Source organism: Trifolium pratense, linkage group LG2 (genome assembly GCF_020283565.1).
Source record: "Trifolium pratense cultivar HEN17-A07 linkage group LG2, ARS_RC_1.1, whole genome shotgun sequence".
Taxonomy (NCBI): Eukaryota; Viridiplantae; Streptophyta; class Magnoliopsida; order Fabales; family Fabaceae; genus Trifolium; species Trifolium pratense.
Window position 1 is genome coordinate 66,175,557 of NC_060060.1, and position 71,780 is coordinate 66,247,336.

General features: G+C 31.3%; 5 protein-coding genes, 1 long non-coding RNA gene and 2 pseudogenes across 14 annotated transcripts; 5 read left to right on the forward strand and 3 right to left on the reverse strand.

Annotated features, from left to right (window-relative positions):
* Positions 1-799: 799 nt before the first annotated feature.
* On the forward strand, positions 800-7,139 carry LOC123906345 (ribonuclease III domain-containing protein RNC1, chloroplastic). Of its 2 annotated transcripts, XM_045956254.1 has the most exons (5): positions 800-1,803; positions 2,931-3,132; positions 3,366-3,566; positions 5,142-5,228; positions 6,479-7,139. In XM_045956254.1, exons 1-5 carry the CDS (start codon positions 989-991, stop codon positions 6,794-6,796), a joined length of 1,623 nt encoding a protein of 540 aa, XP_045812210.1. In that variant the 5' UTR covers positions 800-988; the 3' UTR covers positions 6,797-7,139. The 2 variants fall into 2 exon arrangements, with proteins under 2 accessions (XP_045812210.1, XP_045812211.1); XM_045956255.1 differs by lacking the exon at positions 800-1,803 and having other exon boundaries at positions 3,001-3,132; positions 3,376-3,566.
* A 1,562-nt stretch (positions 7,140-8,701) lies between these two features.
* On the forward strand, positions 8,702-17,227 carry LOC123906347. Its single transcript, XR_006808827.1, has 5 exons — positions 8,702-9,418; positions 10,029-10,076; positions 11,172-15,167; positions 15,778-15,825; positions 16,921-17,227. It is a non-coding gene; the product is annotated as an uncharacterized LOC123906347 (long non-coding RNA).
* Positions 17,228-17,852: 625 nt separating this feature from the next.
* Positions 17,853-24,438, forward strand: LOC123906348 (molybdate-anion transporter). Of its 3 annotated transcripts, none has more exons than XM_045956257.1 (10): positions 17,896-18,354; positions 19,468-19,612; positions 20,165-20,214; positions 20,523-20,641; positions 20,767-21,022; positions 21,932-22,020; positions 22,327-22,509; positions 22,608-22,693; positions 22,770-22,854; positions 23,618-24,438. In XM_045956257.1, the coding sequence occupies exons 1-10, from the start codon at positions 18,153-18,155 to the stop codon at positions 23,750-23,752; spliced, it is 1,350 nt and encodes a 449-aa protein (XP_045812213.1). In that variant the 5' UTR covers positions 17,896-18,152; the 3' UTR covers positions 23,753-24,438. The 3 variants fall into 3 exon arrangements, 2 of the variants coding, with proteins under 2 accessions (XP_045812212.1, XP_045812213.1); XR_006808828.1 differs by lacking the exon at positions 20,165-20,214 and having other exon boundaries at positions 17,897-18,354; positions 20,473-20,641; positions 23,618-23,937; positions 24,088-24,438; XM_045956256.1 differs by lacking the exon at positions 20,165-20,214 and having other exon boundaries at positions 17,853-18,354; positions 20,473-20,641.
* A 794-nt stretch (positions 24,439-25,232) lies between these two features.
* Positions 25,233-30,607, reverse strand: LOC123906349 (probable prolyl 4-hydroxylase 9). 3 transcript variants are annotated; one of them, XM_045956259.1, is made up of 9 exons: positions 30,351-30,584; positions 30,217-30,229; positions 30,110-30,186; positions 29,424-29,581; positions 28,533-28,635; positions 27,759-27,854; positions 27,576-27,641; positions 27,363-27,482; positions 25,233-25,521 (listed from the first exon to the last, which is right to left on the reverse strand). In XM_045956259.1, exons 1-9 carry the CDS (start codon positions 30,480-30,482, stop codon positions 25,411-25,413), a joined length of 876 nt encoding a protein of 291 aa, XP_045812215.1. In that variant the 5' UTR covers positions 30,483-30,584; the 3' UTR covers positions 25,233-25,410. The 3 variants fall into 3 exon arrangements, 2 of the variants coding, with proteins under 2 accessions (XP_045812215.1, XP_045812214.1); XR_006808830.1 differs by having other exon boundaries at positions 27,576-27,613; positions 30,110-30,229; XM_045956258.1 differs by having other exon boundaries at positions 30,110-30,229; positions 30,351-30,607.
* Positions 30,608-32,666: 2,059 nt separating this feature from the next.
* Positions 32,667-34,274, reverse strand: LOC123906350 (annotated as a pseudogene).
* Positions 34,275-36,460: 2,186 nt separating this feature from the next.
* On the forward strand, positions 36,461-39,165 carry LOC123906353 (protein CONSERVED IN THE GREEN LINEAGE AND DIATOMS 27, chloroplastic). Of its 2 annotated transcripts, none has more exons than XM_045956263.1 (7): positions 36,461-36,691; positions 37,122-37,274; positions 37,451-37,528; positions 37,866-37,961; positions 38,515-38,550; positions 38,678-38,859; positions 38,941-39,165. In XM_045956263.1, the coding sequence occupies exons 1-7, from the start codon at positions 36,461-36,463 to the stop codon at positions 39,101-39,103; spliced, it is 939 nt and encodes a 312-aa protein (XP_045812219.1). In that variant the 3' UTR covers positions 39,104-39,165. The 2 variants fall into 2 exon arrangements, with proteins under 2 accessions (XP_045812219.1, XP_045812221.1); XM_045956265.1 differs by having other exon boundaries at positions 38,708-38,859.
* On the reverse strand, positions 36,536-44,560 carry LOC123906352. 3 transcript variants are annotated; one of them, XM_045956261.1, is made up of 6 exons: positions 44,008-44,560; positions 41,861-42,760; positions 41,597-41,682; positions 40,678-40,818; positions 40,044-40,191; positions 36,536-39,934 (listed from the first exon to the last, which is right to left on the reverse strand). In XM_045956261.1, the coding sequence occupies exons 1-5, from the start codon at positions 44,338-44,340 to the stop codon at positions 40,044-40,046; spliced, it is 1,608 nt and encodes a 535-aa protein (XP_045812217.1). In that variant the 5' UTR covers positions 44,341-44,560; the 3' UTR covers positions 36,536-39,934. The 3 variants fall into 3 exon arrangements, with proteins under 3 accessions (XP_045812217.1, XP_045812216.1, XP_045812218.1); XM_045956260.1 differs by having other exon boundaries at positions 39,770-39,903; positions 44,008-44,460; XM_045956262.1 differs by lacking the exon at positions 36,536-39,934 and adding an exon at positions 40,290-40,352 and having other exon boundaries at positions 40,071-40,191; positions 44,008-44,461.
* An 11,103-nt stretch (positions 44,561-55,663) lies between these two features.
* On the forward strand, positions 55,664-59,675 carry LOC123906354 (annotated as a pseudogene).
* The last annotated feature ends 12,105 nt before the right edge of the window (positions 59,676-71,780 follow it).

Below are 71,780 nucleotides of genomic sequence, written 5' to 3' on the forward strand. Positions count from 1 at the left end.
AAAATACATATAAAACTTTTGGCCAATATAGCGTTAACAAACTAAGAAAAATAAGTTGGTTTGTATCGTGCCACCACATATTTGTTATAATACTAAAGAGCAAAGGTCAGTACGACTGATTAGTTGCGTAGGTATTCAATCAAGATTATAGGTTTTCCACTGTGATAAATCAAGACCAAGTTTTTTGCTCTAATTATCATACTTCACATCACAATCTTTCAAAACATGCATAATAGTTTTAGGAACTTGTTGGCCAGCAGACAAGTAGAATTAGTTATACCACAATGCTTCCTCTCAACATTAATAAGAAGTTTACTATATAGAACAACATCTAAAGGAAAGTTTGGATTTTAAATGGGTTTCTTCTTCCAAAGAAGCTTGAAATTGGTAGATGGATTTAAGGTAGGGTTATCTCATAAAAAATTCGGATAAGCCGATTTAAAGTAAAAATATCCATCATTTGAAATCTTCTAAATAGGAAAGTCCTTATATAATTCAGTGACTTGGTATCTTTTCTAATTTAATCAATGTTTTAGGTTCAATTAGGAGAGTTTGCCGCTTGACGTCCACTTGAATCACACAAGACTCGAAAGACTCGAAAAATTAGTTTCTGCCGTTACGCGCAGAGAATACCTAATCTAATTTAGGAAAGAAATGAAAAAGTCAATCTTGTGTAAAAAAAAAGGAAAAAGTCAAACTTATGTAAAAAAAGTCAAACTGAAAATTTGTCAAAAATATAAATAAAAATCAATATGTCAAATTTGTTTAAAAAAAAAAAAATTAAAACAAATATCCAATTGTTCATCCCAACAAAGGGGCACATTTCGCCTCACCTTATCCAACCATGCGAGTGTCCAAAACCCTGCAAAACAACACCCAAACCCCTTCATCTATGGTGTCAAAACCAATACAAAAATCCACAAATCAATCACATTAATCTTCATACACCATTTCCCAACACAATTCAGTTACTACTTCCAATTTAACAATGGAACTTTCTTCCTCATTTTCACTCTCCTCAAAACCCTGTTCATCACCACACACTAACTTCTCTTTCTCATCTTCCCTTTCTCCTTTCCCTATCCAAATTCTTATCAAAAACTCCAAATCTCGAAACCCTTCACAAACCCTTCGCGTTCTCGCAGTTACAATAGATTCAAATTCAAATTCAACTAAAGATTTCCCTCAAAACAATCCTCAACAACTTCTAAAAGAACTTGCAGAACGCAAAAAATTCACTAATCCAAAATCAAATTCTCCTCCAAGAAGATACATCTTAAAACCACCATTAGATGACAAAAAATTAGCACAAAGGTTTCTTAATAGTCCACAATTATCTCTTAAATCGTTTCCTTTGTTGAGTTCTTGTTTACCTTCGTCGCGTCTTAGTAATGCCGATAAATTATGGATTGATGAGTATTTACTCGAAGCGAAACAAGCGCTTGGATACTCACTTGAACCATCAGAGATGTTAGAGGATGATAATCCGGCGAAACAGTTTGATACTTTGTTGTATTTGGCTTTTCAGCATCCTTCGTGTGATAGAACGAAAACGAAGCATGTTAGGAATGGTCATTCTAGGTTGTTTTTTTTAGGGCATTTTGTGCTTGAATTGGCATTGGCTGAATTCTTTTTGCAGAGGTACCCGAGGGAATCGCCCGGTCCAATGAGGGAGAGGGTTTTTGGATTGATAGGGAAGGAGAATTTGCCTAAGTGGATTAAAGCTGCTAGTTTGCAGAATTTGGTATTTCCTTATGATAATATGGATAAGATTATGAGGAGGGATAGAGAAGGACCAGTCAAGTAAGTTCAAATTTATCTTCCAAGTTAATACTTCATAATTTTTATGTTATGCTGCTAGTGCAACATGTTATCATAGGTAGAATTCAATGCACTTACAACTTAAAATAGAGTTTAATTATTATGCAGTTTGAAATAAAATTTTACACAGTCATCCAACGATATTTTACTATGCAAGTAATTGTTCAGATATTTAACATGCTTTTAAACCATTTGCGTTTGATACTTTTGGCTTCCTAGTACCAGAGGCTGTGAGTCTTCTGCAAAGAGTTTAAAAGGTCATGCATGACAATGTTGTGACTCCTAGGTTATGAACGTGTTTTTAAGAGGATTGGTTTTGCCATTCAAAAAGGGGTAGCGGTGTAGCTTGTTACCCGTTTTCCTTTCATTAATGTGTAATTATCCTATATTTATTAATGATATTAATGAAAGACATAAAGGATAATATCACATCATAGTTAAATGTGATCGGATAACTGTCAGTCAGATATCATATGAATGTGTCTATGGACATTTGATGGTTAGCATATTAGAATTATTCTCATGAATTAAGCTTGCACTGTTATTCGCCATTCATTTGCATTATATGGTTTTCTCTTTGTCTCTTGTTTTCTGGAATGATAGTAAGAATACAATGCATAGGATGTTAATATTGTATTGGCTTCACATAATGACTGATATTTAGACATAAATCCTTGTGCTCTTGGGTTAACTCTGATTTAAAATTTATGTTTCTTATTATGTTTGGTCGCCATCCATAACATAAACCATGACTTAGTGATATAAACTATAGGTTTAAATAAACATACTTATGAGATCAATGACCTTTTTATCTGTTTTTATCTCTTTTTCAAGCTGAAGTTGTTTGATGATTAATGGATTCAAAATAAGATGCTTGGCTAGCTAACTGTCTAAACAGGACATAGGAAAGAAAGATAAAAATGTTGAATTCTTAACTGTCCATATAATGTTTTTTAAGGTAATCAATTTTGAGTAGATCCATCTTATAGGACCGAGTTGGTCTTTGCTCGTAAGTAGATCCATCTTATAGGATCGAGTTGGTCTTTGCTCGTAATCTATTTCTGAAATTAATTGTATGCTGCATTTTCACCTTTGTTATTCTGTGGTAGGTCGGTATTTTGGGCTTTGTTTGGGGCAATCTATCTTTGTTTTGGCCTTCCAGAAGTCTACCGTGTTCTTTTTGAAGTCTTTGGAATGGATCCAGATGATGAGGATTGCCAGCCCAAGTTGCGCAGACAACTTGAAGATGTGGATTATGTATCTGCCGAGTTTGAAAACAAGCTAAACTGGCAAGATATTGTTGCTTATAAGGCAAGTTACACATATCTTCTGTTAAGAGTGTTATTTATTTTTTAGAAAATTAGCACATCAAGATCCACTTATTATGCACAATTGCACATAGCTCCGACTTGTTTAATCTGATTCTGTAGCTAATACAACTGTATTTTTTGCACCATTTCCAAATTTTGATGCACTATTCCTTTCTTACACAATAGAATATTATTAAATTGAGGCAGAAATGATGTTCACTGTTCTTCATTCAGCCTCCTGCAGATGCTCTCTTTACTCATCCAAGGCTGTTTAGAGCTTGTGTTCCCCCTGGCATGCATCGGTTCAGAGGAAATATATGGGATTATGATAGCCGACCTCAAGTTATGAGAACACTTGGATATCCATTAGAAATGACAGACAGAATTCCAGAAATTACCGAAGCCAGGAACGTAGAGCTTGGACTTGGATTGCAGGTAGCTATACTATTGCCTCTCATTCTACCTTTCCCTTTTTTCTTTCTGGATAATTAAAGCACAAATCTGGCTTCACTTGCTAGAGTAGGCCTGCTATATCTTTCACATATTTCTAAACAAGGGAACAAACAAATTTCAACATTTCTACGTATAATCCTTTCCCAGGCTTCGTGTAAAATGGCATCAAAGATGTTGAGTGATAGTATGGGTTAAGCCTTAAAATTTTGTTGTCAAAATTGCAGACTTATTACACCTGCAGACTGCAGTGATACTTTCAAGTTTCAAGTTTTTGTGTGGAATTCTGGAAAGCTAGTTGTTACTGCTTTTGACCATTATGTTTTTACCTGGTTTAGCTGTTTAGTAATTGGTTTATGTAATTTTCTGATTTCCGCGTAGTTCACTGCATGACAACATAGTCCCGCTCCGCTTTAGACCCTCTCAACTCAAACTCTAAGGGCCCGTTTGGTGCGCTGGATAGGATAGAGATAGGATATGATAAGAAGTTGGATAGTGATAGGATAGGATAATGACAGGATTACATTTATCATATCAAGTGTTTGGTACACATATGATAAAAAATAGGATAACATTATTTTATACTGTCATGTGTTTGGTTCACAATTTTGTTTATAGACAATTGGTACACGATTTCTGACATATATATAATTTTTTAAGCAACACATATTATATTTAAATAACAAACTTTTTTTTTAATCATTTCCCATTAAAAAAACACAAATTGAGAAAATATTTGGGAACAAAATGGAGATAAAAAACGCAAATTGCAGACAAGCAAAGAGATGGCTCTGTTAACATTAGAAAACAAATGCAACTACTCAAATTAGAGTTGGTAGAGAGAATAACTAAATCAAAAGAATGAATTGAAAATGAAAAATAGGAATAGAGAATTCATATCTATACATGAAAAACTGATAAAAAAAATGGGGAATTAAACAAACAAACTAATTTGAGTAGGGAATTAACAATCAAACAAAAAAAAGGGGGGAATTGAGAACACAAGAGAACAGATCGATACATGAAATTGGGAACAAATCAAGGGATTATATCAATACAAGAAAGCAAATAACTGATTTGTGGGAGAAAGGTCGTAAGAAAGAAAGGGGTAGGGATGGGAGAGAGAGGTTTGTCGGAGCAGGAGGCACGTAGTCGGAGAATAGGAGTTGATCGCGTGAATAAAAGAATACAACACGTAAAAGGTTTCCCAAATCCTATCAGGTTGCTAACCCAGCCTAAATTAAGGATAAAAATATCAAAGGGTCAACATGATAGGATTACAAATAGGTTAAAGTTATCCTTTCTTATTAGTGCACCAAACGGTGGATTTAAATAGGATAGGATAATGTTATCATATCCTCTCTCACTATCCTGCGCACCAAACGGGCCCTAAGTGTATTAATAGTTTAATTAGCAAACAGTCAACTGTCAATACATTTGATTCAGAAGTCGACTTGGTTCTTTTGAGACTCTTCTATGGAAGATGTAATGTGAGTAGTTACTAGTTAGAACTTATAAGTTTGAAAGTTTGCTGATGTTGAATGTCTTGTCCGATTGCAGCTTTGTTTCCTGCATCCATCGAAGTATAAATTTGAGCATCCTCGATTTTGCTTTGAGAGATTAGAATACGTTGGTCAAAAGATACAGGTATTATTCTTTCTGCTGTTTATAGGACAATTTGACATCATTTGTGGAAAGTCTTTCAGGAAGACTCTACTTTCATAAATCTAATATATCATATATTTGTATAAAAATCTTCTATTCCCTTTCCCTATCTCCCCAATTAAATTCTGCCTTTTCAATACGACATTGTGGTTGCTACATGGCCAGCCATACAACAAAAAACAGTTGACTCACAAGTCGAAGCCTCTCGAAATTTAGAGTTTACTTTTGTTATTTCCAATGCACTCTTTTTTGCCGCAATACCAGTGTACAAATTACTCTATAGTCTATATCATTTCTCAACAGTTTTTCCATCTCCTGCTAGCATCAAGATTTATTTATTTTAGTTCTCTTGTTCTGGGATCAGTAATGTGATAATTAGCTCTACTAAAATTTACACAAATGTTGAGAGGAAAAAGGGGAGGTGAGGATATGGCCTGGGGACTGGATATGCTTTGATTATTCTGAAATTTAGCTTGCTTGCACAACAATAGATTGCAACGGGTATTACTTGTAACATAAAAACCACCATGTCATAGTTAAGTAAGTTTTCTTTATTTCCGGACCATAATCTTAGCTGTGAAAAGTTTCCATGAAAACGCTAAGAGAAAGAGGGGCAGCGGATTATGTAGAATTTCCACTCAGTTCTGGGCATGAAAAAACCAAAAGATGTTTTTAGCTCAGAAGAATAGCTCCAGTGCAAATACTGGAAAGTATACTTGTTCCTGAATTACAATTCAATAAAAATTGTTTGGAAGTTGCTGAAGATGAGGCTTAAGGAATTGGTTTGATGCTTTGAGCAGTGTCACTGACTCACTGGTGTGTTTACTTTAGAGTGGCAGATTATGAGATTCTGAAATAGAAATGAGAGAGGTGGGCAACCATTTTTTAGGCTTGATGTAGAGTGAGAGACAGGAGCCTAGTGGGAGCGTGTGATTTTGAAATACAAATGAGAAAGACGATGTCAACAAGGCAGTGAGGCAGATGCTGAAGGGGAGAGAATTTGAAACAGAAATACAGAGCTGAGTGTCTGCCGAGCTTGTGGGAGGATAAACCTTATGTTAACTTAGTGGAAGCACAGGCAGATATGTAATATTTAATTGACGTCTCACATTTTTACTGAGACAGGGAAATGGGACAGGCATCTTGTTCATATTTACTATTGAATTTCTATTTAGTATGCATACATTTCTTCTTCATTGAATACTTTATGAATCATGATGTTTTTCATTAAGGATTTGGTGATGGCTGAAAGATTGTTGATGAAGCATTTGGATGCTCCTGGGTTGTGGCTACAAGAGAAACATCGTCGCATTCTTATGAACAAAAATTGTGGCAGATATTTGAGGGCCAAACAACTGCACCGCTTTATTATATACAATGATAAGGTTCAAGATGCCTATGAGCGCAACCGAAGACGGAGAAACCCAGCCACAACAGCTGTTAATCAAGCTATTCATGGGCTCTCATATCTTGTTTATGGGAAACGTGATGTGAGACGTCTGATGTTTGAATTTTTTGACTTTGAGCTGATCCAGCCTAAAGAGGTCTAAATATGAGACAAGAATGAGATGGCAATAGAAGTACTCGGTTTGCTTTTTCACTTTTTTCCCCATCCACTTAGTCTGCTTTTCCATATCATGATTTGATACGCCTAGTTTTAGGTTATTTACAAATTCTTCTTTGTAAGTCGCTCTTGTATATATTGAATTATTGATTGTATTTTATTTTCTGGTACTGGGCGCCTTAGACAGTCTGCACAGAGATGTGGATACATAAGTGACTGCTTGTTCAACTCTCCATGGCTCAGATAACGGAGTAAAAGCATGATAACAAAGATGTAATGTTGGTACTTGGTATAATTATTCGAGATATTTTACGACATAATGGAGAAAACTAAGAGTAAGCTTAACTTATCATTTTGAAGTAGTATTTTAGAAACAGAAATTGTTTTTGGCTGACAAGCAATTCTCCATGTTTTGGTTGAAAAAGTTGTGTTTATTGCGATGAACCCAGCTATGTTTAGATGCTTGAGGACCATTGGCAAAAGCGGTGTTTGTTGAATCAGATAGCTCAAATTGATGTGATGATTTAGAGTTCCCTTGTTATGCAACCTAACATTCTTAAAAAATGTGATATCACTCAGGGAACTGTAGCTTTTGATTATGCTTATGGAGACATGTGAGATCATGCATAATTCCCAGCAATCACTCAGGGAACTGTAAAAGGATCTGTACTCCCCACCCCAAACAAATTGAATAGGTTTAGTCTGCAAAAGTAGTATTATTTGCTGTGGAGTTTAAGAAGTTTTTGAAATATCAGCAAACACAGCTACAGTGAATATTTCTTAATTAAGGGCTCTCAACATAAGTTTTTAGCCGTTATTAACAGATTATAATTTTTAGAGTGATTTCGAACTTGTAAGTCATTGTCTGCTTAAATTGTCTTCAAGTAGCTCATGTGATTAAGAAATTTATATTTAAAGATTAATTTGAAATTTCATTAATTTTGAGAACCAAAGCAACAAATTCAAGAATTAAGAATGTTTGGTTTAATTTGCTAAAAAAAAAAAAAAAGAAGGTTTGGTTTAAATCTGGAAGATAATTATTTTTTTTTTCTCTAAAGAGACTAGTAAAACTCACATGCCCATTAATTTCTTGAATAAAATTACTTTTACCTTTATAATTGATATTTTCATTTTTCTTTTTTGTGAATATCTGAGTATGGTTAGGTATATATGTAGTCATTGTCTAATTTTATCCAAAATGTCATTTTTTATATTAGTTTCTTTTAAAAAAGACTGATTTTGAATTGGGGAGGTCCTAAGTTTGAGAGTTGAGAGTTGCTCTTGAAAATTGGAATAAAATAAATAAGATAAATGTAAATATCGTAAGTGTTCTAAGAGCCTTAAGACTTGTCTTAAATCGAGACATTATCTTGCTATTCTATAAGTTTTTGTCATAAAACAAAGTTTAAATAAATTTTGTAGGCTTAATTAGTCTTTTGGTCCCTTAAAGATATTTTAGGTTTCACAATGGTCTCTTAAAGAAAAAAAAAGGTCAGGATTGGTCCCTTAAAGACACATCCGTTTCTCAATTGGTCATTTCCGTCAATTTTTTACAAAAAATGTTAGTTTTAGTAGACTGAATTGTGGATGTCATTAAGTGTAAGTGGTCCACCAAAAACCTTATTAATTTTTAAAATTTTAACCATTGAAATTTTTTATTATATTTGGAGTTAAAATTTAACGAAAATGACCAATATGACAAAAATATATGTCTTTAAGGGACCAATCTGAGTCTTTTTTTTCTTTAAGGGACCAATCCTGTAACACCCCAAATTTTATAAACTAGTATTTTCCTTATATTATTAATTTTAGTATTTTTTTAAATTAATTTGATCATTTAGTTATATTTTAATAATAATTTGTGAAAATAATATATTCAATGAGTATACAATATCATGTTAGTTTCTCTAAAGTGTGAGAATGTTTAAGTAATTATTTTCTTAGAAATGAACTTTAGATAAAGGAAACCTATAAATCTAATATATTAATTTAGTGTAAGCTATGGTTGAAATTTTAGAACTGGCAGTGTAAAAGTATACACTGTTAAAAATAAATAGTTTATAAAAATATGTCATTGTGATATCCTAATATTTCAGAATTATTTTATGTGTGCTTTGATAGTATTTTACTTTATGTAGATTGATAATTTATCGATATAATCTCTAGACTGTGAATTTAAGGAAAGTAACTTAGATATCAATTATAAAATATTTTAGTAAGCTATGATAAAAGTTTGGGCTTAAAATTCTACCGAATTTCGGACAGTAATTTACTCAATAGTATAAATTTATATCTCAGAAAAATAAAAGAAAAATATTTTTGAGATCACAAAAATATCTAGGTAAAAATGTTATTAAAATTAAATGAAAAATTTAAATAAAAATTAAGAGATAGGGATGAACTCTTAAGAGATAGGAGTTACACCTCATGTATTAACGTGGCTTAATCTTTCTTCACAAGTGGAAATGAAAACGTGGGCTTAAGTAGAAGAGAAAACGTGGTCTCCTAATTGTCCATAATCATCATTGAAACTCCCCTATAAATAGAACCTTAATCTTTATCAATCCCACACAAACCATCACTGTCACACGAAGCTAGGAATTTCAAGGTTTGAATATTTTCTTTCTTTTCATTCTCCAATGTTTTCTTGTTCTGTTTGTTTATGTCTTTTTAAAACTTGTCTCTTTCATTCATTCTAAAAACCTTTAGACACTTGTATTTTCAATAACTTCCAAGATCTTTAATGTAGCTATAGTCCTATTACTTATGAAGGAAACATAGTGCTTATGCAATTCTTCTAAATTCTAGCTTAACCAACTCTATGAAACTAAGAGTCTTTCTCCAATATTTCTAAAAACAGAGCACTTACTCAAATGTTTTAGTTAACAGGTTGTCTATTTTCACTTGATTTTATATTAGCAATGAACTCATGTTTAGTACCCTTATTGATTCTTTAAGTGATCACAAGTAAAGTGTAATTATGTAACAAGTTGGTAACACGATACTTCTAAACTTGGATTCATATGATGAGTTGAAAGTCTTTGTTTCATTTACTATGAAACCATATATACGTATGAGAATAAGAAGTAGATGTCATGCAATTTTCTTAATTATGTTAGGTTCCTGTTCTTGCATAATTTCTTTTAATACATTAGTATTGTTAGAATTTAATTATAATTCTAGTTAGTTAAGAAATAGTTGTTTTGATGAGTTAATAGGTGTCCTAGATGAAGGTGATTGCTCGAGTTATTTTGGAAAGCTTCGAGGTAAGGGGAATCGCTAATAATAAGTTTCGATGAGCACAAGAAATGTGTTACTTGTATATATATTATTAGTTATAATTAGGGGTGTTGTGTACTTTATAGTAATTTAAATTCATTAAGGTATATGCAAAATGCAAAATGATGAGTGATTGATTTGGTTTGAGTTTATGTGAATAAATCTTCTGCAATGATATGATTTGAAAATGTTTTGTGAAGAATAATAAATAAATTATCTATGTCTTTGGTTTGTTTATTTATAATAATATCTATGTGTTTGAGTATTTATGGTGAAAGTTTGAGGTGATCTCATAAGTTTTATTAGAAGTGTTGAGGATTAATATGTCAAGTTAGATATTGACAAAGAAAACTTAAGTTGAAAAGTTGAACGGTTAATCACCTTTGATAGGTGAAGAGCAAAACAGGGTGTTTCTTACAATACGATAATGTATGTAAGACTGAGGATAGGTTCGGCTAGGTCGCCTCAAGACCTACTGGGGATCACCGGCGTTTTGAACTCCTACCAATAGTCAGAGATAGCCACTCTGACTGGAGGAAATCATACAACCCGACGTGGTGAAACCTGACTGTGCAGGACTATCTATAATAAGGTGTAGCGCTCGGGCCAGAATGGTTGAGACATATTTGATATATGTTGATTTGCAAACGACCATGTTATGGCAGTTGAAACGGCCTTACGCTCATAATAGAGGTCTCCATGGAGTAGGTTGAATAAAGATAATACTAACCAAGTTAGAAGACTAACTTTGAGTGAAGAATTATGATTAGATTTTATATACATTTTAAATGATAAAATTTCGATGTTTGATATAATTGATGATTGATATATTTGATTTTCCTTGTCTGACTAATTGTTGATTAGTGATGATGATATAATGTTTGTTTAATTCACTTTGTGACTATTTGACTATATGTGACTATTTGACTACTTGATTCTAATTGATGTAAATACATGATTAGATACTCAGGTATGTATATATAATAGTTAAATAAATGTATATACTTGTATAATATTATGTGTAGCCTTGTGACATCATCACGATGGTAACTTGTGTACGAGTGATTCACCCCTTACAACAGTTAGTGCAGGATACTAAGACCTCCAGTTGAAGTTCATTGAGGAAAGGAAAATGGCATTGTGAGAGACATTAAAATAAAGAACGTTAGTGCTGATTGGTGGTCTAGTTTTATTTTTGGAGTCCGAAGAGAAGATCTCTTTGATATGTATTGATGATGTCATTGGACTGAATGACAGGCATCTGTGGTGTTTGACCAGCTCGTGATTATTTGTGGGTTAGAGTCTTTTGTAGGAATTTATCTTTTTATCATTTTAAATTGAAAAATTGTACGATACTTATGTGAATTGGAAATGTTTTATATTTGAAAATCCTTTGAGCAAAATTACTAGATGATTGTTTAATATAAGTGATGCATATTATTTATGGGCTTACTTTAAATTTATATAAAGAGAATTTTGAAAACTTTCTTAAATAAAAATAATAGTGCTTATATTAGAGTACATTTCTCACTTATTACTTTCCTTTACCAAAAATAAATCAGCATGATTTTATTTGCTTGTATTTAAACATTTAAATCTGGGTAGAGAACTGTGACGCTCTTCTTTTTAGTCTCTGAAAAAGGGGTGTTACAATTAGTGGTATCAGAGCTGGTCGAGTCTTTCGGGAGTCTTTGGGGAATAGGTTCATGATGCTTTTGTTGTGTCATCTATGTTTGCTTTTGTTATGTGATCTTTGTTTGCTTTTGTGGTGTGATCTTTGTTCGAACTTGTTGGATTAATTGTAGTTAAGATAAAAGTGTTTTCATTCTAAGTTTGTATATGGGGTATAAGGATGGTCTAATCGTAATGGAAATTTTGTGAGTCATTTTAGTGCAGATGATGACAACATGGATGTATGTCGGAATGATTAGAACTCCTGATGGTTAGTCAATTTTCTTTTTCTAAGTAGATTAAGGAACTACATTGAAAGATTTTGATACTTTAAATTATTGAGAATATAGTTGGTTGACTAGTATGGATAAATAGATAATAATGGGATCTAATGATTTTTCTATATGCATAATTAGTTCATAGAGAATGAGTAATAATAGAAAATCATAGAAATATCTTAGAATGTTTAGGGAAACATTAATTTTATATGACTAATAATTATGATAATGTTATGATAGACTTAGAGTATAGTAAGGTCTTGCTTGTTTGAGAGTCTTATGGATTAAAGTTTTACTTCACTAAGAGAATCAATGGTCATATATGTAGGTGATTATGTAGTTCAGGAATATGTAACATTGTGTTAGCTTATGACTAGTTGAATAATATGTGAGCATGAAATTTAGTAGACTTTAGCGCGGATGCCAATTTTTAGAAATGGTATTACGATAAGAAAAAAAAAATCATAGTAAATCCTAAATAAATTTAAGTAATAGTTTGTTAAGGTAAAATTTTAGGGACATGAGATTTTGCTTTGCTAGTCTTTATTTTTGATGGTATAGGATTCCTTATGTTTTTTTTTAGTTATTAGGCTAACTTTCGCGTTGCTGCATTTTTGTGGTTAGGGAAGACAAATTGATTGTTTTGGTTTCTAGTATGGTGTATTGGTTTTGCTATGTTTTGTTTGGCATGCTATACTTGCACAATTTTTGTTCTTGTTGTGTTTCCCTATTATAGGCATTTATTGTAGTTATGTAGGAATTATTATAAATAAAATTGTGTTGTTTCAAAGATTTAAGAAAATAAATAAATTAAGACATCAAATTGAAGGTATTTGATTGTGGTTTATTTTAGAAAGTTTAATTTTAGTTATTAAGAATATGATTGAATACTTTTAGTTGGAAAATATAGCACACACTTGCTGCAAATATAGATAGATTATCTTTCAAAAGAAAAAGTATGAGTAGATTTTATTTTTTTTAGAAAAGAAAACGTGAGTAGATTTAGAGTTAGTTGTAAGAACTATAGTTGACAAAAGAATTTCTATTGGATAGTATGGTTAAGGGAAGATATCTAAGTAAGTATGAAGACTTGAGCTTCAAATTAATAATGATATAGTAAATAATAGATTTTGAGGAGAGTAAAACAATACAAGTGGAGGTTTTAATATTGAAATGGTGTTGTGGTTTAAGTTGAGTGGTTCACTTTGGAATAGTGGAGAATATATAGTAGGTATATATTAATCCTATGAACTTCTTAGAAGAAGAATCTTTATTTTAGTTTTGGATGAAACTTTAGTTTCTACCAAGATAGAATTATAGTATAAGCATGACTAATCTTTTGATATAATTTTAATGGTATAGAAAGAGTTTGTGTGGTATATAGAAAAAAAAAAAAACATATCAGCCTATACATAAATTGTCCCACCTTGAGTTGGATTTGGATTTTTATTAGTGGAAGGCAGATTGGTTTTTTTTTTGGATTTATCGATTCTTAGATTATATACCGAGTTTAGGAAGAAAAAGAAAAAAAAAAAAAAAAGAGAAGAAGTTGGAGAATGAAAAATATTGATTGGATTATGAATTTTGATTTAGATATTAGAAATTTTCAATACATAGAATTGTGATTAATTTTGCAAGTGTAGAATGAACTTGTGTGACATCTAAGTTTGAAAATTTAGCTTTATATAACAAAGATAATAAAGTTGAAAGTATAGTGATTGGACTAGGAACTTTATTTGTAGATTAGAAAATTGCTAAGATTTAGAAATGTAGTTAAGATATAAATACATATATTTTTGAAGATAAATGTGAATTCAAAAATTAGTTATCGAAGTTGAACTTATAGGAATGAATTTTATAAGTAGTATAGAGACATATGATAGTTAAGTTTTGATTACACTATATGATGTTTGAAAGACTTATATCTAATGCTAAGAATAATAAATATATAGTACTATAGTTGCTAATTTTTGATGTCAAGAAAGGTAATGACAATATGATTTTAGTGTTTAGATGAATGAATCACTATTATTATTATTTTTGGTAAGGAGATTATGTACATATGCATTTAATTATACATACGATAGGCGAAGGAAAGACCCCCATTTCATAGCGCCTGGGGAACGCTAGTTTGATCGAGGATTGGAGAGGAGAGGTGGAAGAAAAGGCTCGGGATGGATTTATTTGAAGTAACTAAATTTCTCTAACTATAAGATAGTTGTCATAAATTTCTTTCATTACAAATTTCGAGGACGAAATTTTTTTTAAGAGGGGTAGTAATGTAACACCCCAAATTTTATAAACTAGTATTTTCCTTATATTATTAATTTTAGTATTTTTTTAAATTAATTTGATCATTTAGTTATATTTTAATAATAATTTGTGAAAATAATATATTCAATGAGTATACAATATCATGTTAGTTTCTCTAAAGTGTGAGAATGTTTAAGTAATTATTTTCTTAGAAATGAACTTTAGATAAAGGAAACCTATAAATCTAATATATTAATTTAGTGTAAGCTATGGTTGAAATTTTAGAACTGGCAGTGTAAAAGTATACACTGTTAAAAATAAATAGTTTATAAAAATATGTCATTGTGATATCCTAATATTTCAGAATTATTTTATGTGTGCTTTGATAGTATTTTACTTTATGTAGATTGATAATTTATCGATATAATCTCTAGACTGTGAATTTAAGGAAAGTAACTTAGATATCAATTATAAAATATTTTAGTAAGCTATGATAAAAGTTTGGGCTTAAAATTCTACCGAATTTCGGACAGTAATTTACTCAATAGTATAAATTTATATCTCAGAAAAATAAAAGAAAAATATTTTTGAGATCACAAAAATATCTAGGTAAAAATGTTATTAAAATTAAATGAAAAATTTAAATAAAAATTAAGAGATAGGGATGAACTCTTAAGAGATAGGAGTTACACCTCATGTATTAACGTGGCTTAATCTTTCTTCACAAGTGGAAATGAAAACGTGGGCTTAAGTAGAAGAGAAAACGTGGTCTCCTAATTGTCCATAATCATCATTGAAACTCCCCTATAAATAGAACCTTAATCTTTATCAATCCCACACAAACCATCACTGTCACACGAAGCTAGGAATTTCAAGGTTTGAATATTTTCTTTCTTTTCATTCTCCAATGTTTTCTTGTTCTGTTTGTTTATGTCTTTTTAAAACTTGTCTCTTTCATTCATTCTAAAAACCTTTAGACACTTGTATTTTCAATAACTTCCAAGATCTTTAATGTAGCTATAGTCCTATTACTTATGAAGGAAACATAGTGCTTATGCAATTCTTCTAAATTCTAGCTTAACCAACTCTATGAAACTAAGAGTCTTTCTCCAATATTTCTAAAAACAGAGCACTTACTCAAATGTTTTAGTTAACAGGTTGTCTATTTTCACTTGATTTTATATTAGCAATGAACTCATGTTTAGTACCCTTATTGATTCTTTAAGTGATCACAAGTAAAGTGTAATTATGTAACAAGTTGGTAACACGATACTTCTAAACTTGGATTCATATGATGAGTTGAAAGTCTTTGTTTCATTTACTATGAAACCATATATACGTATGAGAATAAGAAGTAGATGTCATGCAATTTTCTTAATTATGTTAGGTTCCTGTTCTTGCATAATTTCTTTTAATACATTAGTATTGTTAGAATTTAATTATAATTCTAGTTAGTTAAGAAATAGTTGTTTTGATGAGTTAATAGGTGTCCTAGATGAAGGTGATTGCTCGAGTTATTTTGGAAAGCTTCGAGGTAAGGGGAATCGCTAATAATAAGTTTCGATGAGCACAAGAAATGTGTTACTTGTATATATATTATTAGTTATAATTAGGGGTGTTGTGTACTTTATAGTAATTTAAATTCATTAAGGTATATGCAAAATGCAAAATGATGAGTGATTGATTTGGTTTGAGTTTATGTGAATAAATCTTCTGCAATGATATGATTTGAAAATGTTTTGTGAAGAATAATAAATAAATTATCTATGTCTTTGGTTTGTTTATTTATAATAATATCTATGTGTTTGAGTATTTATGGTGAAAGTTTGAGGTGATCTCATAAGTTTTATTAGAAGTGTTGAGGATTAATATGTCAAGTTAGATATTGACAAAGAAAACTTAAGTTGAAAAGTTGAACGGTTAATCACCTTTGATAGGTGAAGAGCAAAACAGGGTGTTTCTTACAATACGATAATGTATGTAAGACTGAGGATAGGTTCGGCTAGGTCGCCTCAAGACCTACTGGGGATCACCGGCGTTTTGAACTCCTACCAATAGTCAGAGATAGCCACTCTGACTGGAGGAAATCATACAACCCGACGTGGTGAAACCTGACTGTGCAGGACTATCTATAATAAGGTGTAGCGCTCGGGCCAGAATGGTTGAGACATATTTGATATATGTTGATTTGCAAACGACCATGTTATGGCAGTTGAAACGGCCTTACGCTCATAATAGAGGTCTCCATGGAGTAGGTTGAATAAAGATAATACTAACCAAGTTAGAAGACTAACTTTGAGTGAAGAATTATGATTAGATTTTATATACATTTTAAATGATAAAATTTCGATGTTTGATATAATTGATGATTGATATATTTGATTTTCCTTGTCTGACTAATTGTTGATTAGTGATGATGATATAATGTTTGTTTAATTCACTTTGTGACTATTTGACTATATGTGACTATTTGACTACTTGATTCTAATTGATGTAAATACATGATTAGATACTCAGGTATGTATATATAATAGTTAAATAAATGTATATACTTGTATAATATTATGTGTAGCCTTGTGACATCATCACGATGGTAACTTGTGTACGAGTGATTCACCCCTTACAACAGTTAGTGCAGGATACTAAGACCTCCAGTTGAAGTTCATTGAGGAAAGGAAAATGGCATTGTGAGAGACATTAAAATAAAGAACGTTAGTGCTGATTGGTGGTCTAGTTTTATTTTTGGAGTCCGAAGAGAAGATCTCTTTGATATGTATTGATGATGTCATTGGACTGAATGACAGGCATCTGTGGTGTTTGACCAGCTCGTGATTATTTGTGGGTTAGAGTCTTTTGTAGGAATTTATCTTTTTATCATTTTAAATTGAAAAATTGTACGATACTTATGTGAATTGGAAATGTTTTATATTTGAAAATCCTTTGAGCAAAATTACTAGATGATTGTTTAATATAAGTGATGCATATTATTTATGGGCTTACTTTAAATTTATATAAAGAGAATTTTGAAAACTTTCTTAAATAAAAATAATAGTGCTTATATTAGAGTACATTTCTCACTTATTACTTTCCTTTACCAAAAATAAATCAGCATGATTTTATTTGCTTGTATTTAAACATTTAAATCTGGGTAGAGAACTGTGACGCTCTTCTTTTTAGTCTCTGAAAAAGGGGTGTTACAAATCCGAACCTTTTTTTCTTTAAGCAACCATTGTAAAACCTAAAATGTCTTTAAGGGACCAATAGACTAATTAAGTCAATTTTGTGAGATAATCAACTAAACTTTAGAGTATTGAGTTTTTTTTTTTTTTTTTATTTTTAAAATACAAACCTTAAAGTTGAGATGAGATTTTAAATTAATCATTGACTTTTTTATTACTTTAAATATTTTTTTTTTTTTTTTACAAATATTATTTGGTACAGATCAGTGAGATTCACTTTTAAACTGGTTTATCGTGTAAACTTGAGTTTAACAATAAATTTTCACCGTAGAGAACCAGAGAGATTTGAGCTAAAGAAAAAAAAAAATAAAGAATTGGTTACGGAGGCTGAATAAAAACAAAAAGATTTGAGCTAAAGAACGACGTCGTTATATTCCTCGTTTCCATTGCAATGAGAAGCTATACTCCACGTCCATAAACCATAATCAATATAACTGAACCTAATCAAATCCATCTTAATTCCTAACCACCCTCACTTTCAGACTCACTCTCATTATCTTCGTGTGCTCTCATATTACAACGAATCACGATCTAGGGTTTACTTTGGATCCAAACGGAATGTAAACACATACATTGCATTCTCTCTTCGCGCGTTTTTAAAAACTAACAATATATAAAGCCAATGGGAGTGGTTATTGACAATTCCGTTTGGGAACTGAATCCATCGATATTCATTTTCATCTTCGTTTGTTGCTTCTTCTCGATCTTTCTTTATCCTCATGCCTCTAACCTCAACAGAACCTCCACAATCTTCGATCATGGACTCTTTTCATCGTTTCTTCGTTTCCAACGGAACTTCCTCTTCGTTTATTCTCTCGCTTCAGGTTCATTTTCTTCTTCAATTTAACACTGTTAGGTTTAGTAGAAAATGTGATAGATCGGATTTCGTAATTTTGAATTTCTTTTGCTTACGGAAGTTGAATCTCTGCATAACGTAGCGGAATATTCTTTGATTTTGTAGGTTTTGCCGTGGAATTTGATTTGTATATTATTATTTCTAAATACGTTGTGTATTGGAAACGGAATGTTGAATTTGATTTTGCTTGTAATGATTAGTTAGTTACTCAATTAAGCTTTAGATCAGAGGTGTGAAATTATGAATGATGAATGTTCATTGTTTGCTTGAAGAATGTATGCGTAATATAGCAGATTTTCAGTGTTTTCTTAATTTTTATTATGAAATTTGATTTGTATATTGTTATTTCTAAATCTGTTAGGAAACTGAATGTTTAATTCGATATAGCTTATAATCATTAGGTACTCAATTAAGCTTTAGATCGGAGGTGTGAAATTATGAATGATGGCTATGTTTATCTGTTAAATCTCTGTCTAACTTAGCTGATTATTCATCATTTTCTTAATTTTTGTGATGAAATTTTATTTGAATATTGTTATTTCTAAATCTGTTATGTTTTGGAAACTGAATTATGAATTCGCTTTTGTTTGCAATGATTAGTTAGTTACTCAGTTAAGCTTTTTAGATCGGAGGTGTGAGATTAAGAATGATGGTTTGCTTGTAGAATCTTATGCGTAATTTAGCAGAATATTCAGTGTTTTCTTAATTTTTGTTATGAAATTTTATTTGTATATTGTTATTTATATATATGTTATGTTTTGGAAACTGAATGTTGAATTCAATCTTGTTTGTAATGATTAGTTAATTACTCACTTAAGCTTTATGTCAGAGGTGTGAAATACGAATGATGAATATTCATTGTTTGCTTGTAGAATCTCTGCGTAATTTAGCTGACTATTCATTGCTTTCTTAATTTTTGTTAGGAAATTGTATTGTTTTTTCTAAATCTGTTATATTTTGGAAACTGGATGTTGAATTTGATTTTGTTTGTAATGATTAGTTAGTTACTCAATTAAGCCTTAGATTGGCAGTGTGAAATTACGTATGATGATTTCATTTGTCGTATTTTTCGTCTTCTCAGTTGTGGAAGGTTTATGGTCAGTGCTCGGGGAGTTTGAGTTAGCTTCGTATGGATTTGGCAGGGAGAAGATGATCATGTCTCTCTGTTACGGTTATACAACTGCTCTCTTTGCTGCTCCTTTCCTCGGCATGCTTTCAGATTTGATGTGAGCCTCTAATTTTACTCACTGTCATTACTAGATCACTTGCAAAGCCTAATTATGTTCTTGTATTTCAACATTTATAAATATATGCATATTTTGTTACAGTAAATAAGATTTGTTTAATTATTTATGTTGTAGTGATGTTTATCAGCCAAATTATAGTATGAAATTCCTTCCATGTGGAAGAATTACTAACACTGTGAATGTTGATGTTTCTCAATTCACTGAAGTATTTTATGTTGGTTTTGGTGGATATTTAAGATGATTATTAGGAGTATGTTTTATTTTGAAAATCCAACCTTCCAAGAACCATCATTTCCAAAATCTTGTAACCTATATATTTTGCGATGTTAGTCTCATTTTCCAATGTATTACTTTTCAATGTTTCTATCGAATAGGTCGTAGCATCCTTCTGCATGTGATTTTAACTTTGAGCTGGGTTTGCTATTATTATTATTATGGATATGAAGCATCTTGGTTATTCCAGAAGTACCACCTAAAAGAAGTTTTCAATGTTTTGCTGTTAAACTAACTTGCTACTTGCAATTTGTATAGAGGTCACAAGAAAGTTTGTTTGATCTTTTGCATCCTACACTTCTTTGTTGGTGTATGGAAGACTCTACAATAAATCTTGTAACCTATATATTTTGCGATGTCAGTCTCATTTTCCAATGTATTACTTTTCAATGTTTCTATCAAATAGGTCATAGCATCCTTCTGCATGTGATTTTAACTTTGAGCTGGGTTTGCTATTATTATTATTATTATGGATATGAAGCATCTTGGTTATTCCAGAAGTACCACCTAAAAGAAGTTTTCAATGTTTTGCTGTTAAACTAACTTGCTACTTGCGATTTGTATAGAGGTCACAAGAAAGTTTGTTTGATCTTTTGCATCCTACACTTCTTTGTTGGTGTATGGAAGAAGATTACACAGCAACCAAGCATTTTCATGACTAGCATATGTCTCTCTATGGCCAATACAATATTCTCATTCAGTTTTGAGGCTTGGATGGTCACACAACATGAGAAGGTAATCAGTAATTTTCTTTTGTTATCTTTCTTCAGTAGGAGCGTAGTTCTTCTGTATTGAATGACTTGATCCAGATTTTTTTCTTTTCACCTAATGTCAATCTTGTTCTGTGTATTTGTCTGCAGCAAGGACACAGACTTGATTCACTTAATGACACATATTGGTTAATGACTTTCTTTGAGTCTGCATGTTTTATTGCCAGCCAAATGTTTGCAAATTGGCTGGTTGGTAATAATATGGAGAAAAATTTTGCTCCTTCCTCTGCAGTCATGTTCTTAGCAATCATATGCTTCATTTTTCTCACCAGAGGATGGACAGAAGCTCCAACAACAACATCTTTTAAGGAGTATAGTCTATCCTTCTATGCATGTATTTTTGGTGGTAAGCTCACATGCTTTTGTCAGGCTTCTTTACTCTTTATTCTCTTATAATAAACAGTTCGCTATTTATTTATTATTTTTTAAAAAGATACACGGTTTCAGTACCCAATGTTTTTTTGGAAATCAGATAACTTGTTAATAACCGTGAACATTCTGGAATTACAAAGAAGCTAGTCTGTTTGATTTTTTATGCTATTAGATGAAATTTGCTGCCTTGTCTTCAGTACATTTGTGGTCTTATACCATGAGTTATCGGAGTACTTATAAGAGTCTCTTTCTTTCCTTTATTATTTTCTAATTATTTACTTTAGCTTTCCTTTTTATAGTTGTCCTCTTTCCTTGTTATGCCTGTTATAAGGTTCTAAATTAATTTTCTGTGACAGTTTTTGCTTTGCATCATCTTATTCTTTATGCTGTTGCATAAATAAACCGTTCACCATTAATTCCTTTCTTGTTGCAAGAAACCTGCAATAAGAATCTACTGGAAAATGGAAATACCATAGGAGAGGAAATATACATGTAGTAGTTTAACTGTATTAAATTTGTATCTCATGGTTGAGATTTGACTTCTTTGACAGAATGAAGATGTATCTTGGAATTTATTTTCTCTTTTGCAATCGTTAAGTTTCTGATGATCAACCATTTGCTTTCCTTGTGATCATTTTATATGCAATTTTCCATGTCAACTGTTTGATCTTGTTTTTTATTTTTGTTTCATTTTCAAGCTGTATTAGGCCTGAGCTGTGCATGATAAGTCCGTCTCTATGTTCAAACTGGCGTGGTATAATAGATAATAATTTATTAGGTTAGATGTGGAAAAGAATTGACACTGGAGAAACACATGATTCAATTTTCCATCAATGAAATGAAAAGTTTAAGTGACATACTGATTATAATTTATAATCCACAGATAAAAGGATATGGCTGTTGACATGGGCACAAACTTGCCTTCACTTCTCCATTGGGATTTTTTGGATACTTTGGGCACCTACGGTGGTGGTATGATATCAAAATTTTAGAGCACAGCTTATGATATATGGTAGCATCAATTTATACGGGGAATATTTAAAACAATATGTACATATTGCTTTAAATGAGTGTTTTACTGGCTTACTTTTGTCTAGGCTTTTTGTATTGGTGAAGCTATAAATGGACTTAATTTCAGTATTTCACAAATTTATAAATGGACTTAATTTCAGTATTTCCATGATTGAATGTTTTTGAATAAGAGGCTCCGTGTTATTGAACCTGTTACATTTTCAGTCTCAGTATATATCTATTTATTCTTAATGCATGTGATTTTAGGCTGACGGCCGAGAAGTGCAATTAGGATTGATATTTACATGCTTTTTGGGCTCGCGGATGCTAGGAAGCACTGTGTTTCCTTGTCTTACTAGTGGACCATCATCGCTTAGAATTGAGGATTGCCTAGTATTTGCATACATCATACTGGCTCTTCTCTTGTCTATTGTAGCCTATGACTATCAGGTGCAGCTATTGTTGTCTTTAAAAAAGTATCGAATATACTTTTGGTCGATTTTTCAATCTTGAAGTCTACATTTGGCTCATAAATTTTTCATGTGCAGGAAATTGGAGTTCTGGTGACACTTTTTAGCTTGTTTCATGCTTGTGTTGGCTTCATTTTACCATCACTTGCTAGATTGAGGACCATGTAATCTCATTACCAAGAGTTGTATTTCTTCATTTTCTCAATAATGGATTTGATATTTTTATTTCTTTGTTTGCAGGTATGTACCTAATGAATTGCGTGGAGGGATGATGGGGCTCTCTCTTGCCCCTGCAAATGCTGCGATCCTGCTATCTGTGGTGCAAGTGTGTATTTATATGCATTAATTTCTTCTGAAATTGTAGGAAACATATAATTATCCATTTTGGTATAATCAACATGAGTTAACATGAGCCATATCACATGTGGAAAGATAAATTTTTGAGGTTTTGAGTTTAGAATGCCATAATTGTGTAGGGTGGGTGGGTGGCATAAGAATTTACTATTCAAGAGTGGCCCTGTTTAAATTCTTCTGTTGTTAGTAAAAGTAGCAGATAATCCTCGTTTGAATTCTTATTGTGCCAACGTGGCTAGTCTATGAAATGATTAACCAAGCTGGCTGCCACTGCTTGAAAACAGCCATAACATTTTGAGTCTGGATTGCTCAAATTTGTTCCTGAATTTCGTTAGCTTTATAAGAGGATATTGCATGCTTCTTAGGTTCACAAAGAAGGGTTAAATCCACAGAATGATATTGTAGGTGTAATATACTTTAAGGGAGTTGCTCTGGTACCCCACAGGATTCTGTTCCTAAGTTATTTAGTATTTATTACTTATTGGTAGTTTTATTATAAATGTTCAGAAATTTTCATTAAATATATTCAACAAAAGCAATAAATTTATTACAATTCACTTTTGCTACCCTTGGAAGCAAAGGGCATCAGAGTAGTCCATCTCTTTTGAATGTTTGTAATATTTCCTATCCCACTAACTTCTGTCGGAAAATGATTTTATGAAAAAAAATGCATGTCTCATCTATCTTGTGTGTATTCTTTCATGTACATATTAACTTCCTTGCTACTGTTGCAGGGTGGCTATTATCAAACTGTCGGAAATGCAGCTTTAATGGCGTTTGGCGCATTTGGTTTGTTGTTAGCAGCTGGATGCATGCATGCCCTGAAGCAATGTGGGAAGCAACCGTATAACAACTGGCATAAGCAGTGAATGTATATATATACCCCTTTTACAGGATTTGGTAGTGGCAGATGTCAGTCTCTCTCGTTGTACGCTCTGGGGAGTAAGAAGATTAATAACTTAGATGATAAAATGCTGGCAATAGGAAAAAGAAGTCAGAGAAACACATCAACTACTATTGAATGCTGAAATGGACTGAGATGGGGGTACCTTCTGTAAGGAGACTGAACATCGAAACATCACAGTTTAATTAATTCTTTCAATTCCAGTCTATGATACCGAGTTCTCTTCTAATCCTAGTATGTCTGTCTGCCTTTTCAAGTTATGGGGGACTAATGAGCTTATAATTCTGCCTATATTTGTAGCTTGCATGCTTTGCTGCTTGTGTTTCTTATGGAGGATATAATTAACTGAGCAAGCATCTGAAGCTTCCATTACAATCTGTATACGGAGGTACATACCAGTTTCTCTGGAAATGCACATGAAGATCACAAGGTGAAATTTGAATCTTATCGTTTAGGCTTTGTTAGCGTCAGTAATGTGTTATGGGCTGGGATTGTTAATTATATACAGAACTTAGTGTAATAGTATAACCCACAACACCTAACTAATCCTAACATGCTAACAAGTTGTGAGCAAAAAAAGGTTTTTTTATGAATCCATGATGATTAGTACTTGCAACCATGGTAACTGGTAGTGTGATTTTTCCATGTTGATTAATATTTGCAACCATGGTAACTGGTAGTGTGATTTTCATTAATGCCCGGGTTCACAAATCTAGCAAGTAAGGCAAGAATGCAAGATTATATATTCTTCTGTTTACGACCTATTTGTTGGTGCTTGTATTATACCAAAACCTGTTAGGAAGAGTAGTTATTTCTACACATCATAGAAGTATTTTTTTGAAGTTAATCCAAACTCATCACAACAGTCATAATTTAATGCCTGAAGAAATTGTTTCACATGTAATATATCGATGTTTGATTTGAAAAATTATTTTATCTTTTTATTTTTTGTTTTGATCCGCAAATATAAAAAGTAAAAAGTAAAGACCTACTGTATACTAAGCACAAGGTTGTAAGTAAACTTCTTCGAAACACTTAAATTACCCTCTGGATAGCAATTGTGTTGGCCAAATCTGTTGGAATTCACCCAAAGTTAATGAAAAGTGCTGGGGTATGTGGAAGAAATCAGTTGGCATTCTAAATGGGAAACTGTATGTAAACAGTGACAAATATTTATTAATTTGTTTATTAACCCTACTTGTTATACATATTACAAGTGATTTTAACGAAAATATCTAAATCAGTGATTAGTAAGTATTACATCCAAAAAGAAAAAGCTGAGATCGGTAAAGACAAGTTCTATTTCAAAATGTTATGGTTAAAATGACTTTCATACCAAAAAAATGAAAAATAGATATGGCATTTTGGGATTTCAAATTTAGTAGGGGTTTTCTTTTATCATATTTCGCTGTGTCTGATTGATCAAACTCTAGAATCTAGATTAATTGTATAACCAAAAAAGAGAAGGCTATGTAACTCCAAAAAAGCTTTAGATTTACATCACATTAGTAACTAATATGCACGGTGCATGTATCATATTAATGTACAGCGTCTAATCAGATTTTAGACCTGATTATTCATCTGGCTATCGATAATCAACCGTGATAGAAATAATAAATGCCACTATCTCTGTAAGACTTTGGATCTCAATTGCAGCAGGTTCTCTGTATGTATCCACTTTGTAGCTACCCATTTCTCCCCTTTAATTACGGGGCAGCTCCCGTGGAGTGATGTCTGCCAAAGATTATAGAGAAAGATTGTTAAACAAAGTTGCATATTATCAAGTTCAATATTATTAAACTTAGCATAGATAATCATAATAAGTATCAATATTGTTTGATTCAGCTTAACTTTACACTCAACAGTTACTAACGTGTGCAAATACTGAGATTCAGAACTAGTGTAAGTTCGTTTTTAATTTTTGTACAAACATGGAAGTGAATGATGCTTCCTCCTACCGATCCATTAACAAATTGGTGAACAAAAGTATTTCATTGAAGGCTATAAATTTCAATTTAAAGTACAAAGGTTGAAACATCTTTTTTAATTTCTCAAGTAAAACATAAAATAAAAATTGAAGCCTGCAAAATTGAGATTATACAGAAATTAGAAACACAATGAACCAAATCAAAAATTTGTCAGATACGCAAACTGCCATAAATCTCAACCAAATTCAAATGTTCATATTGTTTAGCCTTAGATCCAATCATTTCGACATTTCCACACCCCAAAAGAAAGAAAAAATGATTAGAAAGAAGTGGGGGGAAAATGATAGTTCGGAAACTAACTTTGATAGACTAGAAATAGTTCAAAGACAAAATAAGAAAAATGTGATAGTTTAAGAACAAAATTAAAGATTTATTATAGGCAGAAATTGAAATAAACATGAGTAAAACACAACAATAGAACAAGAACAAAAACATAACTGTCTATTTCATAGTTGTATTGTATAGCATAGCTCATTTCTATGCATTTCGATTTATTTATGTTTCAAGATATTGCTTCTAAATCAGTTTATTCTCCACTTTGAGCATGAAAAATTATTTTTTAATGATAATCCTCCATTTCTCCGTGAAAATGTTGCTTGATTTTAAGCAATTAGAGTTCTACAGTCCAACTCCAATGGCGGCGGCAACAACAAAAAAGTAGCAAAAGTTGCTTATGATAAGCAATCACATAAGAAACTTTTGATGGAGATACCAACGTTAGAGATAAAATAATCCTTCGTCCCAAAATAAATGACACAGTTGATCATTTTACGTTTATCAATATACAAAATTGATTATTAATATATTTAATTGTCAGTAAAAATTCTAAAAATTTGATATTTTGAAAATACTCTTTGAAACAAATCTAACATCTTATATGTTAATATTTTATTTTATTTGTTGAAAAATACAATCAAAATGAGATATGTGAATAGTATATCTGGTCAAACTAGGTCATTTAAAATCGGTTAAAATGGAACGGAAGGAGTATTTACCATTGGCAAATGCTAACTAGTGCACCAGGTGCACAAGTTAAGAGTATAAATTTTTTTAAAAAAAAACTTGAAAATTATATAGTCAATCATCTTAAAAGTCTAAATTTTGTTTTGCTCAATGCATATCTTTTATTTAATTTCCTTAACTAGTGCACCGAATGCACGCATCGAATGCACTAGTTAGCAAGACCTTGCGCCATTAAGTTATCTTTGGTTGATTTGCTATCAAGTATGACTAACAAAGGACTCAAATTACATTGATCTTTTAAAGGTTTAAGTCTATAATTTGAAAAATAAGTCATCTCATTCCTTTTTTTCTAAAACTTGACTCGCAAACAAAAACAAAAGTAATTATTAAAAAATGTTTACATGTACCGCAACATATTTTGGTGGAGTTTATTAATATTACCTATCGCCATCTCTAAAGCACAAAGTTTAGACTTTAGAGCATATATATGTGCATCAGGGGTGAGATCCCAATCGTCACTTTGTGAATTGTAAAACAGTCTTCATTACTCATTAGTCATTAGTGTTGTCCCAGAAGATCGGTAAAAAATAATTATAACGAACATGACGAGAATAAAATACTAACCGGATCAATTGTACCATTAGGGAACAACGAATAAAATAGAAGTCCGTCTCCCTTCCGTGGCTTTATTTTTAAACCAATACAATCCTCGAAATCATAGCTACTGTTCATGTTCGATCCATTCTACACAATAACAATGCACGAATTACAAAAGTGTGCGGCTAGAAAATGGAAAATATTATGTGAATCAAGATGTAGTGACCAAATAAGTTTTACCTCATATGGAAACATGGTCTCCCCACCTTCTTGAACATCTGTTAAATACAGCAAAAATGAAGCCATCTGCATGGTAACCAGAACTCATAGTCTAAAAAACATCTAGTTGGATACACAACCAGTATGATAGGGAACCAATCAGTGCAATGCAAATGAAAAAGTATGAGTTTTGTTCTGAAATACCCTTTGGGTCTCTTGGGGGCCATATTCAGCAGGATTGAATGCGTCATAGTGAGAATCATATTTTTGCCTGACCTCATAGCGGAGGATATTGAATGCCTGAAACACGGTGATTCCTCAGATAGTTTAGAAATCATCCTGAAAAGAAGAGGTTTACAATTTCAACAAAATCAAAAAGCACCTGATTGAATATGAAAGGAACCTAATACTTATATTTTAGGATTTAATTAATAATAGTATACATTGACGGTGTGATATCCAATGATGATATCTTGTCATATTATGATTGTGCAGAAATTTTATTCTTCCTCCAACCACGAGGAACAAAATTACGGTCTGAAATGGTAAAAGTTTATAAATTGATTCACTGAATTCCCCTTATCCAGTCTCACTATAATGTTTTAATTTTAATGCACCATTTTCATCTACATGTGGGTTTGTCATGTAATGGAAACCTATGTTTGTTGCAAAAATGACCTCTTGGAAAGAAATGCTATTGTTATGTTGAACATTAAGTTCACTGTTAATATATTTGTTCTACGTCAAGCAAAAGCATTAACAGGATTACTGCAATATTGCCGGCCTTTGTCATTTTCCAACATCCCCCCACCAGTACCTTTGCCCTAGACGACTACACAAAAGTAATGTTCACAATGCTAGTTTTACTGAAAGGAAAAAACTGTAAACTAACAGCTTTTTATGCAGATACAAATTCAAAAAAAAAAAAAAAGAACCGAGTGAAGTTTAAAAGCATGTGAGAATAATAGGAAATGTTACCTCTCCATGAGTCCTGGGAATTTTTGTTGCTTTGGCAATTTTGTTTTCAATGACTTCTAAAACTCCTGTTTTGTCCTTAGAAGCGCTAATAAACATACCAGAGCTGTTTGGAAAAGATGAATACATAAGTTCCTGATATGATTTAACGGAACTATCACTATGAGATAATGTGCATATTGGATTTTAAGAGAAGGCCCTCAAAACTCATAATAGTCAATTCAAAATGAACCATGGGTTGTATAAGACCCTAAAAAAGCAAATAAAAGGATTATTTGAGGACATTATTGTTAACGAAATTCAGTTTAAAACCCACTTGGGTTGGTGCATTGGTATTGGCTTGGGACCTGAGAGTGTGCTCCTCTTGAGGTCTGAGGTTCGATTCTCTCTGGCGCCAATTTGGGTGGGCTAATTTAGCTTCTTCAAAAAAAAACGAAATTCAGTTTAAAACTTAGTAAGTTCACAAAGCCTGTAATCCAAGACCTGTGTGAAGTCTTCCACTCTGTGTCTGCATCTAAAGAGAGGTCAACGCTAGTAGAGAAGAAGTCATGTCCGTCCGGACTGGTAAGTCAATCAAAATAAGATGCGCTCATATCCTCTCCTCAAAAAGTTCATTGCTCAAGTTAGACGCAAGAAAGAGAAGGGAAAATATAAAGGAATCAAATAGATAGCACCTTATGTCAGACTCGCCATAATCTAATCCAAAACCTACATTACATTTATGAGTTGATTATCTTAGTCATTCCAAAATATAGCTTATTTCTTGTGTGTTTTTATTCCTGCGAGTCTTATTGACAATTTCTCCAAGTTCGTGATCAAATCACGCAGTTAACCATTACTCTTTGTTACTAAACCATGTAGTTAATTATTCTACAGACAAAGAACATACACTACCTTGTTCTGACTCCCTTTGTACCCTCCTCCGTTTCTCCCTCACGTAACCTCAATTCTGATGGTGTAAGCTCTGCCCTTGCCATCTCAATTATGCTTTCACATTGTTCTGCACTTGCAAAATTAGGAAAGTATAAAGCACGAGGGTTCCAGCTCAAAACCTGAGAAACAGAAATCAAAGTTACATTTTAGTATCAAAGCACAAAACAATCCTAAAGTAGAATCGTGTGCTCAATACCAATCTTATCCAAATACCAATGAAAATAATAAATTTGAAATTTATGAACCTTAGCATAAAACGTCTACAGAATCAAAATCAGTGATGTCAATTGCAGATCGTAAAAATAAATAGAGGTTCGACCAAATTCCGCTACTACGCAATAGTTCTATAGCACCATTATAGGTACTGTCTGACAACATTTTACACTAAATAAATAGCGTATAGCAAAACAATAAAGATTTATTCAAATTTTGCTCCGTTATACCAATCCTGATCAAAATATAATAGAAAATTCACCAAAATCAATGATTCAACCAACTAATTGAACTAACATTGCACTACTTAAAACACAAAAGGAACAGTAAAATACTGCCGTCATTTCAACCGGTAAAACGCTGATTTCAATTAACCTAACAAAACAACATGTCATCGAACAAATTATGAACGCTCGAAGAAAGAATTGACGAACCTGAAAAGGAATTGAAGTAACGAAATCATCACCGGACTCTCCAGCATGCAACAATCGATGTTCAGTCTCCTCCGCCGTCGATTTTTCAAGCAATTTCGCTCTCATGCCATATTCATCTTCCTGAAAAACTCAACGATCCGTTACTTCGAACAATTTCCAGCGAAACAAAACAAAATCAAAAGAAAAATAAAATCAAGCTTAAAATCTGAAAGAACATGATTAAAATTGAGAGAGAAAATACCTGAGAATGATGGAAGAAACTTGAACCAAATAATCCAGCAAGAAAGAAGAAGATGCATAAGAGGAAAACCGAAGGTAATGCGAACTTCTTCGTTCTCAAGCTCCAATTTGCTCTAACCGTTTTCCCTTTCATTTGGATTTTGCAGGGAGAGATATTAGGTTTCTCTTTCTTCAACCGCTTCTTCTTTTTTTTTCGTTACACGCTAGCTTATTTGAACTTGCGCATACAACGTTTTCTCTTACTCGGCTATTAATTTCACTATTCCAGTCAACAGCAAAAAAAAAATAAGTTAAAAGACGCGGCTATTAATTAATTTAGTAAATGTTTTGACTAAAATTAATTTAAAAAGACAAAAAAAAAATTTACTAAAAATTAATTAAAAAAGACAAAAAAATTAATTAAGTAAAAAAATTAATTAAGTATTTAAATCATATAAAAAAAGACAAAAAAGGTACTCTAAAAATAAGTTTATAAAAAAGCAAAATAATAAAGTTTTTAAAAAAAAACAATAAATCCTTGTCAAAAAAAAAAAAAAAAAACAATAAATCGGTCAAAATGATAAGAGTTTTAGGCTCCTTAAACAGGTAATCATAGGTTCAATTCCGGTAGTCATTAATAACGATGAAAACTTCGCACTTGTATTATAATAACCCAAAAAGAAATAGTAGTTTTTAAATTTAAAATACAGCTTTTTCATTTTTTTTCCTTACATTTTAGTTATGTCCACGTGTCATTGTCATGTTAAATTAGCATCACAGCCATGTCATTTCCACCTCATATGCCACTTAAGCCTTCGTAGTGCCCAATTAGACTCAAATGGAAAACATTTGCATATTTTGTTAGCATATATGGATGAAACTCAAGTAGACGACTTAATTGTAACAAAGACAAATTGAGACATGATAATTTATTTGAACAGTTGAAAATGACCCAAATGACACAATTGACTATTTTCTTGGTCTTTAAATCAATGTTTTAAAAACCGGACCGGAGATCGAACCGTTGAGATCATCGGTTCATGGTTCAATCGGTTCAACCGGTTGAACCGTTATTAAATCGGTTGAACCGTATAATAAATAAATAAATAAATAAATATATACTTTTTTTTTTACTAAAAATAAATATATAGTTATTAAGAATATATATGAGTAAAAAAAATTACATTACATCTCAATATATTATTTTTAAAGGCCCAATACTTATTTTTTAGCAAAACTTTAGAAGTCCAATACTCTAGCCCAATATACTTAATATATATATATATCACTCATAAGTTGAGTAACCCTAATTCTTAATCTCTCTAATCTCACATCAGAAAAGCAGCAGCCGCACAATATTATTATTTTCATTCTTTACCTTCTTTAACTTCAATTTCTCTAAATTAAGCAAACCAAGGTTCCTTTTCAAATGCACAGATCTATTTTCATTCTTCTCAAACTCATCTCTACCTCTCCTTCTTTCTTCTTAAATACCAACCTCTTTTTCTACTTTTTCAAATACACAGATATGTTGTTGTTCTTAAGTTGATAATAGTGTATTAAGGGAAAGAGGATTTAGATATTGTTACAATTGCAAGTTTTGCAAAAATAGAGAATAAAAATAAACTTGTATTTAACTGAGAAAAAAGAAAAGAAGTAAAAGATCTGTGTTTTTTCAAATCAAAATCACAATTATTGCAATTGTAATTGATATGGATACTTCCAACTAAAAATCAACAACACAACCATTTGAAATAATTGCTTTTAAATACTGAAAAGAAAAAAAAAAATCAGTTTTTTTAATAAAAAATCTGGACCGGCCGGTTTTGTAAAACCGGGACCGGTTCTTCCGGTTTTCACCGGTTCAGACCTGTTCGTACCGGTTTTTTAACGGTTTTACGGACTAGCGGTTCTGTGATGTTGACCGGACCGGTACTAGGCCCAGTTCCCGGGCGAACCGGTCGAACCGGCCGGTCCGGTCCGGTCCGGTTTTTAAAACATTGCTTTAAATTGTTTTATTAGTCCTTACTCCTTTTTTTGAACAATAGTCCTTACTCCTTAATATATATTAATTATGTCATGATAAAAGGTTATGGCTCTATTTAGACAACACCATATTTTGATCAAATCTTATAAGTTAATCCATTATAAGCTAATTTATCAATTACTAGAACATCGACCCGTGCGGTGCACGGGTCTAATTAGCTGTAAGATATGTAATTATAAATTACGATATGATAATTGCAATAATATAATATGAAATTTTTTGAGTAACATTAAACGAAAGTTCAACAATAATTTTGGATAAATATTCATACAAAGAAAATTATGTTATATTACGGAAGACTTCCTTGTAGACCACATTCGAAGTCTTAGTTGTATCTTCTCCGTCGTCATCGATGATCAATATTTTTAATCCTTTTCTAGAAGTAACTCTTGAAATTGCAACATACAACTGACCATGTGAAAACACTGGCGACGAAAGATATATCCCAACATGCTTTAAAAATTGTCCCTGACTCTTATTAATAGTCATCTTAAAAGAAATCATTATAGGAAATTGTCTCCGTTAAAATTTAAAAGAAATTCTCACGTCAGATGTGTCAGAGAAAATCTAGGTATGAAAACCTGATCACCAATATTACTTCCTGAAATAATTTTTCCTTCAAGAGCACGTTTTCCCAATCTCGTAATAGTCAGTCTTGTTCCATTGCATAATCCTAATTTTTTATTCAAATTTCTTAATAGCATAACTCGAACTCCAACTTTAAGTCTTAACCTGTGATTTGGAAGTCCCGACGTAGAAATCGTGTTCAAAAATTCGGGAGTATGAACATCATCCACTGTTTGACCGTCTACATTTTGTGTGAGTGGAGTATCATAACTCAAATATGTTTTTTCTTCACCAGGAATTAAATCCAACATATAATCATTTATTGTGTCGACTATTGAATTTTTAGGAGCTAGTATAGCTCTATTTTGGAAATACGTTATATCGTTCATGTTTTGTAAAATTTGGGGATAAGTGCTTTCAACGATAGAGGCAAGAGGATCATCTGAATTTGGAATCAATAAATCTGATGGAATGTCAAGTTCCAAATCATCGTCGTTGTCATCTTCAATTTCTCCATCGCCAACACCCAAAACTCATTCATAAAACAATCTTCTTTGTTCAACGTCTACACTCGAAGCACCACCGAGAATCCTCATGTTTTTACTCAATGTTAAAACTTCACAAAAATTCCAAAGAACCGAAAAATTAATAGTAGCATGAACAACTTCTGGCCTTGTACCTTTGGGTATTACTGGTAGAATTTGTCTAAAATCTCTGCAAAAAATAACAACTTTTCCACCGAAGGGAATGTGTTTATTTTTTTCATCAATAGACTTGAGAATATCTTTTAAAGTTCGATCAACAGCTTCGAAACATTGTTTGTGCATCATTGGTGCTTCATATAATGAGCTTTGTTTTTTGTATTAATAGCACCAAAGGGGTTTTAGGAACTATGGTACATGTTGAAAACTCGTCAACATATAGATGAATAGAAAACCTTGAATATGTTGTTCTACCGTCAGGTAAAAGCAATGCAGCGTTCCCACTTGAGGCAACTGTTAAAACTATCTCACCTTTTGAGCGTAATGCGGCTGACATGGCCCTCAAGATAAATGTCTTCCTTGTACCGCCATAACCCTAAAGAAAAAACACACCAGGTTTGTTTTCGTTAACTCTTGTCATGATTGTGTCATATACTTTACGTTGCTCCGAAGTCATAGTTGACATCAATCTAACATGTTCCTCAGCTAATGATTGTCTGTTATAATTCAATTTGTCGTGTATTAAACTATTTTGTATATCATGAACTAATGATGTGGCTGCTCTAGGCATTGGAGGATAATCTTTTAAACTATTCCCACAACTATGTAACATCATCTCAATATCTGCTAGTGCATATTGTATCAATTGATCACCTCAGTTAATATTAAATCTGCAATGTTAAAATCAAAACAATGAATGTGATTAGTGACATGACTAAGGTTGTGTTTGGTTGTATTGCAAAAAAAAAAATTGATTTAACATAATTGAGTTTGATAATAACTTTCCAAATCACACGTTATAATAACTTTCCAAATCTCACATGATAATTATTCTCTAAATTTATGATCCGGTAGAAAAAAAATCTTTGATCAGGAAAGACATAAAAATATTTCGTGATGAATAATATAGTCAACAATAATTTTGATATGATATACTTTTAAAACTGATGGTGCTTATCAATTATTGCACATAATTTTAATTATAATTGATATACTTGCCATAGTGGTTGGAAATATTGCCTTGTACTGAAGGGTTATAGGTTCGAATCCTTGTCAAGACAAAATTGTATTATTTTTTAATAAAAATTGCAAGATAAAATGGAGGGAAAACATGGAAAACAAATTATGATTTAGAGTTTGCTTGTGTATACAAACTTATAATATAAAAGAAATACTATATGCTATTTTTTACCAAACATAGTTTATGTGCGCAAATTGTGTTACATCAAAGCTAGAGCTATGTTTTGAAAATCTAGGACTGTTGTTCTTTGTTTGGTATATGTTTTTATTTTCTTTAAAGCCAGCTTTACCTTAAAAAGAAAAGAAAATCAAAAGAATATGAGTAACCGTCATATATATATATATATATATATATATATATATATATATATATATATATATATGGAGAGATCAAATTACACCAGTGTAACATTTGAGTAATGTTACACCGCTCAATAACGCTTTGACGAATACAAATTTTATAAAATCCACCGTTGGATTGAAAGCTTATATTGTATAGATCATCCATGTTGAATTTTACAAAAATCTAAAATCGTTTGATATATTATTGAGACCGATGAAGATTAATGGTTTATGCGTTTTTATTGAATACCGTTAATCTTGATCTATCTCAAAAACATATCAAACGATTTTATAGGGAAACAAAAGAAAAAGAAAATCAAGCTTAAAATCTGAAAGAACATGATTAAGATTGAGAGAGAGAAAACGTGAGATTGATGGAAGAGACTTGAACCAAATAATCCAACAAGAAAGAAGAAGATGCATAAGAGGAAATTCAAAGGTAACGCGAACTTCTTCTAGAGAACTTCACCAAATTATTAACCAAATCACTATGCTTAACCGGTTAATAAACTTCACCAAAAATTGAATCGTTCGAGAGAACTTTGGTTCGACTTTTAGGTGAAATAATTTTTTAACCAAACTTTACTTACCTTGCAGCCTAACTCTAAATTACTAGGGGCCTTTCCTAGAAACCGAGTTAACAAAAAAATAAATTTACTAATTAAATTTGAATGCGCAACAGGTAAATACTAATACTACGTTACTTTTGGAAAAGTAACACAATGGAAAAATTTGAAAGTGGAGATTTGTGTTGCTGTTCCTTAGCAAATTACTCATGCTCGTTCCTACTGCGTGTAGGCAACAAGAACATATTAAAATTTGCGTGCAAAGGAACAATATCCACGTTACTCAAGCAACAGCTCCACTCGTTTGTCTCAGACCACAAAAATATAAAGCTCACAAAATATATTAGGTTCGGATAATCTTAAGTCCTCATAAGGACCCTAACCGAATCAGATAAACGGTGAATAAGAAGCACACGTGGACTAGAAGCTTTGTCCACATAAAGAAGAGGCAAGGCTCTCTCAACTCCTCTATAAAACAACAGATTTCATGCAGTGCAAGTAATTGTTGCCGATCGTCCGATCAAAAAAGAACGGCTAAGATTGAAACGGTGTGAAATTAGTCAAACTGTACTGAATGAATCAGAATCATCAGATCATTTTTCTACGGCCAAGATTGTATACTGCGCAAAGTAGTTACAGTAGCTAATCCCAGTCCCAAAAAATCTAGAAAATGCACAAACATTATTTACTTGTCCTCCTCCACGTAAATAATATATGTGGTTCTTGTAGGAAGCCAGACATAATTACAAACAATTGGTTTTAGTCAGTGTGCATAGTATCAATTCTTTCTTCCTTTTCTTCCTCTTTTTTCCTTCTCTAAGTGAAGAATTGAACACAATCTTGCTCTGCTGATTTAGTTATATGCTTACTATTAAAATTCAGCAAGCAAATGATTAGATTAAATTTCCACTGTTCTCTAATTCCAAATGGAAGACAAACCAGACCAAGCAGTAACCATGGTTCATTCATCATCCAAAACACCAGAGCTTCAAAATTCTCTCAACAGGTTTCCATCAAAGTTAAGGCCATAAAAGGTGAGATGAATGGAGAAACAAATGGATCTTCAGGAAGTAGCTGGGACCCTGGATTGGAAATTGAAGTCCCTTTTGAACAAAGACCGGTATGTGTATAGTATAGACAACTACTGAATAGTGGCAATAATTAGTTTTATTTTGAATCTTTGATGATCCTCCAAATAAACATGATATTGCAGGGTGTAATAGGATATTCTCTTTGGACTGAGAGGTAAAAAAGAACACAGAAAGGTAATAGAGAGATAGAGTGGGAGATATAGTATGATAAAAATGAGGAGTGTAAAAGAAAATATAGAAAAAGGAATGAGAAAAAATAAACATTGAATTGAGTGTACCATGATATTAGTGTATGAATTTCATGGCTGAACAGTTAGTGAGATATCCCTGCACATACATGCATACTGAAACGGTTCATGCAAAGCAATAAGAATATATTATTAGTTATAGTGATTGTTCCACTAAAAAATGTTTCTATCAACATTTCATGCTAACTTGGAATATGTCATGGTCTAATAGGTAAATGAGTACTCATCTCTGAAGGATGGCATGCTGTATTCATGGGGCGAACTGGGTCCAGGATCGTTCTTTCTTCGCCTTGGAGGTCTCTGGTTGGCAGTATTCACAGTCCTTGGAGCGCCAATTGCAGCTGCAAGCTTTAATCCTTCAAGAGTAAGTGTGAAGTTAAAAGTATATGTGCATAATAGTAGGATATTTAATCTAGTAAGATACAAGAAAAGTTTATGCATACACACAAGAGTACATGTGAGCTGCACACAACAACACAAATATAACATTTATAATGTTGCTCATAAATTTTTCTTCTGTCTGTTGATGTTACCCTGCAGGAGCCTCTGAGATTTATACTAGCTGCTGGAACAGGAACACTCTTCATTGTGTCTTTAATTATCTTGAGGATTTATCTGGTGCGTTCTGATCATCTTTTACCTGTTCACATCATAATCATTTCATTACTCGGGACTGGGGAGGGTGAGCAAGGCAGAGAGAGAGTTCAAAACAAATTTGTCCTGGTGTAGTACACCATTATTTCAAAAGCCTTTAACTCAGTGGGAACTCCCTTCTGTAATCACACATACTTTATATGTTGTTGCCAGATTGTGGTATCTAATGTGTTTGTAACTGAATATAACCTATTCGTCATTCACACCAACTATATCCGATAAAATTTAAGTGTTGAGCTATGATTACAACTTCACGCTTAAAGAACTATGTGGTTAAGATAATAAGTAAATTACAATGCAGGGGTGGAGTTATGTTGGTGATAGACTTCTGTCTGCAGTCATTCCTTATGAAGAAAGTGGATGGTATGACGGGCAGATGTGGGTCAAGCCGCCTGAGGTTAGTCTTAACTCTCTTTTACACATTCCTCTTTTACCTAAAAAAGTGAACAGAACAAAAGTCCCTCTGAAGACTTCACCTGCGTAAAACCATATTCGAGGTGTAGGTTTAGTGGGCCATAAGATACATATATTGTAATCTGACAAACTTTTAACAGCAGGATATTTGACAATAAAAGATGGAAAATAAATAAATAAATTGCCTGTTTTACATGTCACTAGCATGTTGGAACTAAGTACTTAAATAAAATCAATTACTGGTCTTTTTAGCAAAAGACAAAGTCATTGGTAAAGTTTAATTTGAGACAGATCAAATGAAAAATTCCAAAGGAGAATAAACAATAGGTTAGCAACTTTTTCCTTTCAAATTGTAAGAAATGTTTCTTCACTAAGCAACAAGCAGTCTATTCAAAATTATTGAATATGAAGGATACATGGAATAAAGTGTAGTTGAAAATTGAAATGAAACAAAATAAAACTACTAAAAGAACCAGCGACATGCATCATTTCTTTAATTTTGGGTACTGTAACTGACATCCTAGTTTTCTTTGCAGATCCTAGCTCGTGATAGATTATTGGGCTCTTACAAGGTATTGGACATCTCAAAGTGCAGCATTGCATAAACTCATTAAACTGAAAAATTAGGATGCAGGGTAGAAGAGCAATATGCTAAACTTATTACTTGCTGCATGATTCACATATATTCCATGTCTCCAGGTTAAACCAGTTGTTAAACTGCTGAAACAGACTCTAGTTGGGACTGGAGCGTTACTTGTTACCGGAGTTATGCTATTTATCTTTGCTACACCAGTGGAGAATTTTTTTCGTTCCACCTTTACCACAGAAGAAAATAAATCAACTGCCCAAGTTTCCAAAGTCAATACAAAGTTCAGCCTAAGGTAAGGAAAGACAAGATCCTGCAAATTTTTTAATCAAGAGTACTTCCTCCATGTCATTGAAACTTTTAATGTGTATTGTAGAAAAGAGGAGTTGCTTAAATTGCCTGCCGATGTGAAAGCCGACGACAATCTTGCAGCTGCTGCTGCTGAGGCTGCTGATGGAAGACCAGTATACTGTAGAGATAGGTTTTATCGAGCATTAGCAGGAGGCCAGTACTGCAAATGGGAGGATCTGCTCAAGTAAAAGACAAAAAGGATGCACACATATAATTTCATATAGTAAAAGCAGTTTATCATTTGTTACAACTTGCCACTCTATGGCCAAAGCTTTATTTTGTTAGTTAAAAAAAATCATCCAACGCAGTCAAAGTAAAAGCTAACAAAGCCTGAAATAGATAGTGAAGAAACATAACTAAAGAACACATGGAGCAATAACAAAATCATATGATGAAAAAAGCACCAGTATATCGACAGATACACAAGTAGACATGCAATGCAAGTTCCATATGCGTGTTAGGATGCAAGTCTATACAAGCACAACAAGATTATATTCAATATACCATGAGTTATAGTAACCAAGAAAACTACATGAAATTTGTCAGCTGAGACTTTCTGGTAAAGGGATGAAATTATTTGTGCAGTAAAAAACTAGCTTTCATAATACTTGCCGAAATAAATTATTTTATTTTGGGAACATTTAGGCTTCTGCAAAGGTATGGTACACACATAGAACTAATAGATGTATATCCATAAAGATTCAGTCTTGCATAACAACTATAGGGCAAGTAGCTTCAGAGAGCATTTTTGACAAAACCAGTGTCGTGCAATTAAGCTCAGGCATGACATATTGGCATTGGTTCTTTGAATATTATAGCAGCCCCAGCAGCTAGTCCTTGACCGATTGAGTTCAGTATTTGGCCAACAGATCACAGCACCAGGAAGATCAAAAGATACATTTTCTCCAACCAAGTAGTAGATAAGACTAAGTGAGGCCCCTAATGAGCTTTCCTTTTGGTACTTACAGAGTATCTCTCCCAAGAGTCGCTGTGTAGTTGTAAATGAACAGGGAACCCTTCTACAATCACAAAATAGGCATTGGTAAAAAGTTTGTTGATCTGTACAAATTGGACTAGCATTGACTTAATAAATTTATTGACAGTGCATAAAGCTAATAGATATACTACCTATTTAGCAAGTTTCTTGCACCAGTGAAGAATTTGAAACATATGTGCTCCAACGGCATCCGTAAATGTTTTCTTGCTTGTTTTGGTATATTCAAGATCAAGTGTTCGATATGCAAGAGCAAACAGATACATTGCTGGATGAAGTCTTCTGCGGATTGTAAAACTGAGACTGTCAGTAAACTCCACAGACAAGTACATTGGTCGGGTCGTTGCGACATAATTTCAAAAATATTGATTAGCTACTACCACTTGTAAATGTCTACGATGAACAAATGGTAGTTAGAAGATGAGAAATTTGGTTCCCATGGCCTGAGCACAAATTAGTCAAATAAGCTTCAGAATTCAGTAAACAAATCAAACGATCGATCAAATAATTGTATTAAGAAATATTGAAATGCGGCTATGGGTAGTTTCACCAAGCCAAATGCATTTAAAAAAACTTCAATATTTTCAAGAAAATCAAATAAAATACGACTAAATGAAAATTTCCATTTCTTAGAAAGTTACAGAACCCACAGTTCAAAGTATTATTTATACATCGTTCTATATTAATCATTCGATGACATACATTTTAAAAAGAAAAACGTGTGTTGGTTATATTAAGTAGTTCTTAATGAAGCTCTTAAGTACTTACATTTCGGTTTGCTGGCTATAATCCAAGCCATCCCAGAACCTTTGTGATGGCATAGTACGACCCTTCTTATCTTTGCCATATGTTTCCACATACCAACCCCCTATGTCGTGGAAGCCACAGCGAGGCTCAAATAGCCAAAATCTGTATAATTAAGGGGTTAATATTATTAAAAAAGATTACAAACATTACAGTAATATTAGAACAACATTGATCTGCATAAATAACAACAAGTAGCAATATCATATAAAATACACAAATTTAAGAAAACGGCAATGTTTATTTTTGCAGATATTAATACTAGAGTATAGAGAAAAGGAATTCAGAGCAATAAATCTACAAATATTATTCTATCATTTCACGGTTCTTTTACTCGAAAAGCTATAGTAACACCATTTCTTCATAATTAAAAGTTGAACATGATATAAATAAATTAATCTAATGACCAAATCACGTCAAGCTTTAACAGAACTTTATTACCCAATAAAATCTACACTTAAAAAACAAATCAAAGAACATTGGAAGAGAGGATTGGTATGCATATAAGACCATAGTCCATAGCATGTTCTAACAAAGAAAGTGATAAATACAAGATATGTTCACTTATTTTATTTACTTTTGGTTAGGCAAAAGAAAAGCAAGTAGTGTCAGAAAGGTCAATCATCCCAACTAGGTTGGCACCACTACTGACTCCAATTCACAAACCACAAGGAAATATTATTAATTAAAAAGCGGGGAAATAAACAAAAAACTTCGGGGGAGCATAACCTGGACCCAGAAAAGAAAAGTAAAAAATAAAAAAGCATTAAAACAAACATTATTTTCTTGGAGCAGAAAGTGAGAGGGCATATGCACTAATGAACACCAAAGAGATTGTTGTGCTAATTCAAACATCAGTAATAGAGAGATGCAAGAGCTTTACTTGCTTGGTGGTAAACGTGCTCTGGTGCATCTACACTCACAAACTGAAACTTTCTCACCCACATGATACCAGTGCATATGCTTCACCTGAAAATCATATCATAAATAACATTATATTTACAAGCATCTAGCTTTACTAAATTATCCATAATACTGAATTTCAAGCTAGATCCTGAAACCCATACCAAGCTTCTTTAATATTTAAAATACAAAAAAAGAAAAGACTTGATTCTGCGCAGGACTGTGGGATAGCAACTATGCATACCAACAACGTTCTGTGTTTCATAATCACATGGGTTTTTTCACAGCTGCTGTTGTAGACATAACAACATCCTTCGTCTGGACTGCTCCCAAGTCCAGATATGGTTCCCAAATGCATTTTTCTTCCAACAGTATTATTTGCATATAAATTTCTTGAAAAATCGCTGCTGATATGTCTGGGATCTTCATCTGAATTAAGGAACACATGAATGTGATCTTCAGCACCTTCCTTTTGCATCGCATCAGAACGACATCTAGGTAGGACCCTAGATGCTGTAGCAACTAATTTTCCAGAGACATGCAATTCTAGATCTCTATACGCATCTGAAACATTATTTGAAATTTTAGAGCTGCGGCTTTGTTGTGTTACAAAATTATCTGGACTTTCTACATTCCTGCAGGTATCCACGTCCGTTATAGATTGACAAAGGCCTGAATGGAAGGGTATATAAGAAGTTAACTTTTCATTTTCAGTAGATGATATCTCTGGAATCTTGTTGACTAGGCAAACCATCCCAAAAAGATCACGGCCAGAAACCAAATGCAAAACCTCAGGAGTTTCACAAGAGGACCTCTCCTCAGCCTCAAAGCATTCGGGAAGAAACTCCATGGGGATAGAATCAATTTCGGGTCCATAGTATGCTGCATGAATAGCAGAATAAAAATCTCTTTCGAGTACATCAAAATATCCTGTTCCAACCACCACTTTCTTCTCTGACAAAATATCATTTATAGCTAATCTGTACCACTTTAACCATTCAACAACTTCCATCTCATTGAATGTCGTAGTTTGTGATTCATAAATGCGCAATTTTGAACCCTGTTCAGAATGCTTCTGCATAAGCTTTTTCTGATATAACAAGTACATGTCATAATGGGCTCTCTTCCGAGAATCTGAAAGAATCTGCAACATATCATGAATTATTCCATTAATTCAATATTCCCTGAAAAGCAAAAATAAATGTCATTCTAGTTACCAACAAAGACTCCATATCAGGACCTGGAAGATTTCCAGCAGTTAAAATCATGAAGTATGTGGTTATGTTGCTAATAGGATGAATATAGCCAATTAATCATCACAAAACACCATGCCCAACAAATATGTACAAGACCATGCAATATTGTCAGATGCGGCTACAACAGTTTGCAGAATTTGAAGAAATCGTTATTGTTTTGCAATACACTATTTAGTATAAAGTGTTGACAACTAGTAGCTATCCACTACTGTAGCATAGCGAAATTTGAACAGGCTGCTATTTTCCACAATCCACGATTGACAACACTGACACCGTGTATACAACATAAGAAACAATTCGAGTCCTACATTGAAAAGATATAAAGTCTGGAAAGAGTTTATAAAGAACAGACACACCTCACTTACTTACAAGTCGATTTTGTAAGGATGGGTTAGACTCAATTCAAAACTATAGATGGCATCTCACAGACTCATATTACACACGCACCAAGTCCTATATTATTAGGATTTGTGGATGAGTTAGGCTCAACTCAAAACCTAAAATACAACATCCGAAATGAAAAGACTTCCACACATAAAGTCAAGATGACTTTCGATACAAGGATCCATTACACATGTATCCCCACTCTCACTCTGCCATCAAGCCGAACCAAGCTCTGATACCACTTGTTGGAATTATCCACTACTAGTTAGTTTTTAATGTAACAATCTTCTCTTTGTCCAACTACTAACTAAATAGACATATGTTCCTATCCAACCATCAATCCAAGCAGTATGATTATCAAAACGGCATATGCAAATTCACGAAACAGACAGCAATTGAGCAATCTCCTACCATTTTTTTCATATGATCAAACTATTAGACATGGAATTTCCTTCCACGCCAATAAACTTCTTTTCACATAGTAATTGATATTAATATCCAAAGGAACTTCTTCGAAATTATAACTCATTGTTTCAATTTCACAATATTTCTATGGTTAAGAACTAACTAACCACATTTATCCACAATAATAAACTTAAATCTAAATTAACTTCTATACACAATTTTAGAGGCATTATTAATTCTTCTATGAGAAAAACTTCGTATAAAATTTTGCTAGTGAATGAAATTGCTCTTACAATTCCAACTCTGAGGCTATAACCGTAAAAAACAGAAAACGATTTGCACGAACCTCATATGCGGCAAGGATTTGAACAAATCGTCGTGAAGCAGTGGAATCGTTCCTTGACTCAGCGAGGTCAGGGTGAGTTTCTTTCGCCAATTTACGAAACGACGCTTTGATCTCATCGAATGAGCTTGTTTCCGATACTTCTAGAAGCTCGTACGCGTTCTCTATAGGATAATCTGTCCAAACTGATTCAGAAGAGGTGCTGAAGCTATGTTTTTGGGAACTTCGAAACGTGAAAACGACGACGTAGCGCGACGGAACGGTGGTGTTTGGCATAATTGATATCAGAGAAATTGGTCTCTGATTAGTGGTGCTGTAACCCGCGAGATTAATCATGCTTTTTCCTCTATTTTCCTTTAGTTTTAATGATGTGTTTAGAAAAAGAAAAAAAAAATGAGTGTGTAATTGAGACCATATTACTCATTCCAATTGTTGAACTTACACGCACGCCCACTAGAGCTAAAGGAGACCGGGAGGTAAAGGTCGGAATAACTTCAATTCAAATTTATTCATTGGAATCCCTAATTTTTATTTTTTTTCTTTTTTCTTTTCACTCAACTCAATCAAACAGACCCTTACCTTTTTTAATTTCTCTCAGTAAAACTTCATCTCATTTACTACTAATGTTGAGAGATTTGCGTAAATATTTGAGGTCCTGATTTCCATCATCTGTTCCATTTTTTTTTTTACAAAAAAAATCATCATTTACTACTAATGTTGAGAGATTTTCTTTTATCAAAAAACCATCTGTTCCATTTAAAAAAAAAATATTATGTTGAGAAATCAAGTTTGTCCTTTCATTATAAGTTTAGTAAGTGTTTTAACTAAGTATGAAGTTAGGTTTTATGTGAGCTACTAAACCAAAAAACATAATTGAAAATGAAAAACATAAAAATAAAGGATAAATATGAGAAAAATAAGCCATCATTGTGACGTACTGTAATAGTTAAAGGACAAACTAAATTCGACTATTTATCGTTCTCGGTTAACAATTTAATTATTTAGAAAATGTTAAATAGTGCACTCGGTGTACGGGTAAAACACATAAATAAGAAAATTTTATCTTGAAACTCGTGCATTCAATGTATTGAAAATGTAAAAAGTTGTTTTTATCAACATTAACTTTATGTTTTATTTCTATTTTGGATATGTTTAACAAGTATACAAGGTGCACTGTTTAAGCTGACCCTAAATATTTTTCGGTGATGTAAAAGTCGTGGATTATATCATTACCGTGTGTAAATAGAAAAATAGTCGTTGTGAACTTTGTCTCGGCTTATGAATTGGAAAAAAAAGAATTACTTAATTTCTACCAAATCAATTATCGCAATAGTAATCTTTGTCTTTCCAACTTATTTCAACGTTATTTAGTCTAATAATTAGATAAACCCCTTCCATTAAAATAAGGTTTGTTTATCTAAGAATTAAAGTAGTCTATTTGTTCCTAGGAAATTAATATACTTTATCCGGTCCTATATATAAGAGAGGTTTTGTTTCTTAAGTTCATTGTAAAATGAATGTATCTAGACTAATATAGGTTAATGGTGTTAAAGGTTATTAAGGGTAGATCGTGAGGGTTTTGGTTTAAAGTATTGTATCAAAAATATAGTTTGGTCATGGTAGTTTTATGGGTGGGGGCGTGAAGATCTCTACTTGATGGAGTATAATCAAAATGCTAGTTTTATGGGTTGAGCCAAGGATATTATGATGGTTTTGAAGAATTAATGGGATGAATACTTCAATTTGGCATGACTCTTATTAGGATTTTTTTTGTTTGGATTTGAAAAAGATATTACAAATGCACAAAGTTCATATTTGTGAAGATCAACTAATATGGTCTCCCTTCATATATCTAGCTTGCTTACCTTTCTAGGATGCTTCTCTTTACCCCCCCTGCGCAATGTGTTCATTGGGCTACTTTAATATGACATCAACACATCGTTCCATCAAAATCTCTTTGTTGTTTGGAAACTTCTTTGGAATATAATCCCTACTGATGATGTTCTTATGCATAGAGGTTGCAATATTGCCTCTCATTGTGATTTATGTGAGTCTAATATAAATGATATTCATCACACTTTTATTGATCGCAGGTTTGCTCAAAAAAACTTTAGCATTGGTTCAGCTCTATTTTACAGTTAACTATTGATATTTCTATAGACACTGGTATTGGTTTATAAGACAAAGTTGGTATAAGCAATGTGGCTGGTGAGATGGTGCCTACAGTTAACTATTGATATTTCTATAGACACTGGTATTGGTTTATAAGACAAAGTTGGTATAAGCAATGTGACACTGGTATTGGTTTAGCATTGGTTCAGCTCTATTTTACAGTTAACTATTGATATTTCTATAGACACTGGTATTGGTTTATAAGACAAAGTTGGTATAAGCAATGTGGCTGGTGAGATGGTGCCTACAGATATCAATTGTCATTAATAGTGTTGATGCAATTCGGTTTTGTCGCAACCAAGCTTGTTTCCATGATAAAAAGATTAATTTTTAAACTGTTGTTAATCGTATTTGTGCTGGTGTTTCTATCATCGGTAATTTTACCAAGGCTACAACTTCTCCTTCTATTTAAGAATTTTAAAATAAAAAAATCTATAAAGGTTGACCCCACCTAATGTTCCTATTATAGAAGTTTACTAGGACACTCAGGGCCTTAAGAGGCCGGCCCTTTAAGGGGCGGACCCACTTATTCCTGATTATTAATTTTATTTAAATTTTAAACACAGTTTTTTTAGGGTGCCGATCGTGGACAGTGCTGATTGAAGAAAAAGAGAATAAGTTCACGACACTAGAAAAATTGTTTAAAATTTAAATAAAATTAATAATCAGGAATAAGTGGGTCCGCCCCTTAAAGGGCCGGCCCCTTAAGGCCCTTTTTACGGCTCTACTCCTAAAGCATGCTGTATTTGATTAAATGCAACATTAACGGGATTACTCTAGAATGTTCAGGTCTAGCTGCTTGCGGAGGCGTTTTTAGAGATAGTTAAGACTTAGGCGACTACTCTTGGTTGTTTTACTAAAAAATCTTATGCTTTACATGTGGAGATTGTTGATGTGATGATAACGATTGAAATTGCTCATTCGAATGGTTGAATTTACTTTGGATTGAAACGGATTCCTTAATGGTCACTCTTACTTTCAAAAATACTTTTATGGTTCCTTGACAGCTAAGAAATCGTTAGTTAAATTGTGTTGAGCTCACTAAGAATATAATTTTCACTATTTCTCACGTTTATAGTGAATGCAAATAGTGTGCTGATGATATTGTTAATACCGGACTTCAATTACAAGACTCTCATCGGTGAAATACAATTGTCGTTAATATTTGTGATGCTTTTGCACATAGGTTTGGTTTTCTAGAATATTGAGTTTGTTAACTTTTTTTAGAGCACCACATACTTTTTCTCTCACATGGTTTTTCTCTTAAGAGTTTTATAGTAAGATTTTTAACGAGCCGGTTGTTATTTATATGCTCTCACTTGGATTTTGACCTAGTCTCCTCAAATTTTCATGTATTGTTTCTTCTTCTTTTTAATATAAAAAATAAATAAATTCAATTTTGGTAAATTTAGAGTTTAATGAGAATTGGAAATTTCGATTCATATAATTGATACAATTAGTGAAGAAGATGATGAACATGATAAAGATAACAAACAAAACATATAGATTCATACGATTTTTATTAAAGAGATATTATTACTCTTTTTTTTACAATGGAGCCGAACCGAGGACCTCTATTATATACTAGTATAACTTACCCGTGCTATTGCCCGGGTTAATGTTCTATGAAAAATATAGATCATTTATTTTCACACATGAAAAATATGGATTATTAAAATTTTAATATTGTGATTTTTTTAATTATTTGTAAAATTAATTTTATATTTAATGTAATAGTTTATTTAAATATGATAAAAGATCCAAATTTTGGAGATTTTAAGGAGAAATGGCATAATGGAGAGTGATACTCCACTCCTCGTTCCCAACTCACATGTTCATATATTTGTTCTTTTATTTTCATAAAAAAAATGTCATTATGCAAAAACTAATCTAACGGTTAATATATTTGTTCTTAATCGTCATCTCTCTCCTTTAGACATTTGTTTTCTTCAGGAGTATTTTATCTCATGTCCCCGTGTGAAAAAATTTCACATTTGAGAAGCAAAATGGGGCGATTTTAATTTTAATATTATTTATTTAAAAGTAATGAACAGTAGAATTGTTTGTCATTTGCTTGACACAAAAAAAAAATATATAATTTTTTTAAGCATATCTCATTTGTTAATGTGCAAATTTTAAAAAATGTATCTATTTGTTTTTATTTTTATTTGTTTATTTTACAGTGATGTATGAAGAATAAAAATAAAGTAATACATGATATTATTGTTTTTAATTTTTTTTTTTATATATAAAATCATTGTTACTTTCCCTGCTTTCAATTGATATCGTATTTTTTATATAATAAAATCTACAAATGTATGTCTCACCCCCTGTAAGTTATTTTTTGCTTAATACCTCCATGTAGGTTTTTTTTTTATCAATACCCCCGTATTTTAATATTTTGTTTGGTAACTATGTATTTTTTTTTATTAGAAAAAACACGTTAAGGTAAACCATAATTAATAGAATAATAAAATGAAATAGAAAAATAATCTATGAAGTCAATTACTTCATTCCTTTTATATTTCAGACAATGACACCTTTTTCTCTACTTGATAAGTATGAAGTTTAAGAATAATTTTTTTTAAGCATATCAATTTCTCAATTCCACATTTTTCCAATTCATTCTATAGTATAGTCATTCGAGGAGTTTCTATTATTTTATCAGTGTATTTGTTAAATATCACATGAAAAATTAGACAAATAAAAAAATAATGAGTAAAAAAATAGAGTACAACATTTATTTATAAATAATAGTAAAAAAACATTTGAATAACTTAAAACTCTAACATTTAATAAAAAATATAAATAAATACATAAAACTCTAACATCAATTGATAATACTTAATTCTAATTTGAATAACAAACAATGTTGTTCTTCCGTATATGGACCTGCAAATAAAGATTTATAACTTAAAATTAGTACAATTTTCTGATTGTAGAATTAAACTTGAATATTTTATCCACTCCTCTGTTCCCAATCCAGATGTTATTTATCCCTCGTAGTCATCTTCATCAGTCTCTGCAAGAATCCAAATAGTAAATAAAAGTTACAAAGATAGATGAATAATATTTTGGCTTCTTAAAAAGAAGTTTACAATTTCTACCCAAAAAAAAAAGTTTACAAAATATTATTGACTTTAGAGAAGAAAATGATTTCTCTTTTTTATATTGAATCCTCTTATTGTAGCCTAACACAAGTAAACAAAATACCTGCAAAGAAAAACAAATAAAATTTAGATTTCATTCCACTTGAGAGCAACAAAAATTATATTGAACAAATAAATAAGAAATAACCAACAATAGCAATAGATTTTTTATTTAAAAAAAAAACCAACAATAGCAATAGATAGAAAAAAAAGTAGTGATTCTGTCAAAAAAAAAAAAAAAAGAGTAGTGAAAGTGAGAAGAGAAGAGAAAATAGAGAAGGGGCGCTGAGACACTCAATGACCCTCACTCTTACATGTTGACTCGTATATATAGAAACTATAGTAGATTTTTGGTCCTTAATTTTTGAAATTTTCATCCATTTCAGCATTGATTTAATTTAATCAATATATATTCAAAAAATTAGTTGGTCAATAATCAAAAGTTTCCATACGTAAAATTTCAATTGTATCAAAATATTAATATATAGACATTTGTTCATAAAACCTGATTGAGCAATTTCTATAAAAAAAACTCTCGTGGTCGTGGGATATATAAAAAAAATAATATTACGTAAAAAAACTCCATTGTTTGGTATATATAAAATTTCATATATAATACTTTCACAAAAAAAAAATTCATGTATAATATTATGTATAATATTATGTATTATATTAATATATATATATATATATATATATATATATATATATATATATATTAATGAGATATAATTATTTATATTTGAATTTCAGTTATTTCCTTTTAAAATTATTTTTAATAGGTGCATTAAATACAATTTATAAACAATAATTGAAAAATGATTGAATTTCTAAATTAGCCAAAGATTCTAAGTAAAATGATATCATCATGTATTAGAGAAATTGCAAAGGCCTTCATAGTTAGCCACATAGGAATTGGAGAAATATTAGAATGTCACATAAGACATGGATCAATGAAATGGTGTCACATAGGAATAAGACTATGAGAGAGAAACTCCTAAACATATAAATAATAGATTACCCAAATCTCTCACTATTAGAACAAACCTAATGGCTTTGATATTATTACTCTTATTATTAGAATAAATACTTATTAGTGTGTTGTTAAGGGAAGATCCATGCAAGAATTTTTTGAAAAGGAATGTATAATTTAATACTTGTAATAACTATATACTAGTATTCCTCCATAAATTATAGCACAACTGATAGAAATGCCGAAATTGCTAGTGTCGGGCGTCGGGATTGGGGTTCGAACCATGACCACTTCACTTTGTGTGTGTGTGAATTTTCAATGGCTTTGTCATTTCGTCTATCAACAGGAAAAAAAAATATTTACTAGTATTCAAACATGTAGCACCGGTAAAATTGTGATTAAAGAAATAACATTTGAATGGTAATATTTACATGTATACCGCATATTATTTTAAACGAAGATTAAAGCAAATAAATGCAAACAAAATGATGAATATGATGAAGATGAATGTTCATTTAATAAAAACAAAATATAACCTGCGTATATTTATAAAAATAAAAGACCAATTTAAAAAAAAAAAAGAACGAACTTGTTACAAATAAGATAAAGAACCAATAATATAATTTCTTTTATATATATATATATATATATTGGTAGAGATATATTTATATATTTTGATCAGTTTTATTAAGACAACTTAAGATAGAGAATATATTGGGTTCTAATTTCTAAATACATCAAAGGACACCACCAAAATAAAAATACTTCAAACACGGACGGATTCAGGAATTTTAGTAAGTGAGGTCAAAATTATAACGTAAAAAAATATAAATTTTTATTTATATAATTTTAACATTTTCTTATACAAAATTACTTATTTTGGTTTATTAGTCAATACCCTTAAGATACTCATTAATATTATAAAATAGTCTTATTAATTTTATATTTATTATAGTGCAATAAATTAACTATATAGAAACGATAATACCAAATATATAGGATCATATTGCATAAATAATACTAGTATTAATTAAAATAGACAAGTAGAATCGGCCGACTTCAAAGGGCAACATTTATTAAGATAAAAATATATGTATAACATTATTTGTTATACTAATCCCAAGAATGACATTCACGAGAACCAGAAGGTAGAACTTTGCATGGTCCTGATTTTGTAATATACCAATTACATAGCTTACTTCTATCTCTCCTTGCTAAGAAAACATCATAATAATGTGACACATCATTCCATTGAAATAAACAATAGTATAGGTTTATATAACTGGGTGTAAAATACCAACTAAAATGATCACCATGATGAAGAAGGTGAACTCCAAGATCTTGTCCTTGGGCTTTGCAATGAATGGTTAAGTCCAAATTATCTTCTAAGAGCATCCATAATGGAGCTCTCCAAATTTGAGTACTTAACTGAGTCTCATGTGTACACATCACTCATTTATTATTTTTTTAATAATAGTACTTAATAAGTATACAATCTCTCCAACCCAGCACCTCTTAAAAAGTTCTAAATTGGTCACACTAATAACTCTATATCCCATCAATAATTCCACATCTTTATAAGTAGGTCCCACAAAAAATATTATAATGAGGAAAGAGAAGATACCTATTTGAGAAGCAGTACATATTAGGTACTCAATGAGTATTGCTCCAATAATAGTACATAATAATACCTATAGAAGACCATCTCCAATGGTGGTTCTTATTTTTTAAGTACTAGTACCTAATAAGTACTCCCATTGGAGCAAAACCAAAATAGTACCTAATAAGTACTAGTTCTAAAATAAGACTTGATACCTATATCATTTTTGTGGGACCCATTTATAATGATGTAGAGTTATTAGTTAGATATGTTATTGGTGGGATCTATTTAAAACTTTTTAATAATTGTTGGGTTGGAGGGATTGAATACTTATTAGGTACTACTATTAAAAAATTATAAATGAGTGATGTGTATACGTGGGGCCCGATTAAGTACCAAAAAATGAGGAGCTCCATTGTGGATGCTCTAAAGAGTTCGTAACATTCACACGAACTCCAAGTTCTAAAGATTTCTTAACATTCACATGAACTCCAAGAACATTTTGCACAAACAACAATGTCAACACACACAAGAGAAAATTTTGGATAAATAGAGACATTGATCCTTCGATCAATTTTTCTTTTAAAAGTGTATAATTTTTATATATGAAGGTCAAATGAGAAACATATATTTATAGGAGATTCTTAGAAAATAGTATACTTTTTGTAACGCCTTAGGAAATAATATATAATATATGAATATAAAAAGAAAGGGAAAAGTTATTAATATTTGATATATTAAATGAAATATTTTGTAGAATTTATTTTAGTTCAATGTTTTATAAAAATAGAAGAATGTGATATTGTTATCTTTTTTTACTAAAAGGATAATATTACTCTTATTAATATTATTAGAAAAAGTCAACGTACATTAACAATACCCCTTCTTGTCTTGTCTTTGCCATAATAAGTACGACATTTGTAAAAAAAAAAAAATCTCAAAATTAATATAATTTTTAATTTTCAGGGCGGTACCAATATTTTGTTTCCAAATGTATCTTCTACTAAATGAAAATAGAAGAATAGGATATTATTACCATTTTTTACCAAAGGGATATTATTACTCTTTTTTTTTTGACAGAAAGGGATATTATTACTCTTATTATTAGAAAAATTCAACATTAGTCAATTGACTAACGAGATATTATTACAACCAATCGTCAGTTGGTTCAGTGGTGATTGACGCTGAACTTGGTAGGGAGGACCGCAGTTTGATCCCCGCAACTGCGATCGGGAGGGAGCTGGAACCACTTGATGTCAGAACTGACCTCCGAACAAGATTAAATTGGTGGTGAAAAACCGAAAAAAATAAAGAGATATTATTACTTTATTATTAGAAAACGTAAGTTTCGTGAGTTTAACTCGGTTGGAGAAGACATTACATTATATATACAGGCGATCGAAGTTCAAACCCCGATAACCCTACTAATCCATTTTAAGCCACAGACTATTTGAAAGAAGAAAAAAAAATGAACACATCATCATACATAACATTAGCAATTGTATATCCCTCTTGTCTTTTTCCCATGATATGTACGACATTTGTACGAAAAAACAATTATGCCAAAATTATTATTATTTTTTTATTTATCTTATATATATTTTTTATTTTTTTAGTGAAATTACAATGAAGGATATAAAACTTGCAACGTGGTTAAAAGTAATAAGGATAAATTATTAACTTTGGTGGTAATTGATTTTAATATATTAGTAAAAAAAATAAAAAAGTGAAATATATTAGTTTAACAAAAAAATAAATTAAGTAGCATAAATAGTTTTATTAAGTCATTTCATAGAATATTAAAAAGTGAACTACATTATGGTGCGTTTGATTCGCAAATTAGCAAGTACTGAACATAACAATACAATATAGCATAAGATAGTACATGATAAGACAAAACTGTATCGAATAGAGATAGAACGATAATATTTTTAATATTTAAAAATAAAATGGATATTTTTCGTATTTTCATATTTTTTATATTAAAAAATAAAGTGAGGGACAAAAATTATTGTTTTTGTCATATACCTTGCTACATATCTTGTCCAGACCCATAACCAGTTTCTAGATCAAACAGTGTACTACAAAAGTTGTTCAGTCCCCCTGTGTTTTAGCAGATCAAACACAATGAAGAAGCGAAAAATTTGAAATTTGAACTTCAACCTCTAATGTCTCTAATAACTACAAACTGGACTACATTTACGATATACTCAGTCTCTTCCACAATGAGTGTCATATAACTAAAAAACAATTGTGTCAAAATTATTTTAATTTTTTATTTTTAGTGTGATATTAGTAATATTTTTTCCAAGTTGTATCTTCTAATAAATACAATGTACAATTCTCTTTTTTTTTTCTTTTTGTCAAATATCATAATATATAGTTAGAATTTCACCGGACAAAACTTGAATACAGTTTCTTATATCATGTTCAAACTGTTCCCCACTAACAAATAATATAGTCACATCAATCAATATTATTGTAATTTTTTCTTTTTTATGTGAGTGTGTGTAACAATAAGGTGTTGAGTTTGTGTCTAAGTTAGACTTTCTCATGGTTAAACGGTGTAATGTGGCTCATTATTATGATTTTATTTTAAAACTAAAGTATGCTACGCCATTCGTGTTATTTTGTGGATGCATTATTCACATTATTGAGCATTATTCTAAAAATATCAGTTCTTAGTCTATAAATCTTAGTTCAACTGTCAGAAATACCGATATTGTTAGTGTCGAATGTTAGAACCGGAATTCGAACCTCGGTCAGTCCACTTTGTGTGTGTGAATTTTCAATGACTTTGTCATTGCGTATATCAACCAAAAAAATAAAATAAAAAATAACAGACCTTAGGATTTGAAAAAAATTGTTTTCAATACAATTTTTTATAATTTACAATAATACTCTATAATTATTACTCCCATGGGCCATCGAACCAAATTAGTAGTTGTTAATTATTATTTTCTTCTGTATAAGTGTTTCACCTTAGAAATTTGAAATTCTTTAACATCTAAATACAAGAAGAAAACACACTCTAAGTTCTAAGATGAGTGTGTTTTAAAAGACAGTGGTGTTGTGCCTAGCAATGTTATTATAACAAATACAAGAAAGATGAGTGTATTTTCTTCCGTGTAAGGGTTTCACCTTAGAAGTAGAACTATTATAACTCAAATCAATTCAACTACCCCCTTTCAATTTTATTAGGTTTAACTACACATTTTGGTCCCTTACGTTTATTTAAGGTTTTAATTTGGTCCCTTACGTTTAAAAAGAATCAATTTGGTCCCTTACGTTTTCATTAGGTTTCAATTTAGTCATTTCCGTTAGTTTTGTCATTAACACCGTTTGAACTATACACGTGTCACTGTGTCAAAGTGTCCACGTGTCAGTCCACATATGCAATTTGACTGCCACATGTGACAAAATTGACGGAAAAGACTAAATTGAAACATAATAGAAACGTAAGGGACCAAATTGATACTTTTTAAATGTAAGAGACCAAATTGAAATATAAAATAAACCTAAGGGACCAAATATTTAATTAAACCATTTTATTATTATTTTTTTTTTTTTTAAATTGTGCGGTTGGACTTTAATTAATATGGTGCACTTTAGTAAGTCTTGTGAACGTTAAGCATTCACATCACATTACATTTTTAGCAAGCCTAGCATATACCTAGCTTGTGTTATTCTCTACTGCAAAACTTACATATTTAGCAATAACTCTTAAAGTCTTATTTAATTTATAGAGATTTAGTCTTGTGACTTTGCAGGGAAGGTTGAGATCAAAGGGAAACTAGCTAATTCAATCTTATTATTCATCAATAGCTAATTCCATCTTCATATGACTATGGTGAGTTCCTTTTAAGGCTATGAATATTTCCAACTTTTTTCAACTTTCAACAATCCTGAAGCTACATCCAACTCAGGTCTTAAAATTCTGCTACCACAAACATTAAATCCCTACATTAACAAATTTGTCTCATTTTGTAACAGCTTGCTTTGTGCTTGTGAAGAAAGAAGATAAGCAACTAAAGAAATCAAAACTCATCAACAAAATTTGAGGTAACATTTTCTAAATTCATCTTCATATTTGATTTTGTAGTCTACAATCTACTGCATTGCCTACACAACGCAAATGAAACTCTGATTATGCTGCTTCCTACATTTGTTTGTTTTTTTTTTTTTTGCTTTTTTTTCTTTCTCATGTCCAAACTCAAATAATCACTTAATTATCACACAAACACACCACCCACTCATCTTTCTTGTATTTGCTATAATAACTGCAGGCTAGCATGAAGAAACTAGTGAAGAAACCTAAACCTCTGTCTTTTACTTTTTTTATGATTCTGGTGGTTTATAATGTTTCTATAGTTAGAGGAAAGTATATATCATGAGGAAAAGACTCCATACATAGTTCATATGTCTAAGTCACAAATGCCGGCAAGCTTCAATCATCATTTTCATTGGTATGAATCAACTCTCAAGTCTGTATCTAACACATCAGAAATAATTTACACCTACGAGGATGCAATTCATGGGTTTTCAACAAGTTTAACACCTACTGAAGCAAGGTTAATGTTGACCCAAACTGGTATTCTGAAAGTTTATCCAGATAAAAAGTATAAGCTTTTAACGACCCGAACTCCAGAGTTCCTTGGACTCGATAGAATTCCTGCCATGTTCCCTGCATCATCATCATCATCATCATCAAGTAGAAGCATGGAGGATCTAATTGTTGGTGTTATAGACTCCGGAGTTTGGCCTGAAAGCAAGAGCTTCGACGATACCGGATATGGTCCCATTCCCAGAACTTGGAAAGGAAAATGTGAAACAGGTACTGATTTCACAGCTTCGAACTGTAATAAGAAATTGATCGGTGCAAGGTTCTTTCTGAAGGGCTATGAGGCTGACAAGGGTAGTCCTATCAATGAAACCAAGGAATCTAGGTCGCCACGAGACACTTATGGCCATGGAACCCACACAGCGAGCATAGCAGTAGGATCTCCGGTGAGAAATGCGAGTCTTTTCGGTTACGCTGCCGGTACAGCACGTGGGATGGCCCCAAGGGCTAGAGTTGCTATCTACAAGGCTTGCTGGGAAGATGGTAGTTGTTTTGGTTCTGATTATCTAGCTGCAATAGATCAGGCTATAACTGACAAAGTCAATGTCCTTTCATTGTCGATCGGATTTATTCCGATTGATTATGTAGAGGACCCTCTCGCAATCGGAGCCTTTGCAGCAATGGAGCATGGAATTCTAGTATCTTGTGGGGGAGGAAACTCAGGTCCCGCTGCTTCTACGATCACCAATGTTGCACCTTGGATTACCACAGTGGGAGCTGGCACGATTGACCGAGATTTCCCTGCATATATCACTCTCGGAAACAGAAAATATTATTCAGGAGTGTCCCTTTACGATGACAGTAGTTCTTTTCCCGATACTCCTGTGTCAATTATATATGCTGGGAATGCAAGCATTCATGGTAAAGAAGGGGGTGCTAAAAAGTGTGAGCCAAATTCCTTGGTCAAAGAAAAAGTTGTAGGAAAGATTGTAATGTGTGATTATGGAGTGATTCCTGAGGAGGAGAAAGGATATTTAGTAAAATCACTTGGTGGATTGGGCATGGTGTTGGCTTATGATGGATATGAATTGGTGGCAGAACCCCATATTTTGCCGGCAATAGCGGTGAACTTCAAAACTGGTGAAGCGATCAAGAATTACCTGATTTATTCTGATCCTAATAAATCAAAGGCTAGAGTTGTATTTGAAAGAACAACAAAGCTTGGGATTCAGCCATCCCCTGTCGTTGCGATGCTTAGCTCACGAGGCCCCAATTCAATAACTTGGCAAATATTGAAGCCTGATGTCATTGCTCCAGGTATTAACATCTTAGCAGCATTTAGTAGGAAAGCGAGTCCAACTAATGAGGATTGGGATCCAAGGCGCGTGGATTTCAACATTTACTCAGGCACGTCCATGTCATGCCCTCATGTGAGCGGGATAGCAACTCTAGTCAAGTCGATTCACCCAGATTGGAGCCCTGCTGCCATTCGATCTGCACTGATGACAACGGCTTATACGGCTTACAAGAACGCAAAGACATTGTTGGACGGTAGTGACAAACAGCCAGCGACACCGTTTGATTTTGGGGCTGGACATGTGGACCCCGTTCTTGCATTAAATCCCGGACTTGTCTATGATCTGACGGTGGACGACTACTTGAGCTTCCTCTGCGCATTAAACTACTCAGCTTCTGATATGGAAGTAGTGGTGAGGAGAAACTTCACATGTGACCCAAAGAAACATTACAATGTAACAAACCTTAATTACCCTTCATTTTCTGTGGTCTTTGAGGCCGGGCATGGTACAAAGAAGATTAAACACACGCGGACTCTTACTAATGTGGGTGCGGCAGGAACATACAAGGTATCAATTAAATCAAATGCTCCATTTGTCAAGATCTCGGTTGAACCAGAAGTGTTAAGTTTCAAGAGAAAAGAGAAAAAGTTATCCACAATTACATTTACCACATCTGGTTCGAAACCAAATATCTCTCAAAGTTTTGGAAGTTTGGAATGGTCTGACGGAAAGACTATTGTTAGAAGTCCTATAGCATTTAGCTGGAAATGACAGTGAAAGCTCCAAGAATGTTTTAGTGTTTGGAATGGTCTCAACACTTATGCTCATATATGTATAATAGTACACACTTGACTCTAAAGTCTGACTTTTATTGAAGATTTATTATGGGCTTGTATCTATTTTGGTGTGATTTTAATTCGAATTTGCTTGATTATTTTTTCTTCAATTTTCTCAACAATTTAATTTGATAACGGATTCACAGCATATGATGAGTTTTCACAGCTCTGAAAGTTGGTGCTGCCATGGGTTACCTTGCTCTCCTATAAGGTTTTCACAGCTATTAAAGGTTTTGATTGGCATTTTGTATAACTTTAATTTATTGTTGTTCTGATCATCTGTAATTAGCTAGGTATTAGCTTTACTTCACATCAATGCATTAGAAGCACAAAACATGTCAATATAATGTTAATTAGATGCATCAGTGTTAGTTAAATGTACTGAGAAATGTGCAGCAGAAAAGCTTGAATCAGCTGTGGAAGTGCTGTGGCAGATTGTATCTGTTTCCACTTCTCTGCAGTGTGGCAATAGCCTCTAATTAAGAGCTGTTTTTGTTAGGCATTACTTTATTATTTAGAGGTAGGTGCAAAATTAAGCTTCTGAATTTGCAGCATTAAGGTGTCTATATATAAGTTGATAACCAAAACATGTCTTCATCACAGTAAAATTAAGGTGTATATATATTTTTCCATTCTTGCAATTTGGTAAATAGTCTTTTGAGAGAACATGATTAGTTGGAAAGAAAATTGGGGAATCAAAAGTTGCAGAAACTGTGTAAGGAAGATCAACTAGATGCTGTTTATGAGAAACTGAATTCAATGCTAGAGATACATTTGAGGATGAGTTTCAAGAGTTTGGCAAGTTAGAAATAGCACATGAGTTTCGTATATTTTCATTATTTACTATCATAGGATGTGTTGTTTATTCTGTTCACTACCACTTTCATTGGATGATCTGTTCTGGTTATGTGTTACATATGATTGTGGAAAAGGGTCTTTATGGAAAATGTTCCTTTTTAAGGGTCTTATGGATTTTCACAGCTCTATAAAAGTTACTGATAGCCTTTTTTTCATACGATGTTCCTTTGTCATTTACTTCTATTACATCCTCCATTTGATTGCATTGCATGTGTCAGTATAGTCTTTGTTGCTAAAAACTTGCTTCACCATCAAGAATGCAATTGTTTGCACACTGACCCAAAAAAAAGGCTATTAAAGTTCTTTACTTGCTTTAGTTAACTAAATGTCATATATATCATGCTTCAAAAAACTAACAATTGCAACAACTATGATGATTTTCCTAATCCTATCCCTCTTCTAATGTTTAACAATTCCTGCATATATATACTCTTTAGACTTACTAAATGTAATAAGATCATAAACAATCTCTTTCTTCTTGTTTGGATCCATTGCAATTGTTTTTCAAAAGATAAATGTTTAAAAATTGCATGACTCCATTTACCTCTCTTATCATATTAACTATCACATGTGCAATTTGTGTAAAGTTTTATTTGCCTCTTACTTAGACATATGTTCTTACCTTATTCGCAACAAAATTGCGGTATCTTCGGTGAAACATAAGAAGATAAAATATTTAGTTATCAAGAGGATAGAATGAAACAGATTTTGTATTGGAGACTATCTTCCAATTAGACTCCAAATAAGCTTAGTGCATTCTAATTCATCATAAAACTCTTCTCTTTCATCCATATTCAAAATATTTTGCCAAAAAATCACCTTGGAACTTCTTTGCTTGTGAATGTATTTGTATATCAAGTAAGCTTAATTTGTTATCATGTAATCACTAATGCACTCAAAGAATATAACCTCAACATGAGTTTGGGGAGTTTATTTAAAATGAATTAAAAACAATAATGAATTAAAAAAGCAAGTTAATACTTGATATTATCTTTATAAAAATAATATTAGTTTTTTTTTTATTTTTATAATCAATAATATTAGTAGTTAAGTACAATATCATGTTTCTGTAAACAAAAAAAAAAACTGTAATATTATGTTGAGCATGCATGAATGGAAGTGTGAGGTGAATGCTTCCAAACTAGATATGTGTGTAGTTGGTCGGTATCACTTGTGAAAATGAATATTACATGCTTAAAAACTGTTAAGAAAAATAAATTTAAATATTTCATTACGTAAAGTAGCCTAGTACTTAAAATTGAAACAATTATATATATTTTTTAAATAAAAAAACAATAAAATGGCAAAATACATCCTATTTTATTTGGGAAAATGATTAATATATTTTGAACGATTCCATCAAGAAGATTTAAGATAGATAATACATCATATTCAAAATACATTATTCAAGTAAAACGTTTATTAAGAAATTAAAATACATATAGCATTTTAATTATTCCATGAATGACAAGTAGCAGAACCGGGAGATAGAACCATGCATGGTCCTGATTTGGTTATATACCAATTGCAAGTAGGAAAACATGAATCTCTACCTGCTGAGTATATATCATATCGATGCAAATGCAACTCATTATTCCATTGAAAAGAACAATAATATATTCTCTCATCGACATCAAATCCAGTATCCCAACCAAAACTAGCACCGTGATGAAGAAGTTGAGCTCCAAGATCACGTTGTTGAGATTTGCAATGAATCGTTAAGTCCAAATTACCTTCTAAAGAGTTAGCAACATTCACACGCACTCCAAGAACATTGTGATCCAATAGCAACATCAAAACACACAACAAGAAAAACTTTTGAGTAAATGGAGACATTGCACGTTCAGTTAATCTTCGCAAATGATAAGGTTAAAAAGATTGTTAAAAGATAAACATATATTTATAGGAGGTGTGTATTTAGGAAAGAATAAATGAATATAGTATAAAAAATGTGTAGGTTTATTGTTATAGTATTTTATTAAAAAATTTGGTTGACTTTGACCGATATATTATATTAAAAAATTTAATTTCATTGACTAGCATTTAGGATTGTGATTTCTTTTTATTTAATATTATTAAGTTCCGTTCTAGTTTTCTTCTTTAGGATTTCTTCGTCCGATGTTTTATTTAATTTTTGTCATCGTGCGACATTTATTTTGATTTCTCGTTTTGATATGATTTTTGTTTTGATTTTCCGTCTTGGTATGATGTTTGTTTTTCTCAGATTTGCAGATTCGCTTTGCTCCTATTTCAGTGCAGATTTAATGACATTAGCGTCTTCAACGTTGCAGATCCGGAGATATGAATATTTCGGACATTTAAATTACGTCCTATCAAATATAAACTTTGTTATTAGGCCGTTTTACGATATTAACCCGGATGCATGTGAACTTGTTCGCAAATTGATCATTTTTAGTTTTTAGGGAACTTAATATGTATACTTTTTACGTCAGTTCAAGAATTTATTTTATATAAGAACTATACCCTTAAAATTGGGGTACACTTATAAAAAAAATTATGACATAGTCATTAATTGTTTTGAAATCATTTTAAATAAACTCCCCAAACTCATGTTGAGGTTAGATTCTTTGAGTACATTAGTGATTACATGATAACAAATGAAGCTTTCTCTGCCATTGAACACTACTTGATATCCAAATCCAATCACAAGCAAAGAAGCTCCAAGGTGAATTTTTGACAAAATGTCTTAAATTCTAAATATGGATGAAAGAGAAGAGTTTTATGATGAATTAGAATGCATTAAGCTTATTTGTAGTCTAAGGAAGATAGTCTCCAATACAAAATCTGTGTCATTCTATCCTCTTGATGACAAAATATTTTATATTCTCGTGTTTCACCGCAGACATCGCGATTTTGTTGCGAATAAGGTAAGAACATAGGTCTAAGTAAGAGGCAAATAAAACTTTACACAAATTGCACATGTGATAGTTAATATGATAAGAGAAGTAAATGGAGTCGTGCAATTTTTGAACATTTATCTTCTGAAAAACAATTGCAATGGATCCAAACAAGAAGAAATTTATTAAGTCCAAAGTGTATTATGCAGGAATTGTTAAACATTGGAAGAGGGGCTATTTACTTTATGGTCCTCAAGGGATATGAAAATCATCATAGTTGTTGCAATTGTTAGTTTTTTGAAGTATGATATATATGACATTTAGTTAACTAAAGCAAGGAAAGAACTTTAATAGCCTTATTTTTGGGTCAGTGTACAAACAATTGCGCATTCTTGACGGTGAAGCAATTTTTCAGCAGCAAAGACTATACTGACACATGCAAGCAAATGGAGGATGTAATAGAAGTAAATGACAAAGATACATCATATGAAAAAAAAGACTATAGTAGGGTGAACTGTGAAAATCCATGGCATCAATAACTTTTAGAGCTGTGAAAACCCATCTATGATGCAGTGAGGTGTAGTAGGATGCTTGTTCCTTCATTGGTGGTTTACCTATCACATATCCTTCATTTCCTTGTATACTAACCAAAAGTTAATCAACAGAACAAAACCTGAGTAACCGTATTAATAAATACATCAAAGGACACCACCAAAATAAAAATACTTCAAACACGGACGGATTCATGAATTTTAGTAAGTTGGGTCAAAATTATAACGTAAAAAAATATAAATTTTTATTTATATAATTTTAACATTTTCTTATACAAAATTACTTATCTATTATCTATTATTTATATGTTTAGGAGTTTCTCTTTCATGATTCATTTCCTAGATGTCATCCTCTCATTTATCAATTTCTATGTGACATTCTCTCAAAACTCCTCAAAAAATTTAATCCTACGTGGCAACTTCTAATGGCATTCTACTTATCAAAAAGTGAACAAATTCAAAATAAACAAAAATCTATATTAATCAATTTCACATCAAATAGTAATAATTATAATTGTATCGTAAATGGAAACAAATTAAATCAATGGTCAAGCATAATTTGGAATTATATCCAACTTTCATTAGAAAATTAAAATATAATGATTTATATTCTATATATACTTGATTCCATTTTTATGAGATTATTTGCTCTTTTAAAATTGTTAATTATTGATTGACATCCTGTAAAAGTTTATGCAAAATTTTAGGGATACTGCCTTTAATTGTTAGTAACATTATGGTATTATATATACATCACATTTTCATTCGAAAACAGGTAGCATATACTTTTTCTCAATATAATGATAGTGTTATTTTTTTATTTGTTTGAACATCAGTTTATTGTTTGAATAGTTATTTTTTCCCATTTTACAGGTTTCTTGGTTATTTCTTTCCTTTGATTATTTGATCTTTTCAGGTTTGAGGTTTCTTACTATTTGTATATATTGCAATCGAAGTTAATTTTTTTTATCATTATTTTTTGTGTTTTGTTTTTACAACCGGTATTTGATCCATTGGACAGCCTATTTTATTTTTCAACAGGATCTAATCTTCAAGTTTGATGAAACTTTAATTTGGAGGATAAAAAAAAAAGACAAAACTGCATTAACTTGTGCCCAGAATCACAGACGGTGCAATATTTATTATTTTTTCCCATTTTACAGGTTTCTTGGTTATTTCTTTCCTTTGATTATTTGATCTTTTCAGGTTTGAGGTTTCTTACTATTTGTATATTGCAATCGAAGTTAATTTTTTTTATCATTATTTTTTGTGTTTTGTTTTTACAACCGGTATTTGGTCCATTGGACAGCCTATTTTATTTTTCAACAGGATCTAATCTTCAAGTTTGATGAAACTTTAATTTGGAGGATAAAAAAAAAAAAGACAAAACTGCATTAACTTGTGCCCAGAATCACAGATGGTGCAATATTTTCTTTTTCTGGGACATTTTTTTAATCTGATTATATATTGGCAGTCCGCACTCTACAAGCTTTCCTATGTTATTTGATATTAAATTGTAAAACTATTGTATTTTACTTTGTCAAAAAAAAAAAAGAACAACAAGTTATTGCATTTTTATATTCGCTGTTTGAAATATATTTATTTGTGATTCGATTTATGGCTTTGAATTTTTTTTATTTCTTAATTATTTGATATTTTAGTTTTCAAACTGTTCCATCAATTGTGTAAAAAAAATTCTTTTCCATCAATTGAAGAATGACAGAGAACTTGATGTTTTCTTATATAAGTTTAATTGAAATTGTAAGGTTACATAAGATATATTATATATAAAAATTATTCCATCAATTGAAGAATGTTAGACATTTTTGGTACGGGCACAAATTGTTTATTTTGTACTTCGGATAGATATAATATATATTTTAATTATACAAATTACGTTTTGATTAGAATCTTCTAATTTATTTATTTTTGACAAAAGTAAAACTAAACAAATTCATTAATAATCAATTTCAATAATGCATATTGGAACATCATCATAATATTGAAAAATAGCAATAAATATAGTCACCCCTACCAGAGCCACTACATGGACTTTCTTCCTTAAAAACTCTAACGAAGAGTTGTAAAAATAACATAATAAACTACTCCAGGATAAACTTTTCTCTTCTAATTGAACCCTACAAAATTAGCTTATATGCATTTATTCAAAACCTGGTCAAAAGACCATAAACGATGTAAACTCTCTCTACACCAAATTCAAATTAAAATATAAAATGATAAATAATTTTTTTAATTAATAGAAATGAACTGAATGTATATATATTCAGTAACATATATAAGTTTATTATTATTTTTTATAGATATATAAGTTTGATAGATATATAAGTTTATTATAATTTATGAATTTGTGAAAAATCAATTTATTTTTATTACTTTCAGCATAAAAGTTTATACTAATTAATAGTTTTTTAACTTAATTTCCGAGACAATTGTTAGTGCTTTAATATTTGTTTCCTTATCAATTTATTTGTAATTAATTTGGTACAATAATTTTGGGAAAATTTGGTACAATGATTTGGTTCATAGTAGTTACTTTTTTACCCTAAAAAAGGAAGCAAAATATATGAATTTTTAATATTGGGATTCGATTAAGTATAATATAGGAATTGTTATTATATGCTTTAACATGGCATTATGACAACAAATAAATAAGGTCATCCGCATACTTATACATTTATTAAAAAAAAGGAAAGATATACGCTCGAAATTATTTTGACTTTTGTTTTAATGTTATTTTTAGATGACTTGGAAAGATCAAAATCTATCTATCTATCTATATCTATCTATATATTATATGTTTTAGAGTTTCTCTCTCATGCTCAATTTTTTAGGTGGCGTCCTCTCATTTCTTTTACCGGTCAAAATCTCACGTGCCAATCTCTCAATTCATTTTGCTGATGTGTCATTCTTCTATGTTTTTTCCTTTAGTCATTAGTGCTCAATTATAAATATAGAAATTGCTCAATCAGGTTTTATGAACAAATGTCTATATTAATATTTTGATACAATTGAAATTTTACATATGGAAACTTTTGATTATTGACCAACTCATTTTTGGAATATATATTGATTAAATTAAATCAATGCTGAAATGTATGGAAATTTCAAAAATTAAGGACCAAAAATCTACTATAGTTTCTATATATACGGGTCAAAAATGAAATAAATTTCACAAGTAATTTGAAAAACAAAAATATCAAAATGAACATCTATGGAATACGGGGAGCTATATTTCTATCCATATTGGGACCACTTTTTCTTAAAATTTGTACGGAACCTTTATTTATACTCAGGGGTTTATTTTTTTGTAATTTTTACAGAGTTAGATTTCTACAGATGTTTTAATACGAGATTTATTAATACGGGGCGAATGACCTCTTTTCTTTTCTTTTTTTTTTCTATGGGAACCTATATTTCTACACGTATTAAGGTACCTATTTTTTTATAATTTTTACTGGGACTTATATTTACACTCATATTAATAATAGTGCATTTTTTTTATAGTTACATTTGTTTTTAGTGTAAACTCTGATACACTTACTTATTTACTTTAAAAAGTTGAAATTTTAGTTATTATATATTACTTAATAAAAAATACATTAACTAAAAATAAGAATAGAAAAACTAAAATTAAATTTAGAAAAACTAATATCTCAACTAATTGACTTTAACCTTAATCATATATAATAATAATCTAATTTTTTTATATGATGTTCAACGAGATTCTTGCAGAGACTGATGAAGATGACTACGAGGGATAAATAACATGTGGATTGGGAACAGAGGAGTGGATAAAATATTCAAGTTTAATTCTACAATCAGAAAATTGTACTAATTTTGAGTTATAATTCTTTATTTGCAGGTCCATATACGGAATAACAACATTGTTTGTTATTCAAATTAGGATTAAGTATTATCAATTGATGTTAGAGTTTTAAGTATTTATTTATATTTTATTATATTTTATTGTAATTTTTTTTAATCATATGTTTACTTATTAAAAAAGAATTGTTGTTCATATTATTTTTTATTCGATTTAAATCATGCTTATAAATATTTTTTTACTATTATTTATAAATAAATGTTGTACTCTATTTTTTTTACTCATTATTTTTTTATTTGTCTAATTTTTCATGTGATATTTAACAAATGTGGAATTGAGAAAAATGTGGAATTGAGAAATTGATATGCTTAAAAAAAATTATTCTTAAACTTCATACTTATCAAGTAGAGAAAAAAGTGTCATTGTCTGAAATATAAAAGGAATAAAGTAATTGATTTCATAGATTATTTTTCTATTTCATTTTATTATTCTATTAATTATGGTTTACCTTAACGTGGTTTTTATAATAAAAAAAATACATAGTGATTTGTACCAAACAAAATATTAAAATACGGGGGTATTGATAAAAAAAAACCTACACGGAGGTATTAAGCAAAAAATAACTTACACGGGGTGAGACATACATTTGTAAATTTTATTATATAAAAAATACGATATCAATTGAAAGCAGGGAAAGTAACAATGATTTTATATATAAAAAAAAGAATTAAAAGCAATAATATCATGTATTACTTTATTTTTATTCTCCATACATCACTGTAAAATAAACAAATAAAAATAAAAACAAATAGATACATTTTTTAAAATTTGCACATTAACAAATGAGATATGCTTAAAAAAATTATATAATTATTTTTTGTGTCAAACAAATGACAAATAATTCTACTGTTCATTACTTTTAAATAAATAATATTAAAATTAAAATCGCCCCATTTTGCTTCTCAAATGTGAAATTTTTTCACACGGGGACATGAGATAAAATACTCCTGAAGAAAACAAATGTCTAAAGTAGAGAGATGACGATTAAGAACAAATATATTAACCGTTAGATGAATTTTTGCATAATGACCTTTTTTTTTATGAAAATAAAAGAACAAATATATGAACATGTGAGTTGGGAACGGAGAGTGGAGTATCACTCTCCATTATGTCATTTCTCCTTAAAATCTCCAAAATTTGGATCTTTTATCATATTTAAATAAACTATTACATTAAATATAAAATTAATTTTACAAATAATTAAAAAAATCACAATATTAAAATTTTAATAATCCATATTTTTCATGTGTGAAAAAAAATGATATATATTTTTCATAGAACATTAACCCGGGCGATAGCACGGGTAAGTTATACTAGTTTTGGTTTATTAGTCAATACCCTTAAGATACTCATTAGTATTATAAATTAGTCTTATTAATTTTATATTTGTTATAGTGCAATAAATTAACTATATAGAAACGATAATACCAAATATATAGGATCATATTGCATAAGTAATACTAATATTAATTATAATAGACAAGTGGGATCGGCGGACTTCAAAGGGCAACATTTATTAAGATAAAAATATATGTATAACATTATTTGTTATACTAATCCCAAGAATGACATTCACGAGAACCAGAAGGTAGAACTTTGCATGGTCCTGATTTTGTAATATACCAATTACATAGCTTACTTCTATCTCTCCTTGCTAAGAAAACATCATAATAATGTGACACATCATTCCATTGAAATAAACAATAGTATAGGTTTATATAACTGGGTGTAAAATACCAACTAAAATGATCACCATGATGAAGAAGGTGAACTCCAAGATCTTGTCCTTGGGCTTTGCAATGAATGGTTAAGTCCAAATTATCTTCTAAAGAGTTCGTAACATTCACACGAACTCCAAGTTCTAAAGATTTCTTAACATTCACACGAACTCCAAGAACATTTTGCACAAACAACAATGTCAACACACACAAGAGAAAATTTTGGATAAATAGAGACATTGATCCTTCGATCAATTTTTCTTTTAAAAGTGTATAATTTTTTTTTTAAAAGAGACATTGATCCTTCGCTGCATGGGAGGCAACCCATGAGAGGTAACTTAGCTTTAATTTCAATTTTATTTTCTTGTTTATGTTAGTTCTAAAACTGTTTGTTAAGTCTGAATAAATACTTCCTGAATTTGATCTGTTTGAAATATTAATTTTCTTGTGTGATTTGATTTTGAACATTGGACTTGATTGAATTGTTAGTTTGTCTGTATCTTAGAAAAAAACTTTTAGCTTGCACAACTGATTGCTTGTGGATCATATTAGTCTGCCGATGATTTTGATGGAATAATTTCTTTTGTTTGACATGATGCCAAAGGCTCTTATTTCTCTCTATTATCTCAACTGTGAGCTTTTGAGCCTAAACACTTGATATTTTTCTTGATGTGTGAATTATCCAGACATGTGTTTTTCCTTCGGAACTTGCATTTATTCTTAACGGCATTGCATATGATTTTTGCATTACTGAGGCATGTTGTTTGGTACCTTGAGCTTTTTCTGACTACCCTATGAATAATATTATCCTTTGCTAAACCCCTTTGAGCCTGATACCCTTTTATTGTGTTACTGAGCCACATTACAAGCCAACGACCGGAAATATAATATATATATATATATATATATATATATATATATATATATATATATATATATACCCACCTTACTTGGAGTTAGTTAGGGATTTCTCATGGAGTCTTGGTAAAATTTTAAGTTTGGGGTTGCTCATGGGATAGCAACAGTTAAGTTTGGGGTGACAATTGAAAGAAGAATGAATGGTTTTGGGGAAAAGAGAGCAAACACAAAAAAATTGAAGAACTGTGAAAGAGAAAAAAAGAGAGAATTAAAAAAAAATGAAAGAAAGAAAGAAAAAAATAGAAAAAAAAAATAGAAAATCAAAAGCCAAAAATATGCATTTAAATTTTTGTGCTAAAGGTTTTGATTAGACAATAGTTCTCTAAGCTCTCAAGTTTTATCTTATTAAAGGTTTTGATGTGAATTGTAAGAAGTGGATACATTGAGGTAGTCTATCTAACTCCAAGTCTTTAGCCTACTATCCAAAAATATCTCACCTTAACCTAAGCTCCATTATAATCCGAAAAGTCCTCCGAAAGTGTATGCATAATTATATTGTGATTGCTGTATAGAATTTTTTCAAGCCTATGGTAGGGGGATGCATGATCTAGGACTTGAGTGATATTCATAACCCTTAAACACTTGAGAGAATTTGGTGAGATTGTGTAAAGAGAGAGATTTGAGTTTGATGGATAAGTGTTAGATGAATTGCATTGCGTTCCTGATTAATTGTTTGTTTGCAGATGAAAGTGATCTTGAGTATGATGTTTTTGTTTGTTGACATGTTTGCTGATATTGATTATGAAGATAGATTAACAATAAAGTTTGGTCATGTGTTTGAAGTTGGATTGCACTTTCACTTTTTGAAACTTTGTTCCTTGAGGACAAGTAACAGATTAAGTTTGGGGTTGTGATGACGTCTCGTCAAATGTAGTTTTTAGAGTCTTTTTAATTATTTTTTTAGTTCATTTGCGTGAGTTTAATAATTAATTTAGAGTCAATTTGAATAAATTGTGGTTTTTGAATTCATGAGTTAATTGAGTGTTTATATTGTTAATTTATTCATTAACCAAATATTTTGTGTAGTTTTTATTTTATTTTTAAGTTAAACAGGTTGATCATCGGAAGGGAGAAAAAGATCCAATTGAAGTTTCTAATTTTGTGCAAGAAATATGTATAAATATAATATGATATGATATATCATTTATGTCATATATTATTTATTATAATTATAATTATAATTATATATGATGTGATGATGGGCTTATGGGCAAATAAAAGAAAAGAAAATCATTGTTATTGGTCTTGGTGGCCCATGTGACACGATGAGAAGAAGGGGTCAAGGTTTCTTGTAACAATATAAATAGACGATGCTACAGAGGGCAGAGGAGTTCGTTTTTGGACGGCACAATACGAGAGAGGAGAATCTGCTTGCACCTTGGAGAACAATTCTTTCGACCATTCAAGTGCAATCGTGTAATTCTTAATTCTTTTTATTGTTATGAGTAGCTAATTTCTCTATTGTTAGGGATAAGTTGAATTTGGATGAAAACTCTATGTTATAATTTGATACTATCTATTTGAATGAATTTAAGTATGTTGTTTATGTAATCTCCGTTCTTAATGCTTTTTATTACTTGATCACTTTTAAATTGATTTACGATTCACGATTTGAAACAAGAGTGGAATTTGTGAATGCTTGAGATTACATATTCTTGCCTTTGTAGTCTATAGATGGATGCAAACCCTTGAAATCATTATAATTTCTGATATTCATATGCTTATTCTTAATTTTAAATTCACTAAGAGATTAGGGGTTATCTTAAGAATAAAGGTTTAATCACTAAGAGATTAGGATTAAACAATCTAGGAAATTGGTAACAACATCTTGAGTGAATTCAATATTAGGATCAAATTAATAATATAGAGTTAGAACCTAAAGGATACTCATCCCTGACATTTTTATTATTATCAAATTTCAAAGTAACTTTCGTTGTTATTATTATTGCTATTGCAACCAAACAAACTGAAATCTTTTGTTCAATCGAGTAAAAATCACAATTCAACAGTGTAACGCGATCCTTGAGTTCGACACTCGGTCTTACCATTTTAAATATATTACTTGCACGATTTCGTACACTTGCGAAAATCGCCATCATATTTTTATCATCAATATAAGCCTCAGATATAAAAAAATTCATTGTCAAATATAATTAAATCCTTCCGGGATCATCATTATCAAGTGAGCCAGTCAAATACGTTAAAACACATATTTGACATGAATTGAGTATTTCATATGCTACTCAACTTAATTAATTTTTGAATTCACTTCAAGTGAATATGCTTCTTGAAAATCAATGATAGACATTTATCAATATACTTGAATAAGAACTCAAACTCTAAATATTTTATTTCCATTATTTTTCTCTTGAAAACTTAT

Coding starts and splice junctions, on each gene's coding strand:
- LOC123906345 (XM_045956254.1), top strand. CDS start 989: ATGGAACTTTCTTCCTCATTTTCACTCTCCTCAAAACCCTGTTCATCA. Junction 1,804..2,930: donor GATAGAGAAGGACCAGTCAA/GTAAGTTCAAAT, acceptor ATTCTGTGGTAG/GTCGGTATTTTGGGCTTTGT. Junction 5,229..6,478: donor ACGTTGGTCAAAAGATACAG/GTATTATTCTTT, acceptor TTTTTCATTAAG/GATTTGGTGATGGCTGAAAG.
- LOC123906353 (XM_045956263.1), top strand. CDS start 36,461: ATGATTAGATTAAATTTCCACTGTTCTCTAATTCCAAATGGAAGACAA. Junction 37,529..37,865: donor TTATCTTGAGGATTTATCTG/GTGCGTTCTGAT, acceptor ATTACAATGCAG/GGGTGGAGTTATGTTGGTGA. Junction 38,551..38,677: donor GATTATTGGGCTCTTACAAG/GTATTGGACATC, acceptor CCATGTCTCCAG/GTTAAACCAGTTGTTAAACT.
- LOC123906349 (XM_045956258.1), bottom strand. CDS start 30,482: ATGAAAGGGAAAACGGTTAGAGCAAATTGGAGCTTGAGAACGAAGAAG. Junction 28,636..29,423: donor ACAAAGGGAGTCAGAACAAG/GTAGTGTATGTT, acceptor TTTTCCAAACAG/CTCTGGTATGTTTATTAGCG. Junction 27,855..28,532: donor TTCCCAGGACTCATGGAGAG/GTAACATTTCCT, acceptor ACCGTGTTTCAG/GCATTCAATATCCTCCGCTA.
- LOC123906352 (XM_045956261.1), bottom strand. CDS start 44,340: ATGATTAATCTCGCGGGTTACAGCACCACTAATCAGAGACCAATTTCT. Junction 41,683..41,860: donor TGAAACACAGAACGTTGTTG/GTATGCATAGTT, acceptor TATGATTTTCAG/GTGAAGCATATGCACTGGTA. Junction 40,819..41,596: donor GCACGTTTACCACCAAGCAA/GTAAAGCTCTTG, acceptor TTAATTATACAG/ATTTTGGCTATTTGAGCCTC.
- LOC123906348 (XM_045956256.1), top strand. CDS start 18,153: ATGGGAGTGGTTATTGACAATTCCGTTTGGGAACTGAATCCATCGATA. Junction 21,023..21,931: donor CTATGCATGTATTTTTGGTG/GTAAGCTCACAT, acceptor TATAATCCACAG/ATAAAAGGATATGGCTGTTG. Junction 22,694..22,769: donor CTTGCTAGATTGAGGACCAT/GTAATCTCATTA, acceptor CTTTGTTTGCAG/GTATGTACCTAATGAATTGC.